The following is a 72089-nucleotide window of genomic DNA, read 5'->3' on the forward strand; positions in this document are numbered from 1 at the left end:
TACTGTATAATGGCCACACATGATGCTCCATACTGTATAATGGCCCCACATGATGCTCCACACTGTATAATGGCCACACAGTGCACCATACTGTATAATGACCACACAGTGCTCCATACTGTATAATGACCACACAGTGCTCCATACTGTATAATGACCACACATGATGCTCAATAATGTATAATGGCCACACATGATGCTCAATACTGTATAATGGCCACACAGTGCTCTATACTGTATAATGGCCACACATGATGCTCAATACTGTATAATGGCCACACATGATGCTCAATACTGTATGATGACCCCGCATAATGCTCAATACTGTATAATGACCCCACATGATGCTCCATACTATATAATGACCACACATGATGCTCCATACTGTATAATGCCCCCCTCCCATCTTGTATGCATGGCTCATCTCCCCCCCTCCCATCCTGTATGCATGGCTTATCTCACCCCCGCATCCTGTGTGCATGGCTCATCTCAACCCCCCCATCCTGTGTGCATGGCTCATCTCACCCCCCCTCCTCCTATCCTGTATGCATGGCTCATCTCACCCCCCTCCCTTCCTGTGTGCATGGCTCATCTCACCCCCCCTCCTCCCATCCTGTATGCATGGCTCATCTCACTCCGCTTCCCATATGCATGGCTCATCTCCCATCCTATATGCATGGCTCATCTCACCCCCGCATCCTGTATGCATGGCTCATCTCACCCCCCTCCCATATGCATGGCTCATCTCCCCCCTCCCATCCTGTATGCATGGCTCATCTCACCCCCCCATCCTGTATGCATGGCTCATCTCACCCCCCCCCCATATGCATGGTTCATCTCGCCCTCCCATCCTGTACGCATGGCTCATCTCACCCCCCATCCTGTATGCATGGCTCATCTCACCCCCCATCCTGTATGCATGGCTCATCTCCCCTCCCCTCCTGTTTGCATGGCTCGGCTCCCCGCTCCCATCTTGCATGGCTCGGCTCCCCGTCCTCCTTCATCCTCCCCCCCGTCCTCCCTGGCTGTCATACTCACCTTTCCCACACCGTGCCGAACATCCCTCCATCTCTGTCCTGGCGCAGCACCTTCTTCCTGCGTGAGCGGTTGCGTGGTACCACTCATTAAGGTCATGAATATGCGTCCATATTCATCACCTTAATACATAGTAACATAGTTATTAAGGTTGAAGGAAGACTTTAAGTCCATCTAGTTCAACACATAGCCTAACCTAACATGCCCTAAAATGTTGACTGCTCACACAGGACGAGCTGCTGGCACTGAGACCAGGCATCGCTTGAGTAGGGTGAGTATGACGTCTTCAAGGAGGCAGGCAGGTGAGCAGGCAGGCGGCCAGGGGGCGGCGGTCAGGAGGTGACCCCGGACTTTAATTAAAAAAAAAACTGAAAAAAAAACTTGCTCAGGTGCCGCCCCCCCGCTTCGTCCCGCCCTAGGCACGTGCCCTCAAGTGCCTAGTGGCAAACACGGCCCTGAATACACTCCCCATAGTCCTCCATACAGTATAATGCACCCCCATAGTCCTCCATACAGTATAATGCACTACCCATAGTCCTCCTTATAGTATAATACACTCTCCATAGTCCTCCATACAGTATAAGGCACTACCCATAGTTCTCCTTATAGTATAATACACTCTCCATAGTCCTCCATACAGTATAATGCACCCCCATAGTCCTCCATACAGTGTAATGCACTACCCATAGTCATCCTTATAGTATAATACACTCTCCATAGTCCTCCATACAGTATAATGCACCCCCATAGTCCTCCATGCAGTATTATGGTCACCACAATGTACTCACTGATTTAAAAAAATAATACAATACTCACCTCTCCTCCTTGTTTTCCTCAGTGCCATGATCTCTGCTGTGACGCCTACCTCAGCACAGCGGCCGTCATATAGTGGCGTCATCGTGCCCGCTGGGCAGAGACGCTCCTTGCTCCATCATTGCTTTCAACTATATCGGCATCCAGGCTGCTGATACAGTTGAACGTGCGATGATGGGTGGTTGGGGCCCGGCCCTGGCACAGGCGCCCCTGACACACAGACCACATAGTGGAGTCTTAGGTTACTGCAACCACAACAAGAAAATCGCAAAACAAGCACGACTTGTCTGTCGTGGTGTCAGTACACTCAGGGTCATAATACGACACCATTGACTTGTATTGCACTGCGATGTAGCAGCGACACCTAGCAATCTTTGGCCGCGCAGCACGTAGCCCCAGCCTTAAGGACACTCTTTTCATATGTGTTTTCCCAGTAGAATCTCATGGACAATGTACAATGGATGCTTTGATCTTTGATCTTAGATACTTTGGATGAATAGAGACACTAGATACCCCGGCAGTATTTTTCCTTTCTTGGCCTTTTTTCAGAGAATATGAATGATAACACCAAACTTTTTCTCCACTCATGGTTAGTGGTTGGATGAAGCCATTTATTGTCAGACTATTGTGTTTTCTCTTTTTGAATCATAATGACAACCCAAAACATTTGATTGCCTTTACACTTCTCTGTCTCTGCAGTTCATGTGCATGTTTTCTATGTGCTTTATCGAAAACTGGGTCTTCCTTCTTGCATTTAGATTCCATTTACATACAGTTTTTTTTACGCATACCAGTCATTTATGGTGACTTTTTAGATCAAGTTGTCACGTGTATCTCTAATCTGAGGAACATCACTATTTCCAGCCATCACATGACTTGTATTCTTCATTTTTTCACCAAACCTTCTGCAGGATCTTTGTCAACACCTAAATATAGGGCTTTCCTGCTCTCCTGCATCTGTGGGGAGATAAAACACTTACTAGGAAGCAGCATCGTTGGGTATGTTTGTTTTTATCTGTGTAAGACCCCGCCCACATCACTGATTGGCAGCTTGCTGTCTACCCTGTGCATTAACAGCTGCCAATCAGTGGTGGGGGCGGGGTTGGACTAGGATTCACAAGACACCTAGTCCTCTAGGGATGATCTCCTGCTAATAAAATACTGATTTTATAAAAAAAAATGCAACAAGCCAACAGCCTAGTAAGTGACACATCCCTGGAATAGGGTCTCTGCCCCTACATCAGGGTGCTCTCAGATTAGATAGCAAAATCCTGCTGACAGGTTCACTTTAATGGATTAGTAGTTTTGTACAAGATGAGCAACTTGTTCTCTTTAGGTAAATTACATTTTTTACCTGTGACCACGGCTTCTGTTTCAAAAATAGTCCATAGGACATGAAATAAATGTGGTAATTTTTATGAAGAAAATAAAGTTCCTTTTTACATATTTAGGTAAGTTCTAAATTCATCGGTTTTCACATCACCTTTTTTTTTAGTGACCTCTGGCTGCACATGTGGAAATGTACACTTCATCTAATGAGCTTCAGTAGTCGGTAGATATGAGCAAATTCTAAGGGTACGTTCAGACTAGCGTTGTGCTAGTGTGCGTCGGCGCCGCGTCTGGCGACGCAGCGGCGACGCACGCGTCATGCGCCCCTATGTTTAACATGGGGGACGCATGCGTTTTTGCTTGTTGCGTTTTGCGACAAATGCGTCTTTTTTGCCGCAAGCGTCGGACCAAGAAAACGCAACAAGTTGCACTTTTCTTGCGTCCGATTTTCGGCAAAAAACGACGCACGCGTCGCAAAACGCAGCGTTTTTGCGTGCGTTTTGCCGCGTTTTTCGGTGCGTTGAGCGTCGCGTCGCCGACGCAGCGGCGCACAACGCTAGTCTGAACGTTACCTTAAAGTAACCGAATAAAGCCAGACTCGAATTAACCAAGAGAACCAGAATAAACCAAATGCTGAAAAAGCGGGTTCCTATATATAACTAAAATATAACTTTTATTCTTTACCAATTAAAAAAGTGCAGACATATAGTGCTAACAAAAGTGCAGAGTGCATACGAACCACATAAAGACACATATAAAAACGCATAAGCGTGTAACCGCACACCAAGATAGAATCTAGTATAGGGGTAAATCCACTAGTATCTTGAACATAACTCAGTCATAACCTGTGAATCCGTAACCTCTAGATCTCACTGCTCTAGACCAGAGCCATATTAATGTGCCAGGGTATTGTCCCAACAGGCTATGTATCTGCTTCAAGCCTTAAGGTACCTGCTGCTGCAGTGTAAACAAAACCCCTACCAGGCGGTATATTCGAAATTGCTCAAAGCATCCGCAGTGATCCTATAAACATACCAAAGCCCTTAAACTAGAGGCATTACTGGCCAAATATACATAGGGTCACATGCGTAGGTAAACCAGTGATACTCATCTGCCTTCTGCTGGTCACCATCTAGAGACCTGGTGCAGTGCTGAGTTCAAATGGCCCATCACATCGGTTATTCGACTTGTAACCGCATCATTCTTTCTGGGTCCATTATCCTGTGAGGTGCCTCCCAACGCGTTTCATATAAATAATAATCTTCAGGGGATTGTGTCACCTATACATATGAGCATAACGCTGTAGCGGTCTATCTCCCGCCCCTTTTATATGTATCTGCCCGGCGTCTTATCGTCTCCCATTTCCGGATGCCGACAGACTCACTTCCGGTGTAGACAAAAAGTATGCACCCTGGAAACCAGGGGAACGCAAGCTGTGTTCCGGATATCTGGACGTCGGCACACACTGCCGTAACGTCACATCCAGTGGGCGGGCATTACTCACATGCCGCCCACTACTCAGTGCGTCCCAGTGCATTACGCTATCTTTAGTACAGGGAAGAGGAAACACCGATCGTTTAACCTCTCCTGCACTCGTATATCATTAGGAAGGGGTAACTCATACCCCCAGAGTCTTCCAAAAAGGTATATGCAGCCTTTTACTACCACTCAAAAAATATAGCGATACCGCACTGATCTGAGGTCCCGAAGCAGACAAATAGAGGACAGTCTATATCACCCATCAAAAAGTAAATTGCACCTACGTCTAGATGATAATATTGTGGCATAAGCGCACAGAGAACTCCACATAGAAACAGAGATGACAGAAATGCTGCAAGAAAATTTTTAAAAATATAGATCCAAATTTAAAGGTATATGCGGACACAACGGACCTCCAGAGAAAGAAAGAAAAGGGGTGCAGCTATTCGTGTCCCTAAACAAACCCTCTCTGAGTGATGACATAGGTCTTAGGGGCGTGGACGCCTATCGTCATCTTGTCGCTTGTGCGCTGCAGCGATTTGAAATGTGTAACACCAGCTTTTCTGTTCAGGGACGGAGGGGAGAATGAGAGAGAGAAAAAAATCCCATTGACTTTGCATTGGGTTTCGTGTTTCGGTCGATCCCCGACTTTTCGCCATAATCGGCCGATTTCACTCGACTCGACTTTAGAGATAGTCGGGTTTCGCGAAACCTTACTCGACCCTAAAAAAGTAAAAGTCGCTCAACCCTAGTCTTGAATGATAAACCAATAAAAACAAGATAACGCACATATTTTTGCAGACCAATGTGGAATGTGATCCTGGTGCCTCGACGTACGTTTCACCGTTTGCTTCATCAGGGCAAATATATATAACTGTACCCATGCACTATGTAAATATATATAAGATAGTTCATGCGGTTAAGTGTGTATCTATTAAGAAATCTATATTTTCATTATTTACTCTGTATAATACCATATTGATTAGATATAACTATGCAATTGAACACGTGGTCCTGCATTAAATTTCGCGGTTGAACTTTATATGTATTTTAAATTGTTCAATTTTTCAATAAAGTTTAAAGAAATACAGACTGTATGCACCTATTTTTCTTTGGCTGGTAGTCATAATTCAGGCGTGTCTTTAATAACTATTTGCACATACTCTATACGTTGGTAGTCAAGGATTTCGACAATGTCAGAGCCTTTTGTTCCCCAAGACAAGCCCTCATCAGAGGTCTCTGACATTGGCTTATAGCCTGATCCTCACTCAGAACCAACTGGACTTTTTATCTCAGATTCTGTCCACATATATCATTCAGCTCCCAAGGAGAAATCTCAACTCCTGAGTTCCCGTCATTCAACTCAATTTTGACTTTTGCTATAAAAAGAATGGGAAAGGGATAAAAGGGGTATCCAATCATATGAGATGGAATAGGTCATCGATATCGGATCAGTGGGGGTCCGACATCCCTTGGATTCTCACCGATCAGCTGTAGCAGCTCTGATGGAGTCTGGAAGCAATCACTGAATAAAGCTGCACTGCAAACCTCCCTTCGAAGTGTTGCAGCCGCTGCTGAGTACTGCAGATCAGCCCTGTTATAACAGCTAATCGGTGGAGACGCTGGGTGTATAACCTCCACTAATCTGGTATTGATGACCTATTCTAAGAATGAGTTTTCAATATATTTCTGAATACTCCCTTTAGGGTTAAAGTTATATACTACAAGTTAACATGACAACTAATTGAAGGGAATTTGTCATTATGTTTTTGCTATGCAGTCTGAGAGCAGCATGATGTAGGATCAGAGAGACTGATTCCAGTGATGAGTCACTTATTAGGCTACTTGGTGCAGTTTTCATAGAATCCCTGTTTTCTCTTTTGTAGATGTAGCAGTGCTCCGAATGCTGAGCTGTGCATAACCCCGCCTATACCCCTGATTGTCAGTTTCCTGTGTACATTGTCAGCAAGCTACCAATCAGTGGTGGGGGCGGGGTTACACAGATTAGCTGGACTGGCTTGCATGTGACAGCTAGTCCTGTAGTGATAATCTCCTGCTGATAAAACACTGATATCTAAATACAGATGCGCAGATGCGCCTGTGTGAATACAGAACGTAGTGCAGCCTGTGGATCCATGATGGAAGGAGCTGGGCGTCTTTAGATTCGTTTTTAAGTCTTTAAGCCGTCCTGGTGGTAGAGAACGCAGGAATCTCATTATCATGACCCTTGAAACAGGCAGAACTCTGATCCCCTCCAGTGCCCGCAATTAATGATTCTCCAAGCATGGGAGCTTAGAGGATTTATGCTACAAAATGAGCTGTTAGAGGTTGTCACCCCGAGAAGCAGCCAGCTAATCAACCCCTGTCAGCACCGCGCGGCGCACTGTCAACTATGGAGGATCACCCGGAGGCGGGGGGACGGGGAACGTCTCCTGGGACCTCCGCAGATTTTTGTAAATCAGATACTCTTACACGCTCTCAGTCTAAATAGTATTAGCAAATAATAATATTTAATAATTTATTATGTTAAATTTGTTTTGTATTGTTACATAGTACAGTTGAAAAAATACACGTCCATCAAGGTCCGCTAAGTGATGGGACAAGATAAAGGGGTAGGTATAACCAGAATTGATTAACAAGTCTGCTCTTGAGAAACAGATTTTTTATTTTCGTCCTGATCCTAATTGTCGATCAGATGGAACCATTTTCACACCAACCACTAGGGTTCATTTTCAGAGTTTCAGGAAGACTTTTCAGCAGGCTCTTGATCATCAGAGGCAGGATTAAAATAACTGATAACACATAATAATAAATCTTTATTTTTATATAGCGCTAACATATTCCGCAGCGCTTTACAGTTTGCACACATTATTATCATCGCTGTCCCCGATGGGGCTCACAATCTAAATTCCCTAGATTCTTTGGAATGTGGGAGGAAAACCGGAGAACCCGGAGGAACATACAAACTCCTTGCAGGTGTTGTCCTTGGTGGGATTTGAACCCAGAACTCGAGCACTGCAAGGCTGCATTGATAACCACTGAGCCACCGTGCTGCCCACATAATCCACTAATCACAATAGGCAATTTACCAGCTCCCCCTCCCTTCACAATGACCTTTGCACACGCTCATTAAATGCTTCAACACAAAAGATAGTCAGTCTATGAATTGTGGCTAATGTGCATGTAAATTTACTGAAACTGCTGGAAGTTACAGTCTAAAAAAAAGTCTCAGTGCTCAGAGTGAATATTGCAATATTTATACTTTTCATAAAAATTGTGATATGGGGAATAAAGGCCCCCAAAAAATACACTTGATGTAAATAACAGGTCATTTTCTGATTACACAATCCCCTTAAAATTTAGATTTCTGCAACAGTTTTCCAGTCACTTTTTTAAATCAGTTGTATCTACAGGATTCATGAAATGACCAGCAAATCAGACCTGGCTTACAGCTTTTTATGGCGATGGGTACGGCATCCGTGCAGGTTTCACATATGTTTGTATACATCATGTAAATGATATAGTAGCAAAACCATCTATGTGATTATTATTTAGAAACGTGCCCCAGGGAGTATTTACTCGCATTTATTCCTGCTCTCTGTCAGCTATAAAATCTAGTTTTCCTTCTCCTATGCACTTAGACATACACTAGGGACAATATTACAGGATGAGAGCTGCTATCTACAGGCCAGAAATGATCACTGAAGTCTACCGTCTACAGAGGGTGCATAAAATATATGGAGAGATGCAAGTATATACAATATATACAGTGTATATGTATATAATGTATGTGTGCGTGTATATATATATATATATATACACACATACATATATATATATATATATATACATACACTCATACATTATATATACACACATATACATACAATAAGTTATTTGTGTGTGCATGTATAAGTATATAATACGTGTGTACATATACAATGTCTTGAAAACTAGTCATACCCTGTGAAATGTATATGTGACATAATCATGTGCTTGGTGAAAACGCTGTGTGAATTTCTCCTTCACTGTGATATTACTATGTGCATTATTTGTGTGCTTCAAGAGCACCGTGTGCAAGCACCTTCACTACACTCCTAGTGTAAAGGCCCCTTCACACATAACGATATTGTTAACGATATCGTTGCTATTTGTGACGTAGCAACGATATCGTTAATGAAATCGTTATGTGTGACAGCGACCAACGATCAGGCCCCTGCTGGGAGATCGTTGGTCGCTGAATAAAGTCCAGAACTTTATTTCGTCGCTGGATCTCCTGCTGACATCGCTGGATCGGCGTGTGTGACACCGATCCAGCAATGTCTTCACTGGTAACCAGGGTAAACATCGGGTTACTAAGCGCAGGGCCGCGCTTAGTAACCCGATGTTTACCCTGGTTACCATGCTAAAAGTAAAAAAAAACAAACACTAGATACTTACCTACAGCTGTCTGTCCTCCAGCGCTGTGCTCTGCACTCCTCCTGTACTGGCTGTGAGCCGGAAAGCAGAGCGGTGACGTCACCGCTCTGCTTTCCGGCTCACAGACAGTACAGGAGGAGAGCAGAGAAGCAGAGCGCAGCGCTGGAGGACAGACGGCTGTAGGTAAGTATCTAGTGTTTGTTTTTTTTTTACTTTTAGCATGGTAACCAGGGTAAACATCGGGTTACTAAGCGCGGCCCTGCGCTTAGTTACCCGATGTTTACCCTGGTTACCGGCATCGTTGGTCGCTGGAGAGCGGTCTGTGTGACAGCTCTCCAGCGACCAAACAGCGACGCTGCAGCGATCCGGATCGTTGTCGGTATCGCTGCAGCGTCGCTAAGTGTGAAGGGGCCTTTACTTTGCTGTATATAACATCAATGTTTACATTCTACTACTAAAGGCCCCTTCACATTTAGCGACGCTGCAGCGATACCGACAACGATCCGGATCGCTGCAGCGTCGCTGTTTGGTCGCTGGAGAGCTGTCACACAGACCGCTCTCCAGCGACCAACGATGCCGGTAACCAGGGTAAACATCGGGTAACTAAGCGCAGGGCCGCGCTTAGTAACCCGATGTTTACCCTGGTTACCATGCTAAAAGTAAAAAAAAACAAACACTAGATACTTACCTACAGCTGTCTGTCCTCCAGCGCTGTGCTCTGCACTCCTCCTGTACTGGCTGTGAGCCGGAAAGCAGAGCGGTGACGTCACCGCTCTGCTTTCCGGCTCACAGACAGTACAGGAGGAGAGCAGAGAAGCAGAGCGCAGCGCTGGAGGACAGACGGCTGTAGGTAAGTATCTAGTGTTTGTTTGTTTTTTACTTTTAGCATGGTAACCAGGGTAAACATCGGGTTACTAAGCGCGGCCCTGCGCTTAGTTACCCGATGTTTACCCTGGTTACCGGCATCGTTGGTCGCTGGAGAGCGGTCTGTGTGACAGCTCTCCAGCGACCAAACAGCGACGCTGCAGCGATCCGGATCGTTGTCGGTATCGCTGCAGCGTCGCTAAGTGTGAAGGGGCCTTTACTTTGCTGTATATAACATCAATGTTTACATTCTACTACTAAAGGCCCCTTCACATTTAGCGACGCTGCAGCGATACCGACAACGATCCGGATCGCTGCAGCGTCGCTGTTTGGTCGCTGGAGAGCTGTCACACAGACCGCTCTCCAGCGACCAACGATGCCGGTAACCAGGGTAAACATCGGGTAACTAAGCGCAGGGCCGCGCTTAGTAACCCGATGTTTACCCTGGTTACCATGCTAAAAGTAAAAAAAAACAAACAGTACATACTTACCTACAGCCGTCTGTCCTCCAGCGCTGCGCTCTGCTTCTCTGCTCTCCTCCTGTACTGTCTGGGAGCCGGAAAGCAGAGCGGTGACGTCACCACTCTGCTTTCCGGCTCACAGCCAGTACAGGAGGAGTGCAGAGCGCAGCGCTGGAGGACAGACGGCTGTAGGTAAGTATGTACTGTTTGTTTTTTTTTACTTTTAGCATGGCAACCAGGGTAAACATCGGGTTACTAAGCGCGGCCCTGCGCTTAGTTACCCGATGTTTACCCTGGTTACCAGTGAAGACATCGCTGGATCGGTGTCACACACGCCGATCCAGCGATGTCTCCAGGGAGTCCAGCGACGAAATAAAGTTCTGGACTTTATTCAGCGACCAACGATCTCCCAGCAGGGGCCTGATCGTTGGTCGCTGTCACACATAACGATTTCATTAACGATATCGTTGCTACGTCACAAATAGCAACGATATCGTTAACAATATCGTTATGTGTGAAGGTACCTTAAGTGTGTATACTTCGTGTGCTGTTTATTACTGTGCCATTACTATATGCACAGTGTAGGAAAGGCTAAGTGCAACAGAAAGGGATAAGGGAAAGGGAACCAAACACTAGGGAAGGGGGGAATGGAGACCCATAGACAGATCTAATGTCACCGTGTCTGCCCTATTGTCCCTATATTGGTTCCGCACCTATCGCCGAGCAGGATACCTAATCCCTGCCTAACCCTCAAGATAAGCCCTGCACCTGGAGGACAGGATGAGCGCTAGTCAATCCCTACTACCACTAAAGACAGATGGGATACACAAACAAGGGGGAACACTTAGCTTGAGTAGATTTAGAGAGAAACACAGACATCCTCCAGCAACACCAAGGAGGAAGATAGCCCAAGATAGCTCCAAGCCGCAACCGGGAACTGGAAACAGAAATATCAACCATGCCTTCTAGCAGCAAGCTGGGAGTTATATACACCCTGGTCCAGATGTGTCAACTAGAGCCGGATGAGGTTGCCACTGGGTCCTAAAGTCAGAAGGCCCAGGAAGAAGTTTACAGAGCAAACTGCTGAGACCTTCTTCAGTCAGATGGAGAGCGACATTCTGCAGCCTCTGACACACCTATGACAGTGCATTATCCTACTGTGTGCATTATCTTTGTGCACTATAGTTTATTTTTTAATTTTTGAAAATCTACTATAAGGTTGGGAATGGGAAAGAAAAAAGAAAGAGACATTACTTCCCTCTTAAATGGATTTTGTCAGGGAACTCTAAATATAAACTAAAAAAATGGCCTTGTATGGGATATAGAAATGCCATTTATGTTCCAGTCGTTGCGTCCATCTCACTTACTGATGATTGACAGTTCTAGTTTTCCTGTAGCAAATACTGCCTGCAAAGAAAAGTTTAGGCAAGCCAGTGCTGTCAGTCACCAGTAAGGGAGGCAGGACATGCGAAACCAGTGGGCAGCCTCTTGGCCACACCTAGGGTGCACCGAACACAGTGTGATCCGATTCTCTCGGATGAGGAGAAGATAATAAACAAAATTTCTCTATTCTGTCAGTCCACGGAAATCAGACTGCCCTCAGATGTCATCCGAGTGCAGGCCAATGTTTTCCATAAACTCATTGACTCGCATGGCTGATTGCGTTCCGAAAATCGGATCCATCTCAGGAATGTTGTAATTTTTTTCTTTAGAGTGAGTTGAACATGTTGCTCTGCCCCATAGAATTACATTGTTCCGTGTGCAATCCATTATTTTATTGGATCACACTTGGACCGAAAATACGGCCACGTGCACAAGACATTTGACAGATTCTTTTAAATCATGGAGAACTCCTTTAAGGAAGTAAACCTCAAACAGAGCAGAGACCAGATTATTCTTGGTGAAGTGAGATCCCATTCCACATTTTTCTATGGAACATCATGGTTACTTGTTGTGGACCTAAGTATAGTCAGTCCTTTATACTGAGATGAATATCATTATTTAAAGGACTGATGATATTCCGGGCCATAACAAGCACATGGATTCCCAAACCTTGGAATATCCAAGAATCCTGAGGCAGCAGAGGATAATCCTTACAAAAATACAGCTGAGGCTTGAGAAAGGCCAGATATGATCAAAACATTGCCTTTGTGCCTAGTGTGATCTTTTAAAAATTCTGGAATAAAGATCTAACTCTTTAAGTCTGGTGCCTCAGGATTCATGAATATTTTACTATTTTGGGGCCTAGTGGGAGGCCCAGTGGAGAAGGCCCAGAATTTATCAATGGTGCATATGACTTGGACACTGGGTTACCAAACCTTGTCAGATGCACATTGTAAGGAAACAGGAGGTAAAGGCCTGGATGGAGATATGTGTCACCGACGAGTCTGACCTCAGTGATGTAAGTCCCAAAAGAGAATACATCAGAAATGGTAGGTTACTGAGAGGATTTTTATTGGGACCTGATTTTAGGTCTGGGATTTAGGAGCGACCAAAAGAGATTGGGTGGGAAAGGTCGCTCCCATACTTCCAGTTCAGGGCTTGCAGATCCAATAATAGGCAGCTGGGTTGGCTCAGCTGTGTCTGATGTGTTGGAGCTGGAGACTGACCATTAATGGTGATCAGACTGAGCCTCAACAACATGTACACTAATATGTCTAAAGGAAAAACAACCCTCCAAAAGCCAAAGATTGCTGTTCTTCTGCCACTGGCACTCGTCCAGCCCCAGGTCATGATCTCCTGTCCTGTCACTTTTGTTTTTCTGCTCTTTGCCTTGTTTGCCTCATGCAGGACGTGAGTCTTTCCTGACATTGACTGGTCTTTTCTAATAACTCTTCCAAGTGAGGTCTCTATTGTGCTCTTCTCCCATCCTCTCATTTCGTGAGCCCTTCTAAGACTGGCAGACAGTTGTTGCTCTTCAGTATCGCTGTGGGATGCGGGTGTTTTCCATTCTCCTGGAGCGTCAGTTCAGATCTGATCTTAAATGAATTCACTGCTGCAATAAAAAAAAAAAAAAACACAACCAAATTTTAGGCAAATTTTAGCAAGACTTTCATGGTATAAGATCCAGAGGTGGACATATCAGTGGTGCAACCTGTGCGGATGCCTCAAAGATAAGGTGCCCACTATCACCTCCAAAGCAGGAGGAATTGTGCATTATGATGAGCTACTAGACTGAAAAGGGGACCTTCCCCGCTCTTGCCCAGGGACGATGTTCTGGCTGTGTCCTCCTCCTCCTCATATGATAGTACTAAATGGCAGGAAGTGTCAGCCTTGGGTGCTGGGAAGTGAGTGACCTTAGGGTTGTCATGTGAGGTGGTGGGATCAAAGGACCCTCTGTTATTTATGATCCCTGCCTCCATTGCAATTGCACATTCACATCTCTAACTTATTAAAGAATATTTACACCTTCTGTGGAATTTTTTTTTATTAAATGGTAAATACATGTAATTTTGGGCTAAAATTATTTTTGCAAGTGGGTTCCATTAAAAATGTTGCTCCGTTTTCTTTCTATAGCCTGTGTATTGCGCTAATTCTGGCTGCAGAATGAGTAAACTAAGAACCCATCAGTGACATCATTCTGATGGGGAGTTTTTAGCTGTTATCTGCCTTGTGTCACCGTCTTCATCACCAGCTCTCCTTTGTAGTCTGAGGTTGTAAATTAGCTGAGTAAAATACAGAGTTAGGGCCCTTTCAGACATCTGCGATCATCAGTCTGATCTCTGATCACAAGACACAGACTGGCCGCGCGTCTCCAGATCCGAGCATGAAAAAGCTGTCGCACAAGGATCGGGAGATACGTGAACAGTCCGTGCGTTGTGATCCGAGATCGGACCGATGATCACATATGGTGTCCATATCCTTTTAATGTTTATTTGTGCACCGTAAACATATTCTGCAGAACTTTACAATAGGGTCAAGAAGTAAAGAAACAAAATATCAAAGAACGAATACAAATGTACATCTACAATGAAAGAGACGGGATTAGAAAAAAAAACCTGCATCTAGGTAGACATGGTGCCAAAGTAACGACTCCAGATTACATCATGCCAAAATCTCCAGAAGAATGAAAACTTCACAAACATTTCCTCTTACAAACTTCTCTCACTTACTCCTAGGAGATCCCCCAACTATGAGCCGGAGAGGAAAGCAGCCAAATAATCATTTCTAATAGCTGCTGCTTCATAACCGGTCACTTCTCCCAAAGATTACAGTCCATCAGTGGGGTCTCAGAATCTCAGATTCGTGGAGATTATTTAAAGTGGTTGACCAGGATTATCTTTCTTTTATAAGGACTAACAAGCAGCTAGTTGATAACTATTTACCTGCTCTGTCTGGTTCCAATCTCTGCCGGCACAGAACGGTCACGACCACTCTTGCCGTTGATTCAGCTGCTTCACGTCAACAGAGCAGCTCTTCCTCTGCCATTCCGCTCTGTTGATGGGGTGTGATTGCCAGCGTCATGCTGATTGACAGCCAGCTCCCCGCTGCCCAACTGCGGAGAGCCACCTCTCAATTAGTAGGACATTATCAGTCATGTCCCATCAACAGAAAAGAGAAGAAGAGCTGCTCTGTTTGATGTGGAGCAGCTGAATCGCCAGCAGGAGCGGTCAGTGACTGATCTGACACAGCGCCGAGTAGAACAGGCAGGTACTTACCTCTGTTAGTTTTTAGTCCCATAGTAAAAATATAATATAATCCTGGAAAACCCCTTTAATTTCTAGCAATACTTAACATTAAGAAAGTGCTTGACAACCTCTACAATTCCTGTAAACTATTTGAACTATTTATTTAAAATCCGTCTCTTATTTGGAAACATTTTGTCTAAAATACTAGAAAATGTATCGAAAAAGTCATGCATTGTAATTAAGATTTTGGTTGTAGGCAGATGAACTGTGAAGGGAGAAATAGTCGGAAATCAAATAGCGATGGAAATGATTAATAAAAAGAAAAATAGTTTTTATACAATATTTTAGTCTTAATCTAATCATATACATGACATAACAGTAGATTTCTACTTCTCTTGTAAAGGAACAGTTAATTGACACAAATATGTATTTTTTTTTACATGGACTAAATGCTGCTGTTCTTCAGAATCTGGAGTAGTTGGTTTGGGGTTTTTCGTTCTTCATTCCATTACATCTTCCCGGTACGTAAATCTAGTCTTGTTGTCCAAGTGAGCATGGTCCTCAACCCTAGGCATGTGTACAGAGTGCTGGATCGCCCCCACGTGACGGCAATGGGGTACTCGGTACCGGGTCCTTCAGTTCCCTCAGCTGGGATGTCACGGTGGCCCGACCCGGACCGTGGCCCTATGAGGGGCGCCCAATAAAAGGCAGTGTTCGTAGATAACGGTAGTGTTCGTGACGCCACCTGTGGTATTCGGTCAGGATGACCGACGCTGCTTAGGGGTCCGCTGGGGTGATGGAATGGCACCTAGATGGTATACCTTCCCACAGGTGAAGTATATCCCCAGGGCTTCCCAGAAGTGTAGATGGTGATGGTGGATGGTGCAAGGCGCGGCAAATAACGAGGACACAATGGGTGCCGTCTCTTTACCTTTACTGAAGGCTTCAGCATCCACAGTCCAGAGTCCCAGATGACAGGGTAGGCAGGGTCCGGCCGGTCTGATGGCAATTCCAGAGTCCCCTTATCCAGGTGGAAATCAGTAGCCTTCCCCTTGCGCACGGTAACGTGGTAGGTCCCTGCTTGCATTAGCTACCATAAGGTCTTCACTCTTGTTACTTCTCTCTCTCTGTCCCCCAGATGGATAGGACAAACCCGTATGACGGTGGTGGCCTGAGGCTATTTTATAGGGACTCTAGTGTCGCCCCTCCTCCACGTTGCCACCTTGTCTTAGGTTCTTAGGTCGGGCAGCCAACTTGGAATCGACTGTCCTGCCGGTCTCTGAAGTAAAGCGTAGAGTCTATTACTCCCTCGGTGTTCCGGCCACCAGATCTGCGCTCAGTGGGAGGCAGCCTGCTTCTAGCTGGTCTCCCACTGATGTTTTACTCCTGTTGCTTCGACTTCGGTGCTCACTCACTACGGCACACTTCCTTTCTTGTCTGTTCTTAGGAGGCTGCCGCTTGGGTTGCAGGCGCAGCTCCGTGTCCTTCTTTCCCTTTCCTGGGCCGAGCCCAGTCTGCTCCTCTCCTCCTCCTGGCTCCTTCTCACTTCCTAACCAACCCCCAGTTTTACCCAAGTGTGAGGAGTGGCCTTTTAGATAGAACCTTTTGCTCCCCCTGGTGGCCGGCGTGTGAAGTGTGTGTGTGGCTGTGATACCTGGCAGGGTGAACTCCTTTGGTGCCATCAGACGTAACATCGTTCCCCCTGGTGGAAGAACGACATTACTGCAACGACCAGGACTCTGGGGTGCTGCAGTGCGAAAAGGGAAAAGGGGGTCATATCTCAGGAACAGAGCAGCAAAGGAGCAAAAAAAAAAAAACTGTGCAAAATTCAGTAGAACTGAAGAAAAATATTATGGTACTTAGTTTTTTGCAAGTGTAATCTTTAAATATAAGGAAAGAGAATGTCCAAATGTTATACAATATTAACTCTCCATATATTAAATACTTTTCCTTGCAAAAAGAAAAAAAAGATCTCTCAAAATTGAGGCTGCAGCAAATAGTTCTACTACCAGTATAACTGGGTACAAATATATAGAAAAAGTGAGCAAATACCGTAACATAGAATTGTTGTATATCTTTATATAAGAGGAGAGGTAATAATCAAAGTGTATATAGTCATCATACATTGTTTTATCATGACCTCAACCCCAAAAGACCCAGAAATGTCATCACAAAGGATAAACAAAGGATTTAGTCTTCATCATAGACGGTATCCAGAAAATCATTTCTTTTCGCCCTTGAGGCAAACTGCATCCAGACAGCTGGCGTACAGCACAGATACAGCCCAGCATTATAGTCATTTGTTCCAATTTTATGACGTCCTGTCAACAAAGTATCACATGTCATTGTAATCTGGACTCGCCTAATAGCCCAAAATCTGTAGTGCAAGCGATGGCCGCAGGGAGCAACAAACGCATGGAATAAAGGAGCTGTGTTCTTAGGAAGCAAAATCCCAGAACTGTGACCCACGTGATGTTGTGAAGAACGACAATCACCGGACAAAACGTATCACCGGCTCCCGTCTTCCTGCAGCATATTCACTGCTCCGTTTTATACTTACATTTTTGGGCATTCTGATTTTAACATTCCCAATAATCTGGAAGTAAAATGGAAAACCATTAAAAAAAAACTAAAAAAACTCTTTCCATGAGCAGAGGACATTGTGCAGGGAGGGAGGAGTAGGTGAGCTGTGACCACTTTCTATTATCAGTTATGGATCTTAATAGTAGACCTTACCTCTGTCTGGGAAGATTATGACATGACTGCTATAAGATTATATCTGCAGGAAAGGAAGTGTAAGCCCACTATCAAGCTCATTAGTCACAGAGAAACCTGCAAGATTTTAGGATTTTTTATTTAAATCTAGAAAGAGTAAAAAAAATGTAAAATATAGTCCTAAAAATTCATAAATATCATTATTATAAAAAAAGTCATATTCTGATGATATTCCCTTTAACATGTTATAGTTCTAGGAATTACTAGCACTTCAGATATGGTTCTTGTATTTAGAAGGTTTTGTTTTGTTTCATAGTATTTCTGTATATTTTCATTTATAGCTATAATAGATGATGAAATAGGGAGAATTGAACCAATATTCGTATGTCATAAAAGGCGGCCATTAAAGTGGTTGTCATCTTTGGACAATGCTTACTTTTGGTTATAAAAAGGAAAGGTCCATTTTAACAATAAGCTGATCAGAAAGTGTCCCCTGTCAGGAGCCACAAAGATCAGAAAAGGTGCCCTGCCATGAGCCCCAATGATCAGAAAATGTCCCCTGCTGGGAGCCCCAATGATCAGAAAGTGTCCCCTGTCAGGAGCCACAAAGATCAGAAAATGTCCCCTGCTGGGACCCCCAACGATCAGAAAGTGTCCCCTGTCAGGAGCCACAAAGATCAGAAAGTGTCCCCTGCCAGGAGCTCCAACGATTCCAGGAGCCCCAATGATCAGAAAATGTCCCCTGCCAGGAGCCCCAACGATCAGAAAATGTCCCCTGCCAGGAGCTCCAACGATCAGAAAGTGTCCAATACCATGGAGTCCCAACGAGCAGAAAGTGTCGCCTGCTGGGACCCCCAACGATCAGAAAGTGTCCCCTGCTGGAACCCCGAACGATCAGAAAGTGTCCCCTGCTGGGACCCCCAACGATCAGAAAGTGTCCCCTGCTGGGACCCCCAACGATCAGAAAGTGTCCCCCGCTGTGACCCCCAACGATCAGAAAGTGTCCCCCGCTGTGACCCCCAACGATCAGAAAGTGTCCCCTACTGTGACCCCCAACGATCAGAAAGTGTCCCCTGCCAGGAGTCCCAATGAGCAGAAAGTGTTCCTTGCTGGAACCCCCAATGATCAGAAAGTGTCCCCTGCTGGGACCACCAACGATCAGAAAGTGTCCCCTGCTGGGACCCCGAACGATCAGAAAATGTCCCCTGCCAGGAGTCCCAATGAGCAGAAAGTGTTCCTTGCTGGAACCCCCAATGATCAGAAAGTGTCCCCTGCTGGGACCCCCAACGATCAGAAAGTGTCCCCTGCTGGGACCCCCAACGATCAGAAAGTGTCCCCCGCTGTGACCCCCAACGATCAGAAAGTGTCCCCCGCTGTGACCCCCAACAATCAGAAAGTGTCCCCTACTGTGACCCCCAACGATCAGAAAGTGTCCCCTGCTGGGACCCCCAATGATCTCCTGTAACCTGATGAGTAAACCAGCCAAAAAATGTACATTTCCCCTGCAGTGCGGCTACAGGAGACATGCCAGGGCACTTTGTTAAATGTTCTGACTTGTGAGGAAAGTCTTGTGGTTTTCGTCCAGCTTTGCATCAGTTAGCCACTTGTCATCGACTATTTTTTATGCCCATATACAATAGTAAAAACTGGACTCTAAAGCTTTTATAGTTCTGCCAAGTGCTCACATCTTGTCCAGAGGATTATTTAGTTTACTCTTCATTCTGCTCAGTGCAAACCGGAATCACGTTATTAGAATTTTCAAAAAAAAAAAAAAGGACCACACACGATCGCTTTTGTCCTCCTATAATTAGGACTTACGGAATGAGACTATTTTTTGTATTTTACTAGAGAGCTATAATCACTGATTTACAAATGTATGCCAAGACATAAGACTGAGACGTAAGTGGTAATTTGCGGAAACCAACAAATTAATCATGGTCGACCTTGGTATTATAATGGTCATTGTAGATATCCTTTTTTCCCCTGTTTTTTATCCACCATACAGTTCCAAAGATCCAGGCCTTTATATTTAGTGCTGATTTTTATAGTCTTTAGTAAAGGGGCGTGGCTCAATGCGTAATTATGCAGAGAAACTTAGGGTCACGCCCCTGAGGATCCCGTGAGCCATGCCTCTTGTAAAGACCATATTAATTAGTATATTGGGCACACTACATAAAAAGGCTCATATTCCTGTGTAAATTGTACGTCCATCAGGGCAGGGTCCTCTCCCATCCTTTGTACCAGTCTGTCACTTAATTTATTCACTGTAATTTATATATGTATTTTGTATGTTAAACCCCTTGTCACATGTGCAGCCACATGGAAACAATGCTGATTTAAAAATAAATAAAGAATTAATAATCTCTGGAACCATATGGCGGATTTAAAAACAAACAAACAAAAAAAAAATGGGACACTTAGGGGAGTGGCTGTAATAAAAAAAGCAAATAAATTGGCCACTTTTACTTGAGTGACAGGTCTTCTTTAATCCTAGAAGGACCCTTTTTTAACCTTTAAAGGGAACCTGTCACCCCCAAAATCGAAGATGAGCTAAACCCACTGGCATCAGGGGCTTATCTACAGTATTCTGTAATGCTGTAGATAAGCCCCCGATGTATCCTGAAAGATGACCCAAGGGCGGTCTGGTCCGATGGGCGTCGCGGTCTGATGGGCATCGCGGTCTGGGGCCTCCCATCTTCATAGGATGACGTCCTCTTCTTGTCTTCACACTGAGGCTCCGGCGCAGGCGTACTTTGTCTTCACACTGCGCAGGCGCACTTCGTCTACCCTGTTGAGGGCAGAGCAAAATACTGCAGTGCGCAGGCGACGGAAAAGGTCAGAAAGGCCTTAACAGGGCAGACAAAGTACGCCGGAGCCACAGCAGGAAGGCAAGAAGAGGACGTAATCGTATGAATATAGGAGGCCCCGGACCGCAGCGGAACCGCCCCTGGGTGAGTATAATCTATCTTGGTTTTCTTACCTTTCAGGATACATCGGGGGCTTATCTACAGCATTATAGAATGCTGCAGATAAGCCCCTGATGCCGGTGGCCGCAGCTCATATACGATTTTTGGGGTGACAGATTCCCTTTAAATTTTCACATAAGTCCTAAAAATTTGCATGCTTCTGGACGCATTCCTACTAGACGTGCCTGGCTTCTCTCAATTCACTTGTACTGAGTGAGGACATGCATGTCTAGTCGGTATGTGACTGCATGTATGCAAGGTCGGTATGTGACTGCACGCTGTGAGGATTCACAAGCCTGCAGCCACACAGAGTGACTGCAGACTTGAACCCCAAGCCTGGACAACCAGTTCTGCACCCAATTCTGAAGCGTTCTGCACCCATAGTAGCAGTTGGTGACAGTAAGGGGACAGACCACCCCCTGGTAAATCTATACGGAATTCACTAAACGTTGTAGTCAATTCTCATACCTACCAATGAAATACAGTGGGAGACGACACGATTCATACTCGGTAATGTCGTCCTCTACACACTATTGACAATGTTCTGCTGGGTGAGACGACCAGAGTCCGCAGGATCTATTACTGGTAGTAATTATTATAGTGGTTTCCCACATATCATTGTATAACCAGTTGAGAATATTAATTGCTTTATTGTAGATAATATTTTATTTTATTTTTCTTGCATCATGTACAACCTAAACTATGTGCGCTGCATAACCGGTAATCGGAAAGTTCATGTTAGATGACATTTCTCTGATGTATCTAACTCTGAAAACAAAAATATACTCATGGTGTCAGCGCATTGTTTGAACGTTGATGATTTTGACACTTCTTTTCTTTCAATCCAAGGTGTGTAATGTGCTTGTTCTCCTCGAGGAGGTAGACGTAGGCGCAAACTCCCTAAAGGGAACGTGCCAACAGAAAATGACCTGTTGTGTAAATCAAGTTTTAGTGTTACATGTATTTTATAAAATGGTAAGTATATATATATATTATATACAGTATACAGGTCCTTCTCAAAAAATTAGCATATAGTGTTAAATTTCATTATTTACCATAATGTAATGATTACAATTAAACTTTCATATATTATAGATTCATTATCCACCAACTGAAATTTGTCAGGTCTTTTATTGTTTTAATACTGATGATTTTGGCATACAACTCCTGATAACCCAAAAAACCTGTCTCAATAAATTAGCATATTTCACCCATCCAATCAAATAAAAGTGTTTTTTAATAACAAACAAAAAAACCATCAAATAATAATGTTCAGTTATGCACTCAATACTTGGTCGGGAATCCTTTGGCAGAAATGACTGCTTCAATGCGGCGTGGCATGGAGGCAATCAGCCTGTGACACTGCTGAGATGTTATGGAGGCCCAGGATGCTTCAATAGCGGCCTTAAGCTCATCCAGAGTGTTGGGTCTTGCGTCTCTCAACTTTCTCTTCACAATATCCCACAGATTCTCTATGGGGTTCAGGTCAGGAGAGTTGGCAGGCCAATTGAGCACAGTAATACCATGGTCAGTAAACCATTTACCAGTGGTTTTGGCACTGTGAGCAGGTGCCAGGTCGTGCTGAAAAATGAAATCTTCATCTCCATAAAGCATTTCAGCCGATGGAAGCATGAAGTGCTCCAAAATCTCCTGATAGCTAGCTGCATTGACCCTGCCCTTGATGAAACACAGTGGACCAACACCAGCAGCTGACATGGCACCCCACACCATCACTGACTGTGGGTACTTGACACTGGACTTCAGGCATTTTGGCATTTCCTTCTCCCCAGTCTTCCTCCAGACTCTGGCACCTTGATTTCCGAATGACATGCAAAATTTGCTTTCATCAGAAAAAAGTACTTGGGACCACTTAGCAACAGTCCAGTGCTGCTTCTCTGTAGCCCAGGTCAGGCGCCTCTGCCGCTGTTTATGGTTCAAAAGTGGCTTTACCTGGGGAATGCGGCACCTGTAGCCCATTTCCTGCACACGCCTGTGCACGGTGGCTCTGGATGTTTCCACACCAGACTCAGTCCACTGCTTCCTCAGGTTCCCCAAGGTCTGGAATCGGTCCTTCTCCACAATCTTCCTCAGGGTCCGGTCTCCTCTTCTCGTTGTACAGCGTTTTCTGCCACATTGTTTCCTTCCAACAGACTTACCATTGAGGTGCCTTGATACAGCACTCTGGGAACAGCCTATTTGTTGAGAAATTTCTTTCTGGGTCTTACCCTCTTGCTTGAGGGTGTCAATGATGGCATTCTTGACATCTGTCAGGTCGTTAGTCTTACCCATGATGGGGGTTTTGAGTAATGAACCAGGCAGGGAGTTTATAAAAGCCTCAGGTATCTTTTGCATGTGTTTAGAGTTAATTAGTTGATTCAGAAGATTAGGGTAATAGGTCGTTTAGAGAACCTTTTCTTGATATGCTAATTTATTGAGACAGGTTTTTTGGGTTATCAAGAGTTGTATGCCAAAATCATCAGTATTAAAACAATAAAAGACCTGACAAATTTCAGTTGGTGGATAATGAATCTATAATATATGAAAGTTTAATTGTAATCATTACATTATGGTAAATAATGAAATTTAACACTATATGCTAATTTTTTGAGAAGGACCTGTATATACGCTACCGTTCAAAAGTTTAGGGTCACCCAGACAATTTTGTGTTTTCCATGAAAACTCATACTTTTATTAATCAAATGAGTTGCCAAATGAATTGAAAATCTAGTCCAGACATTGACAAGGTTCGAAAAAAAAGATTTTATTTGAAATAATAATTTTCTCCTTCAAACTTTGCTTTCGTCACAGAATGCTCCCTTTGCAGCAATTCCAGCATTGCAGACCTTTGGCATTCTAGCAGTTACTTTGCTGAGGTAATCTGGAGAAATTTCCCCCCATGCTTCCAGAAGCCCCCCCACAAGTTGGTTTGTCTTGATGGCGTTTTTTGCACCATACGGTCAAGCTGCTCCCACAACAGCTCAATTGGGTTGAGATCTGGTGACGGCGCCTCCATTACAGATAGAATACCAGCTGCTGCTTCTTCCCTAAATATTTCTGGCATAATTTGGAGGTGTGCTTTGGGTCATTGTCCTGTAGGATGAAATTGGCTCCAATCAAGCGCTGTCCACAGGGTATGGCATGGGGTTGCAAAATGGAGTAATAGCCTTCCTTATTCAAAATCCCACTTCTCTTTCTACTCTGGTTAGAGCCTGGGTGTGCTCTCCTCTGAAGGGAAATCTTTGTAGGAAATCTTCAGTTTCTTGGCAATTTCTCACATGGAATAACCTTCATTTCTAAGAACAAGAATAGAGTGTCGAGTTTCACATGAAAGTTCTTTTTTTTCTGGCCATTTTGAGAGTTTAATGGAACCAACAAATGTAATGCTCCAGATTCTCAACTAGCTCAAAGGAAGGTCAGGTTTATAGGTTCTCTAATCAGCCAAACTGTTTTCAACTGTGCTAACATACTTGCACAAGGGTTTTCAGGGGTATTCTAACCATCCATTAGCCTTCTTACACAGTTAGCAAACACAAAGTACCACAAGAACACTGGAGTGATGGTTGTTGGAAATGGGCCTCTATACACCTATGAACATATTGCATTACAAACCAGACGTTTGCAGCTAAGATAGTCATTTACCACATTAACAGTGTATAGTGTATTTCTGAATCATTTAATGTTAGCTTCATTGGAAAAAACTGTGCTTTTCTTTAAAAAATAAGGACATTTCTAAATGACCCTAAACTTTTGAATGGTAGTATATATATATATATATATACAGTGGGGCAAAAAAGTATTTAGTCAGTCAGCAATAGTGCAAGTTCCACCACTTAAAAAGATGAGAGGCGTCTGTAATTTACATCATAGGTAGACCTCAACTATGGGAGACAAACTGAGAGAAAAAAAATCCAGAAAATCACATTGTCTGTTTTTTTAACAATTTATTTGCATATTATGGTGGAAAATAAGTATTTGGTCAGAAACAAACAATCAAGATTTCTGGCTCTCACAGACCTGTAACTTCTTCTTTAAGAGTCTCCTCTTTCCTCCACTCATTACCTGTAGTAATGGCACCTGTTTAAACTTGTTATCAGTATAAAAAGACACCTGTGCACACCCTCAAACAGTCTGACTCCAAACTCCACTAAGGTGAAGACCAAAGAGCTGTCAAAGGACACCAGAAACAAAATTGTAGCCCTGCACCAGGCTGGGAAGACTGAATCTGCAATAGCCAACCAGCTTGGAGTGAAGAAATCAACAGTGGGAGCAATAATTAGAAAATGGAAGACATACAAGACCACTGATAATCTCCCTCGATCTGGGGCTCCACGCAAAATCCCACCCCGTGGGGTCAGAATGATCACAAGAACGGTGAGCAAAAATCCCAGAACCACGCGGGGGGACCTAGTGAATGAACTGCAGAGAGCTGGGACCAATGTAACAAGGCCTACCATAAGTAACACACTACGCCACCATGGACTCAGATCCTGCAGTGCCAGACGTGTCCCACTGCTTAAGCCAGTACATGTCCGGGTCCGTCTGAAGTTTGCTAGAGAGCATTTGGATGATCCAGAGGAGTTTTGGGAGAATGTCCTATGGTCTGATGAAACCAAACTGGAACTGTTTGGTAGAAACACAACTTGTCGTGTTTGGAGGAAAAAGAATACTGAGTTGCATCCATCAAACACCATACCTACTGTAAAGCATGGTGGTGGAAACATCATGCTTTGGGACTGTTTCTCTGCAAAGGGGCCAGGACGACTGATCCGGGTACATGAAAGAATGAATGGGGCCATGTATCGTGAGATTTTGAGTGCAAACCTCCTTCCATCAGCAAGGGCATTGAAGATGAAACGTGGCTGGGTCTTTCAACATGACAATGATCCAAAGCACACCGCCAGGGCAACGAAGGAGTGGCTTCGTAAGAAGCATTTCAAGGTCCTGGAGTGGCCTAGCCAGTCTCCAGATCTCAACCCTATAGAAAACCTTTGGAGGGAGTTGAAAGTCCGTGTTGCCAAGCGAAAAGCCAAAAACATCACTGCTCTAGAGGAGATCTGCATGGAGGAATGGGCCAACATACCAATAACAGTGTGTGGCAACCTTGTGAAGACTTACAGAAAACGTTTGACCTCTGTCATTGCCAACAAAGGATATATTACAAAGTATTGAGATGAAATTTTGTTTCTGACCAAATACTTATTTTCCACCATAATATGCAAATAAAATGTTAAAAAAACAGACAATGTGATTTTCTGGATTTTTTTTTCTCAGTTTGTCTCCCATAGTTGAGGTCTACCTATGATGTAAATTACAGACGCCTCTCATCTTTTTAAGTGGTGGAACTTGCACTATTGCTGACTGACTAAATACTTTTTTGCCCCACTGTATATATATATATATATATATATATATATATATATACACACTCAATAAAGGAGTGGTTCTGCAGGTGAGGACCACAGACCACATCTTAGTACCAATGCTTTCTGGCTGATGTTTTGGTCACTTTTGAATGTTGGTTGTGCTTTCACACTCGTGGTAGCATGAGACGGACTCTACAACCCACACAAGTGGCTCAGGTAGTGTAGCTCATCCAGGATGGCACATCAATGCAATATATGGCAAGAAGGTTTGCTATGTCTGTGAGCGTAGTGTCCAGAGGCTGGAGGCGCTACCAGGAGACAGGCCGGTACACCAGGAGACGTGGAGGGGGACGTAGGAGGGCAACAACCCAGCAGCAGGACTGCTACCCCAGCCTTTGTGCAAGGAGGAACACGAGGAGCACTGCCAGAGCCCTGTAAAATTACCTCCAGCAGGCCACAAATCTGCATGTGTCTGCACAGTTAGAAACCGACTCCATGAGGATGGTCTGAGTGCCCAACGTCCACAGCCCAACACTATGCAGGATGCTTGGCATTTGCCACAGAACACCAGGATTGGCAAATTCGCCACTGGCGCCCTGTGCTCTTCACAGATGAAAGCAGGTTCACACTGAGCACATGTGACAGAGTCTGGAGACTCCATGGAGAGCGATCTGCTGCCTGCAACATCCTTCAGCATGACCTGTTTGGCAGTGGGTCAGTAATGTTGTGGGGTGGCATTTCTTTGGAGGGCCGCACAGCCCTCCATGTGCTCGCCAGAGATAGCCTGACTGCCATTAGGTACAGAGATGAGATCCTCAGACCCCTTGTGAGACCATATGCTGGTGCGGTTGGCCCTGGGTTCCTCCTATTGCAGGAAAATGCCAGACCTCATGTGGCTGGAGTGTGTCAGCAGTTCCTGCAAGATGAAGGCATTGAAGCTATGGACTGGCCTGCAGGTCCCCCAGACCTGAATCCGATTGAACACATCGGGGACATCATGTCTCGCTCCATCCACCAACGTCACGTTGCACCACAGACTGTCCAGGAATTGGCAGATGCTTTAGTCCAGGCCTGGAAGGAGATCCCTCAGGAGACCATCCGCCTCCTCATCAGGAGCATGCCCAGGCATTGTAGGGAGATCATACAGGCACGTGGAGGGCACGCACACTACTGAGCATCATTTCCTTGTCCACTGAAGTTGGATGAGCCTGTAATTTGATTTTCCACTTTGAATTTGAGTATCATTCCAAATCCAAACCTCCATTGGTTAATGAATTTTATTTCCATTGATGATTTTTGTGTGATTTTTTTTTGTCAGCACAATCAACTTTGTACAGAACAAAGTATTCAATGAGAATATTTAATTCATTCAGATCTAGGATGTGGTATTTTAGTGTTCCCTTTATTTTTTTGAGCAGTGTATATATATATATTTAAAAAAAAAAGGTTGAAAACTTGCAAATTTAAAAGTTGCAATTGGGGCTATTTAATTCCCTCTTTTGTGCAGAAAACTTTTCAGAAGTCTCATTATCATCAGATGAAGGATTATAATGAAGGCAAACATCTCTATACACTGACTAAAGAAAAAATGAAAAAAAAAAAGCATGCGGAGTCAATTCTGTTAGCATGCATCCACCTCGCTGGTACCGTAAAATTATTCATATTTTAAGCATGAAAAATGTGATTATAAAATCTGCATCAAATTCTCACCATGTGAACCTGGCCTAATAAAAGAGGAAGTTTTACTGAATAATACTTCTTACAACACTTTTGCAAATAGCTCTGTACCTATACTGGAGAGTACACAGTATTTTAGGAGCATCAGGTAAATTTCAGAAGCCCCCCCCCCGTCTCAAACTTCCCCCTCTCTTCCTGGATTTCATTCCCCCGGAAATTAGGCATTTATTGGTCTACTCTTTATCCCTTGGAATGAGAACCATTCTGAAGTAAATAATGGAGTATATATTGGGAATGCTGAATAGCTATATATTCTAAAAATTCTATATATTCACCAGTTCATATGTTAAAAGATACTTTGTTGCTATATTTTATTATATATAGAGTTCTTAAGAGATTTCCATGGTGAGAAGTGAGTTGGGATGTACAGGAGGATGGTTTGTAAGACTGACTGATACGTGGAGTTTATGTGATATTTTGTATCTGTCCTGTTATTGTGTTATTACGTGACTCATGATGTTACACGTTTCTTTATATGTTGCGGATGATTTATTGTTTTTGAGTAAAGGTGTTATTATGTACACATGGACTGCAGAGGTGTAAAATTAGCAATTTATGGGTAATCTAGGCTGATTTTTAGTAGAGCAATATTTTTTTAGATTGTTACTAGAGTCTAGGGTAGTGTTTTCACTTTATGGGAATAAAGATAACGCAATGTTAGTTTTGTGATTGAGCAGTTAATTAATTAAAACTTCATGAATACATTTCTTACATGTGATATGTGTAATAGGCCCCAGGCAGCTGAGATGTAGCTAACTACACTTTATATGTCACTTGTCTTACATGTCATGTTTTCTTTTAAGAATGAAGGTATAAATGTATTTATAGGAAAATGATCGGGTTGTTGCGTCCAAATTTTTTTTTTCCTTTTTATGCGAGGAACACGAGGCTAACATGGCAATGCCAAAAGCTATGATTTGTGGCTTGTACCGCAACAAGCAGGAAAAAAATGACCGCACTACAACTACAATCTTCACTTGGGGAAATGAACGCATTAGTTTCGGTGCGTGCTGAAATGTTCATCCAGTAAAATACAAAATCACGTTTTTCATTTGCTTGTGTTTTCGTTTTTCCAAACATTTGTCATTTAAGAAACACAATGATAATAGACTTTATATTAGATTCTGTGTTACACTAAGGTCATACGACAGTATAAAACATCGGTCACAGTGGCATCCAAAAAAAAGAGGATGCAGCACTAAATTCCCTATCGGTATGTCTTTGGAATATGGGAGGAAACCGGAGAACCCGGAGGAAACCCACGCAAACACGGGGAGAACATACAAACTCCTTGCAGATGTTGTCCTTGGTGGGATTTGAACCCAGGACCAAAGCAGCAGTGCTAACCACTGAGCCACCATATAGTGCTAACCACTGAGCCACCATGCTGCCCATAAATGAGTGTGTCTCATCCAATTTTCACAGAAAAATTGTGTATTGTGCAATTTTTTCAGATCCAATCGGCTCAGTCAGTGAAGAATATCGTTCATCTGCATTGTCCCCTTAAATAACTTTGGTCCTTGTGTGATCATTTTTTTATTAACAGATAGCACTCAGACTGGATATACGGTGGTGTGAACGAGCCCTTACACACATAAGAGAAAAATGTAAAATGTAAATGTTTTCAGTTATAGATGGCCACATTTTTCAACCCAAGAACATTATCCGTGCTGGTGGCTTTAGGATATGAGGCCAGAATTCCTGCTGGTCTGGGAGAACGACTGACATGAAGACATCTCTCCAGGAATCCTAGTACATGACAAGATCCATAGTAGTCCCTTATAATGGCGTTTCATCCTGAGTCAGTCCCAGCATCTTGCTTGAAAAACAAACCTCAATATGCCGGAATTGATTAATAAAAAAAAAACATTAGAAAACTCGTCACTAGAGATATAAGGTCTACAGGTCATAGTTACATACTGGGAGTTACATAGGGTGAAAAAAGACCTCGGTGACGGTCCATCAAGTTCAACCTTCTTAGCCCTGACGCTAGTATCACATGAACTATACTAGTTCATGGCCTAGGACAACTCATAAAGTCCCACGGCTTCCAGTACCACCTGTATGCGGATGACACTCAGATCTACCTCTCTGGCCCAGACGTCACCTCTCTGCTGTCCAGAATCCCGAAGTGTCTGTCAACCATATCCTCCTTCTTCACCTCTCGCTTCCTAAAACTCAATGTAGACAAAACCGAACTCATCATCTTTCTCCCATCTCACGTATCCCCTCTACCTGATCTATTATGTTAAACAGCATTGAGCTCTCTCCCGCACCTGAAGTCTGCTGCCTCGGGGTAACTCTCGACTCTGCCCTGTCCTTCAAACCGCACGTCCAAACTCTTGCCACCTCCTGTTGCCTCCAACTCAAAAATATTGCCAGAATCCGTTCCTTCATCAGCCCACAATCTACCAAAACTCTTGTGCATGCCCTCATCATCTCCCGCCTCGACTACTGCAACACCCTCATCTGTGGCCTCTCCGCTAACTCTCTTGCACCACTCCAGTCTGTCCTCAACTCTGCTGCCCGACTAATCCACCTCCTCACTACACTCCTGCTTCTCCCTTCTGCAAATCCCTCCACTGGCTCCCAATTCCCCAACAAATCCAGTTCAAACTACTAACACTGATCTACAAAGCCATCCACAACCTGTCCCCTCCCTATATCTCTGAACTAATCTCCCAATATCTTCCCTCACGTAATCTCCGATCCTCCCAAGACTTCCTACTCTCCTCCACACTTATTCGTTCCTCACACAACCGCCTCCAAGACTTCTCCCGAATATCCCCCATCCTCTGGAATTCCATGCCTCAACACGTCCGTCTATCAACCACCCTCGGCTCCTTCAGACGGAACCTGAAAACTCATCTCTTCAAGAAAGCCTACAGCCTGCAATAACCATTCTGCCGCCTCACCATCGCCAGAGCCTTGCCCCGACCTTCTGCCTCTTCCCCATTATCCCATAGAATGTAAGTCCGCAAGGACAGGGTCCTCTCCCCTCTGTACCAGTCTGTCACTGTAAATTTGTTTACTGTAAACGATATCTATACTCTATATGTAACCCTTTTCTCATGTACAGCACCATGGAATTAATGGTGCTATATAAATAAATAATAATAATTAATAATAACTAAAACTTCCATGATGATAATGGAAGAGAACGTAGGGACCTATGTGCATCCCAGGGTCACACGACCGATTTCTCCACAATCAGATTATTTTGATCATTGTTATCATTTTTTCTTGTACGTGGAAAGAAAAAAAGAAAAGTTTCTCCATTCCGTTAGCCCATGAAAATTAGACCGCACTTGGACGTCATCCGTGTGCAGTCTGATTTTTTTTCACGCACCCATAGTCTTTCATTGCCCAATGGATCAACACTGGACATGTCTCCAATTTTCCCACGGACCACTCGATCCGAGGAAAAAAGATCAGACCCGTGCACAGCCCCATCGCATATCATAGGTACGAGTGCTATCCATGAAAACCACAGATTACACTCGCCCAAGAAAACTGGTTGTGTGCACAAGGACTTAAAGTGCGGAACAAAGCTGAGAATTAAATGTTGTCCACTACTTTCACATTGATGACCCATCCCTAGGAAAGGTTATGAAAATCAGACCGGTGGTGGTGGACCGGCACTGAGTGCCCCCACTTATTAGCTGTGACAATTTAGGATTCTTGGAAGAACTGCAGGTAAAAATGAAAGTGCAAACATAAAAATTGCAAAAGAGTTACTGAAACTTGGTGAATTTTTATCTTTTAGGTGCCAGCATTAGTAATAGGCCAGGATCACACATTGGTGGAAATTGAGTGATTCAGCCCATGGTTTCTTTGGTTCTTTGAAGTTTTCCTTACATCTGAGTAAAGACTTCCATTGCAATAAAGTGGTTTACCAGATTCCAATTCATACGTGGTTCCTATATTTTGCATATAAATGTGCATTGTATGACACCATTAGGGTATGTGTCCACGTGCAGGAAACGCTGCGTGTCTGACGCTGCATAGAGCCGCAGCGTCAGACACGCAGCGTCCAGATGTTACAGCATAGTGGAGGGGATTGAATGAAATCCCGTCTCCACTATGCGTGGTAACACGCACGCGGCGGCCCTGCGACTCCGGACATGCTGCGCGTCTTTTCAGATCGCAGCATGTCCGTATATCTTGCGGCGACGCTGCGTCGCCGCAAGATATAGCACAGGGCCCTATGGTGGGGAGCGATGATCCCGGATGTGTGCTGTGAACACATCCGGCATCATCGCGTCCCAGAAAGGGGGCGGGGCTTAGCACAGAGCGGCTAAGCCGCTCCGACGAAACCGCCGGCCATCCTGAAAGTGGACACATACCCTAATTCTACAGCTACCAAAAATAAAACACTCCGACAGCTGTTCATCGATGGGGGTCCTGGGTGTTGGAGACCCACCAATCTGAGATTGATGACCTATTCGTATTAAGAGGTCATCAACATCTAAACCAAACTTATTACATCATAGATCACTTGAGATAGTTGATAATTAGGAATGAGAGAACGTGCTGGGATAAGTTGGATGTCGAACAGCCATGAGACATGCATCCAAGGAGACTCTAACATATTTTTCGAGCACCCTGAAGACACTCGGTTAGCACCCGATCATGCTCAGATAACACCTTATCCCAGCACGTTCGCTCATCACTATTGATAATGTTAAAAAACAAAGTTTACTATTCCTGTGTGGTATATATACATTGTCTATTATGCTTTGATGTGTAACATTACGATAACTAGCTGTTCTCTGTTGTACCCTCTTATCTGGGATTAGGGACAATACAATCCACCCGTCCGGTAAATATTCATGAGTAATGAGACCCGGAAGGTAATCGTCAGATCTTAGTCATGTCTATATTACTCAACTCTGCTAAATCATAGAAAATATTCAAGAGGCAAAAACGTGTAACTCTTCCCGTGCCAATGTACAGCTGAAAGTTGGGAGAAAGGCCCATTTCACTTGGTAGAGGTGAGTGTATCTGAACTTTTAAATTCTGGGTTCTTGCCAGATAGTCAGTGTCTAATGCTAAACGCCGAACACTGACTTCTCCAGGAATTCCGTTGCAATGTACAAAGTTCCGGGGGAGAGAGAGATAGAATTTTCCTAGCTGAAAGTTTGTTTTGCCATTGTTTTTGATGGGGTTCAGGATGTTATTCAAGTATAGTTCCGATACCAGAACCGAACGTTGAAATAAAGTTTGGGTCGGGCACCAGAACCAGAACTTCCACGTGTCCGCTCATCCCTACCCATTGGGCCTCATTCTTCAGAATGCAGGAAAGATAATGAAGGGTGTACCATAGGATGGCATATTAGCAGTGCTCACCTGCTTTCTTCGAGTCTTCACTTGTTGTACACAAAATGCTTTAGAATAGTAATAATAAAAAGATATTTGGAGAAGAGAACTTGAATGGGGTAGTAAAATATCCAATAAAGGGAATAACTCATCCAATATATGAGTGAATTTTATATATACCTTCTTTTTCTGATCCTTCTGCAATTTGGAGTGAGGCATGATTCATTGTCTTATTTTCCTAAATTTGCACTGGAGAGAAAATGAAAGGAACAAGGGCATTCTCCTGGGTAGTATTCCTATTATATGGTGGTATGAGGGTTCGTTCACAAGTTCGATGTTTTCGGACGAGTGCTATCCGTGCTTTTCTTGGAGAGCATTTGTACATTTGATAGTCCATGGGGCTGTGCCAATATCCGATTTTTGTCATCTGACGGAAAATATCATAAACATGTCCAATTTTGATCCAAGAGTCGGATGAAAATTAACAATTCGAGTCTATTTGTTTGTGAGGATATTGGACCGCACTTAGGGTGACATCCAACTGCGGTCTGATTTTCACCGCAAGGTGCAGAAACTTTCTGTTTTCTCTCCACTTACGAGAAAAACTTATAACACTCTGATCAATGTCTGGTTAGAATAATGGCTCCATTTGTCTTGTACATGGAACATGTTGAAATCTGAATGAGCCCTGGCAAGATGAGTAAATCTACTATATAATTGTCTAAGGGTCACTTCCGTCTTTCTGTCTGTCCTTCTGTCTTTCTGTCACGGATATTCATTGGTCGCGGCGTCTGTCTGTCATGGCAAAATGCCCACGACCATTACCACGACCAATCAGCGACAGGCGCAGTCCGGCGGCAACATGGCCGCTCCTTCCTCCCCGCAGTCAGTGCCCGCTCTGTACTCCCCTCCAGTCACCACACCCCCAGCTCACACAGGGTTAATGCCAGCATTAATGGACCGCGGTGTAACGCACTCCGGTTACGCAGCTATTAGCCCTGTGTGACCAACTTTTTACTATTGATGATGCGTATGCAGCATCAATAGTAAAAAGATCTACTGTTACAAATAATAATAATTTAAAAAAAACGTTATTCTCACCCTCCGGCATGTCATCCTGTCCTCGGCAGTGCAAGCGGCAGGTTCCGGTGCTAAGGATGTTATGCGAGAAGGACCTTCCATGACGTCACGGTCATGTGACCGCGACGTCATCACAGGCCCTGCGCTCATACCGGAAGTTGCTGCGTGCACCACACACAGGCGACAGGACTACAAGGGGCCCTTCAGAAGGTGAGTATGTTTATTTTTTATTTTTTAACCTGTTACATACGTGGCTGGGCAATATACTACGTGACTGGCCAATATACTATGTGTCTGTGCTGTATACTACGTGGCTCTGTGTTGTATACTACATGACTGGGTAATATACTACGTCGCTGAGCAATATACTACGTCGCTGAACAATATACTACGTGACTGGGCAATATACTACGTGGCTGGGCAATATACTATGTGACCGGGCAATATACTACGTCAGGGGTGTCAAACTGCATTCCTCGAGGGCCTCAAACCATGCGTGTTTTCAAGATTTCCTTAGCATTGCACAAGGTGCTGGAATCATTCTGTGCAGGTGATTAAATTATCACCTGTGCAACACAAGGAAATCCAGAAAACATGACCTGTTTGCAGCCCTCGAGGAATGCAGTTTGACACCTCTGTACTACGTGACTGGGCAATATACTACGTGACTGGGCAATATACTTCGTGACTGGGCAATATACTACGTGGCTGGGCAATATACTATGTCAGTAGTCCCCAACTCCAGGCCTCGAGGGCCGCCAACAGTGCAGGTTTTCAGGATTTCCTTAGTATTGCACAGGGGTTGGAATCATCACCTGTGCAGATGATCACATTACCACCGATGCAATACTAAAGAAATCCTGAAAACCTGCACTGTTGCCGGCCCTCGAGGCCTGGAGTTGGGGACCCCTGTACTACGTGACTGTGCAATATACTACGTGGCTGGGCAATATACTACGTGTCTGGGCAATATACTACGTGGCTGGGCAATATACTACGTGGCTGGGCAATATACTACGTGGCTGGGCAATATACTACGTGACTGGGCAATATACTACGTGGCTGTGCAATATACTACGTGACTGGGCAATATACTACGTGACTGTGCAATATACTACGTGGCTGGGTAATATACTACGTGACTGGGCAATATACTACGTGGCTGGGCAATATACTACGTGGCTGGGCAATATACTACGTGACTGGGCAATATACTACGTGGCTGGACAATATACTACGTGGCTGGGCAATATACTACGTGACTGCAATATACTACGTGACTGGGCAATATACTACGTGACTGTGCAATATACTACGTGGCTGGGCAATATACTACGTGGCTGGACAATATACTACGTGGCTGGGCAATATACTACGTGGCTGGACAATATACTACGTGGCTGGGCAATATACTACGTGGCTGGGCAATATACTACGTGGCTGGGCAATATACTACGTCACTGGGCAATATAGTACGTAGCTGGGCAATATACTACGTGGCTGGGCAATATACTACGTCACTGGGCAATATAGTACGTAGCTGGGCAATATACTACGTGGCTGGGCAATATACCACGTAGCTGGGCAATATACTACACGGACATGCATATTCTAGAATACCCAATGCGTTAGAATCGGGCCACCATCTAGTGTCTATATACTCACCTTGTGAGCTGCGCCATAGAGCAATAATATAAATCCAACGGAGGAAGGTAGCAGTCCGCTGCCGAAACGCGTAGTGGTTTAATAAAAGGTTTGTTTACCACTAATCTATTGCAGTGTGCTCTATAGCCATAGCGCTCCTTAAATTGACCACATACATATTTTTTCCAAAAAAACATAGAGCAATAATGGGACTCTTAGCCGGATCAGTATTGGAATCCGTCGTGCATATAGGATTCGGTTAAAAAAAAATTGAGTATTTTTCGGTGCTGTCTCATAAAACAAGATCTTTCTCTGTTTGGCTGGAACATAAGTAAGTACGAACCACACAAGGGAAACAGGATTATGTTTTTTTTATGGGTCGCCCTATAGAAGTGGGAGTTGTAGAGGAAAAATGTATATCTGGCCTCCCCACCGGTCCTCATTTTCTCTGTACTCTTTGCTCCTGAAATGTCTTACTTTGGAGGTAGTTAATGGATTGCTGATCATCGGGTTTGGAATTCCACCAGATAAGCAAAAATGTTAAAAACTGTCAGACGTGTCCATGTTTCAGAGCAGGCTGCGGGATTAAAAGCCAATTTTGGGTCCAAGAAATTCTCGGACTTGTTTCTGTGATTAACAACCACATTTTGACAATAATGGTTTTGCAATCTGTCGCCACCTATATATTGCCTTGTCTGAGAGCAGCAATGGGTAGTGTCAGAGGCGCTGATATCAGCATTCTATCTTTTGTGTGACTGTGTCCCGTAGTTTTAGTGAAATGTAACTTTATCCAATGCGGAGTCCTTTCTATAATGTGTCGTCCTGTGTATTAATGACTGTGGGCTACCCCGTCGCACCACCAAGGGAAGGTCCAAAATTGTACATGCCGAATCCTTCTCTCCTCAACAATATCTGTCAATGAAGGGTAGGGAGGCTCTCATGCACATTAGACTGTCAAATTATAACATTTCCAACTACAATTTAACAAAAATGCTGTATGAAAGCGGAGGTGGGAACTGAATCTATTGTTTTGAATGGCATCATTCCCAACTTTCCAGGGCATCAGTTGTAGCACCGGACAGGTGCAGGTGCTGGTTTGGAGATCTGATGATAATGCTCCATGTAATGTGATTGGACCCCGGATCAGAAACTGGGAATAAGGGTGCATGCAGAGATCTGTGCAAATCGGTCCTACAAAGGAAAAGGAGGGCATGCAGGGAGACCCGAGAACACAGGGTAAGAAACTAAAGACGTTAACACAGGACAGGCATGGAAAGATACAGTAAACCAAAAAAATAAACAGTTTAAGTGAAAAACCTCCCAGACCCAAAGCGTAAAAGAAAGGGTGTTGAGAAGAGGACTCTGTTGTGAATTCCGCTCTTGGGCTCCCTCCGGTGGTTGTAAGTGGCACTTTTGTGAGTTCTGCTCTTGGGCTCCCTTTTGTGGTTTCAAGTGGTATGGCTGCTCCTTGGAGTTAGCTGTCATCAGCTGCCTCCACTTATCGTCTCTTCTGATCGGTTATTGAAGCCTGGCTCTTTCTTCAGCCAGTGCCACTTGTAAATGGTTCCTGGTTGGATTCCCATCTCTTTGGATTTCCCTGTTATCCTGACCAGTTCTGCAAAGCTAAGTTTTTGCTTGCGCTTTTTTTGTTCACAGATTGTGGACTTATCCGTTCAGTGCTTTCTATGTTTGTCCAGCGTTGTCAGTATGAATTAATTCTGTCTTGCTGCAAGCTCTGGGAAGCAGATTTACCCTCCACACCTTTAGTCAGGTGTGGAGATTTTTTTTGTAAACTCTGCGTGGATTTTTGTAGTGTTTTATACTGACCGCACAGTATTCCATCCTGTCCTATCTATCAAGCTAGACTGGCCTCCTGTGCTCATCCTGGTTTCATTCTGTGTATGTCTTTTCCCTCTCCACTCACAGTCATTATTTGTGGGGGGCTAATCTATCCTTTGGGGATTTTCTCTGAGGCAAGATAGTTTTCCTGCTTCTGTCTTTAGGGGTAGTTAGCTCTTAGGCTGTGACGAGATGCCTAGGGAGAGTTAGGAGCATTCCACGGCTACTTCTAGTGTTGTGTTGAGCTTAGGGACTGCGGTCAGTACAGTTACCACTTCCTTCAGAGCTCGTTCCATGTTGCTCCTAGACCACCGCATCATAACAGCACAAGTGGCCGAAAATGAATTAAATGCATCTCAAAAGAAGGAAAAGAAAGTTCTGAACCATTTTTTTTTTCTGTGCTTTGGTTTGTTTTTTTTTTTTCCTCTTGATATCTGGGTGGTTCAGGATATATGCTTTGGCATGGATGTTCAGGGTTTGTTTTCTCGTGTGGATCAACTTGCTGCAAGAGTACAGAGTATCCAGGACTATGTTGTCCAGACTCTGGCTTTAGAGCCTAGAATTCCTACTCCTGATTTGTTTTTTGGAGACAGATCCAAGTTTTTGAACTTTAAAAATAACTGCAGATTGTTTTTTGCTTTGAAACCCCGTTCTTCTGGTGATCCCATTCAGCAAGTAAAAATCATCATATCCTTGCTGCGTTGTGACCCTCAAGACTGGGCTTTTTCTCTTGAAACAGGGGATCCGGCATTATTGAATGTTGATGCATTTTTTCAAGCGCTCGGATTATTGTATGACGAACCTAATTCTGTGGATCATGCAGAAAAAACCCTGTTGGCCTTGTGTCAAGGTCAGGAAGCGGCAGAGTTATACTGCCAGAAATTTAGAAAATGGTCTGTGCTCACTAAATGGAATGAAGAGGCTCTGGCTGCTATTTTCAGAAAAGGTCTTTCTGAAGCCCTTAAAGATGTTATGGTGGGCTTTCCTACGCCTGCCGGTTTGAGCGAATCTATGTCTCTAGCCATTCAGATTGATCGGCATCTGCGCGAGCGCAAAGCTGTGCACCATATGGCAGTATCCTCTGAGCAGAGTCCAGAACCTATGCAATGTGATAGGATTTTGACTAGAACAGAACGGCAGGAATTCAGATGTCAGAATAGGCTGTGTTTTTACTGTGGTGATTCTGCTCATGTATGCCTTAAGCGTACTAAGAGAGTCGCTAGGTCTGTTACCATTAGTACTGTACAGCCTAAATTTCTCTTATCTGTGACCCTGATTTGCTCATTGTCGTCCTTTTCTGTGGATTCAGGCGCTGCCCTGAACTTAATGGACTTAGAATTTGCCAGGTGCTGTGGTTTTTCCTTGCAGCCTTTGCAGAGCCCTATTCCTTTGAGGGGTATTGATGCTACACCCTTGGCCAAGGATAAACCTCAGTACTGGACACAGATGACTATGTACATGGCTCCAGCACATCAGGAAGATTGCCGTTTTCTGGTGTTGCATAACCTGCATGATGTTGTTGTACTGGGTTTTCCATGGTTACAGGAACATAATCCGGTGCTGGATTGGAAAACTATCTCGGTGACTAGTTGGGGTTGTCAAGGGGTACATAGTGACATTCCTGTGATGTCAATTACCTCTTCCCCCTCTTCTGAGGTCCCTGAGTTTTTGTCGGATTTCCAGGATGTATTTGATGAGCCCAAGTCCAGTTCCCTTCCTCCGCACAGGGACTGTGATTGTGCTATTAACTTGATTCCTGGTTGCAAGTTCCCTAAGGGACGACTTTTCAATCTGTCTGTGCCAGAGCATGCCACCATGCGGAGTTATGTCAAGGAGTCTTTGGAGAAGGGGCATATTCGGCCCTCTTCGTCACCATTGGGAGCGGGTTTCTTTTTTGTTGCTAAGAAGGATGGCTCCTTGAGACCCTGTATTGATTATCGTCTTCTTAATAAGATCACGGTCAAATTCCAATACCCCTTGCCTTTGCTTACTGATTTGTTTGCTCAGATTAAGGGGGCTAGTTGGTTTACTAAGATTGACCTCCGAGGGGCATATAATCTTGTTCGTATTAAACAGGGTGACGAATGGAAAACTGCATTTAATACGCCCGAAGGCCATTTTGAATACCTTGTGATGCCATTTGGGCTCTCTAATGCTCCATCTGTGTTCCAGTCTTTCATGCATGATATTTTCCGCAATTATCTTGATAAATTCATGGTCGTATATTTGGATGATATTTTGATTTTTTCTGATGATTGGGAGTCTCATGTGAAGCAGGTCAGGATGGTGTTCCAGATCCTTCGTGATAATGCTTTGTTTGTGAAGGGGTCTAAGTGCCTATTTGGATTTCAGAAGGTCTCTTTTTTGGGTTTTATTTTTTCTCCCTCGTCTATAGAAATGGATCCTGTTAAGGTCCAAGCTATTCATGACTGGATCCAACCCACATCTGTGAAGGGCCTTCAAAAATTTTTGGGCTTTGCTAATTTCTATCGCCGTTTCATTGCCAACTTTTCCAGTGTGGTTAAGCCCCTTACTGATTTGACGAAGAAAGGCGCTGATGTGACGAATTGGTCCTCTGAGGCTGTTGAGGCCTTTCAGGAGCTTAAACGCCGATTTACTTCTGCCACTGTGTTGCGTCAGCCGGATGTTTCTCTTCCTTTTCAGGTTGAGGTCGATGCTTTTGAGATTGGGGCAGGGGCCGTTTTGTCTCAGAGGGAGTCTGATGGTTCTTTGATGAAACCGTGTGCTTTTTTTTCCAGAAAGTTTTCGCCTGCGGAACGCAATTATGATGTCGGCAATCGGGAGTTGTTGGCTATGAAGTGGGCGTTTGAGGAGTGGCGACATTGGCTTGAGGGAGCTAAACACCGTGTTGTGGTCCTGACCGATCATAAGAATCTGATTTACCTCGAGTCCGCCAAGCGGCTGAATCCTAGACAGGCTCGATGGTCCCTGTTTTTCTCCCGTCTTGATTTTGTGGTCTCGTATCTTCCGGGATCTAAGAATGTTAAGGCTGATGCCCTCTCTAGGAGTTTTTCGCCTGATTCTCCTGGAGTCCTTGAGCCGGTTGGCATTCTTAAGGAGGGGGTGATTCTTTCTGCTATCTCCCCTGATTTGCGGCGGGTGCTTCAGGAATTTCAGGCTGATAGGCCTGACCGCTGTCCAGTGGGGAATCTGTTTGTTCCTGATGGATGGACAAGTAAGGTGATTTCTGAGGTTCATTGTTCAGTGTTGGCTGGTCATCCTGGGATTTTTGGTACCAGAGACTTGGTTGCCAGGTCCTTTTGGTGGCCTTCCTTGTCGCGCGATGTGCGTGCTTTTGTGCAGTCCTGTGGGACTTGCGCCCGGGCCAAGCCTTGCTGTTCCCGCGCTAGTGGGTTGCTTTTGCCTTTGCCGGTCCCTGAGAGGCCCTGGACGCATATTTCCATGGATTTTATTTCGGATCTTCCTGTTTCCCAGAAGATGTCTGTTATCTGGGTTGTTTGTGACCGGTTCTCTAAAATGGTCCATCTGGTACCTTTGCCTAAGTTGCCTTCCTTCTCAGATCTGGTTCCATTATTTTTTCAGCATGTGGTTCGTTTGCATGGCATTCCGGAGAATATTGTGTCTGACAGAGGTTCTCAGTTTGTCTCTAGATTTTGGCGGGCCTTTTGTGCTAGGATGGGCATTGATTTGTCTTTTTCTTCGGCGTTTCATCCTCAGACTAATGGCCAAACTGAGCGAACTAATCAGACCTTGGAGACCTATTTGAGATGCTTTGTGTCTGCGGATCAGGATGATTGGGTGTCTTTCTTGCCGTTGGCCGAGTTTGCCCTTAATAATCGGGCTAGTTCGGCTACTTTGGTTTCACCTTTCTTTTGTAATTTTGGTTTTCATCCTCGTTTTTCTTCTGGGCAGGTTGAGCCTTCTGATTGTCCTGGTGTTGATTCTGTGGTGGACAGGCTGCAGCAGATTTGGACTCATGTGGTGGACAATTTGACGTTGTCTCAGGAAAGGGCTCAACGTTTTGCTAACCGCCGTAGGTGTGTTGGTCCCCGGCTTCGTGTGAGGGATTTGGTTTGGTTGTCTTCTCGTCATGTTCCTATGAAGGTTTCTTCCCCTAAGTTTAAGCCTCGGTTTATTGGTCCTTCTGAAATTATTAATCTGGTGTCTTTTCGGTTGGCTCTTCCAGCCTCTTTTGCCATTCATAATGTTTTCCATAGATCTTTGTTGCGGAGATATGTAGTGCCCGTTGTTCCCTCGATTGACCCTCCTGCCCCGGTGTTGGTTGAGGGAGAGTTGGAATATGAGGTTGAGAAGATTTTGGATTCTCGTTTTTCGAGGCGGAGGCTTCAGTATCTTGTCAAGTGGAAGGCTTATGGCCAGGAGGATAATTCTTGGGTTGTTGCCTCCGATGTCCATGCCACGGATTTGGTTCATGCTTTTCATTTGGCTCGTCCTGATCGGCCTGGGGGCTCTGGTGAGGGTTCGGTGACCCCTCCTCAAGGAGGGGGTACTGTTGTGAATTCCGCTCTTGGGCTCCCTCCGGTGGTTGTAAGTGGCACTTTTGTGAGTTCTGCTCTTGGGCTCCCTCTTGTGGTTTCAAGTGGTATGGCTGCTCCTTGGAGTTAGCTGTCATCAGCTGCCTCCACTTATCGTCTCTTCTGATCGGCTATTGAAGCCTGGCTCTTTCTTCAGCCAGTGCCACTTGTAAATGGTTCCTGGTTGGATTCCCATCTCTTTGGATTTCCCTGTTATCCTGACCAGTTCTGCAAAGCTAAGTTTTTGCTTGCGCTTTTTTTGTTCACAGATTGTGGACTTATCCGTTCAGTGCTTTCTATGTTTGTCCAGCGTTATCAGTATGAATTAATTCTGTCTTGCTGGAAGCTCTGGGAAGCAGATTTACCCTCCACACCTTTAGTCAGGTGTGGAGATTTTTTTTGTAAACTCTGCGTGGATTTTTGTAGTGTTTTATACTGACCGCACAGTATTCCATCCTGTCCTATCTATCAAGCTAGACTGGCCTCCTGTGCTCATTCTGGTTTCATTCTGTGTATGTCTTTTCCATCTCCACTCACAGTCATTATTTGTGGGGGGCTAATCTATCCTTTGGGGATTTTCTCTGAGGCAAGATAGTTTTCCTGCTGCTGTCTTTAGGGGTAGTTAGCTCTTAGACTGTGACGAGATGCCTAGGGAGAGTTAGGAGCATTCCACGGCTACTTCTAGTGTTGTGTTGAGCTTAGGGACTGCGGTCAGTACAGTTACCACTTCCTTCAGAGCTCGTTCCATGTTGCTCCTAGACCACCGCATCATAACAGGACTCGCAGTCAGACTGCAGGAAAAGCAACTGGAGTTAAGATAATCCCTAATTGAACAGCTAGAGCTCCTAACTCCATCTACATAGAAGTATAGCCAGCAAAGTAAGTCAGTGAGTGATTATATAAAGCCCATCCCAAAATGTCATAGGACAGAATCAAAAGAAAAATGAAAAACACTTGAAGTGAAGCAAACCGAGAAAAGGAAAGGGCAACAGAATCATCAGCATTTAGACAGAAATGACATGGGCTGTGGCTAAACAGAGAGGGAAACAGATCACACAGCAAAAGGTCACCGGATCAAGTCCTGAAACTGAGCCATGAAAAGTACATTCCTGGGATTTCCAATGACAAATGGAGCAAATGTTGAGCTTGTGCACTTCTGTAGATCTTGGAAACCAGACCTCATTTTCGGGATTCCTGAGCGTCCTGGTGTTTGAACCCCTGGCGAGATCAGTAAGTTATCTTCTATCCTATAGATGGGAGAGAAAGCTTGATTTGGGGAATAATCCTATAGAGCCATAATTGATTACGTCCTGATGGTTTTACAAAATAAAAGCATTCCAGATTGTTCTGTTGCATTTGTGAGAGTTTTTTATTTATTTTTATTTTTTTAATAGTTGTAGCCACTGTGCCCAATTTTTATAATTTAAGTGTGTGTGTGTGATCAACCCAGAACTGGAAAATCCAAAATACACTCTAATGTCGGCATGTGGGAGAAGAGACCGCAGAGGACGATAAATGCACAGAGCGTGAGAACAAGAATGTGAACAGGACTGATGCAGAGGTAGTAATGGTAGGGAAATACGGAGAAATAGGAAAGGCAGTAGTTGTGAAATACAAGAGAAGACTGACAAATAAAATATACAACAGATAAGGGACTGAAGCTTTGACAGCGAAATTGTAAAATTTTAACGGCTGGTAACCAATTACAACCACCGTGAGGGGAGGCGGATACACAGAGCAATTTTGCAAAACAATAAAAAGCATAAAAAGTTATAAGAATGACTCTTCTGATTTCCTATAGAAAAAAAAAATGAATCATGGGCTTCACCATTAATGTTTCTGCTGTAAAGATCTATCAAGCATAAATGGCAGCACAAAAGGTGATTAAAATGGGAGCAAACAACTGAATATTTCTACAAATTGAAAAACCTAAGGGCGAACATATCATTATTGCAACCTGTGCAGCCGCCCAGGGGCCCGAGAGGTAAGGGGGCCACTACCACCTCCAAAACAAGTGCAGGTTAAACCCATATCTACAGGTTAGTACAAAATGTTTACATCATAGGGTTCCTTTAAAGGCTTAAAAAAAAGGTTTTCGTCTTCACTATTTTTTGTAGCTTTTTTTTAAGTGCTTGCAAAAATCTTCAGACTATGAAATATTTTTTTTTTCATTCAGTTTTTAACAGTAGCTTTTGGTGATGTTTTATTTTGAGTTCTATAGAAAAGCCTATAGATGAAAAAATGAAAAAAAAAAAAACAATGTTGCATCTGGAAACACTTTGCTCCCTATTTATCAAAGCAATTATGCCAGAAATATGGCATAAATCACAACTTTTGGCTTTAGATTTGCCTAGGTCTGCCAATATAGGCGGAACTGGGTCATTATGATGGGGGCATCATGGAGGATTGTTTAATTCCTAACAAGTTGTGGCATACCATGCGCCAGAAATCTTACTCCAGTCCCTGGAGCATTTTTAGAATATTTGGAAAATATGGCACAAGAGAAACAGCAAAACGTTGAGGATGATTCATTAACCCCATTCACGATCTTGGGATTTTCCATTTTTTGTGTTTTGTTTTTTGCTCCCCTTTTTCACAGAACCATAACGTTTTTATTTTTCCTTCATTATGGCCATGTGAGGGCTTGTTTTTTTTGCAAGATGAGTTGTACTTTTGAATGAGTGAAGTGAAATTGCAAAAAGTGCAATTCCACAGTTGTTTTTTTTATTTTTTTTTACCATGCTTACTAAATGCTAAACCTGTCCTGTTATTATGATTCTGCGGTTCATTACGAGTTCACAGACACCAAACATGCCTAGGTTCTTTTTTTATTTAAGTCGTGAAAAAAAAATCCAAAGTTCGTAAAAAAAAAAAAGATGGCGCCATTTTCCAAGACCAGTTGCGTCTCCATTTTTTGTGATTTGGGGCTGGGTGAGGGCTTACTTTTTTGCATGCCGAGCTGAGGTTTTATTTATACCTTTTTGGGGTAAATACAATGTTTCGATCACTTGTTGTTGCATTTTATTGCACTGTTGCGGAGACCAAAAATATAGTGTTTTGATTTTTTTCTGGATACGCCGTTTACCGATTGGATTAATTATTTTAATATTTTGATAGATCAGGCATTTCTTAACGCGGCAATAGCAAATATGTGTATTTTTTTATTGTTTTATTTTGAATGGGGCAAAACGGGGGTGATTTGAACTTTTATATTTATTTTTTTTTAAATATTTTTTTTTTAAGTTTTTTTTTAACCTGTTTAAATAGTCTCCATTGGAGATAGGTAGCTGCGATCTTCTGTGAGCTACAGCCTTGCTATGTACAGAAGAAATGCTCATCTGCTATAAACACCAGCAATGACAACCACAGGGGTCTCCTGCAGACCCCGGGTTGTCATGCCAACCCATCGGCGCCCCGTTATCATGTGACAGGGGCGCTGATGGGAGGAGCTAATGACATGCTTCCAGCGCAATCATGGTAAATGCCGCTGTCAGATTGACAGCAACATATAACATGATAACAGCCACGGGTGGATCGCGATTGATGCCTATGCAGCATCAATAGTAAAAATATGTCATGTTAAAAATAATAATAATAAAAAAAACCTGCTATACTCACCCTCCGCCGCCTTTCCCGCTGCTCGCCACGCTCCCGGGACCGCTCCATTGCAAGCAGCAGCTTCCGGTCCCAGGACTGGTGTGCGACAAGGACCTGCCGTGACGTCATGGTCATGTGACCGTGACGTCATCATAGGTCCTACTCACACCAGCCCTGGGACCGGAAGCTGCCGCTTGCAATGGAGCGGTCCCGGGAGCGTGGCGAGCAGCGGGAAAGGCGGCGGATGGTGAGTATAGCAGGACTTCCAACGGGCCTTCGGAAGGTGAATATATGTTTATTTTTTTTTAAGTCTCTATACTACGTGGCTCTGTGCTGGGCAATATACTATGTGGCTCTGCTATATACTATGTGGCTGGGCAATATACTACGTGACTGGGCAATATACCGTACTATGTGGCTCTGCTATATACTACGTGGCTGGGCAATATACTATGTGACTGGGCAATATACTATGTGACTGGGCAATATACTACGTGACTGGGCAATATACTACGTGGCTGGGCAATATACTATGTGACTGGGCAATATACTACGTGACTGGGCAATATACTACGTCACTGGGCAATATACTACGTCACTGGGCAATATACTACGTGACTGGGCAATATACTACGGGGACATGCATATTCTAGAATACCCGATGCGTTAGAATCGGGCCACCATCTAGTACATAATAAAAGAGGAAACTATGTAACTATGCATAGGACAGCACTATCCATAATAATATAGTACACTATATACTAAGGGAGTGTGCTATACATAATAAGTGACTACACTATATACTAAGGGACTGTGCTAAACATAATAAGTGAGTACACTATGTACTAAGGGACTGCGCTATAATAAAGCTACATTCCTGTATCCGTGTGCAGTGTCAGTGTGCTGTGCGCTTTTCAGATGCATTAAGCATGTCCTAGTCTGATCCTCAAAATTGGATCAGAACAGAACATTCTCTGACCCTCACGGTTCTCATTCTTAGAGCCGTGATTTTCATGGATGTGAATGGATCTATAAAACTTTACGAGTTTGTGTGTCCGATAAAAAATATCTGGCATCATACGAACATATCAAATGAATGTGAGAATGTGTCCTGAGCGATTTTATAGATATAACATTATCACTCCACGTCACACAGTGCAGATAGAGAATAATATTTACATTCAGTAACTGCTGACGTCTCGTCTGATTAGAGTCGTTTTCTGCTGATTCTTCTCCATCTGGTCAGACCTTCATGTCGACATCTCCCAGTCACGATGATCATTGCAGCCCTGAAAATAACAAGGTCACATACATTGTAAACATACATGTGTCTCCATGCACGGCGCCCCTGAATACAGATATATATGCCACCATTAATATGCTATTAGTCACACATCAGTCAATATAAAGTGATGAGCAGCACTGTGCCCCCCATTAAAAAATAAATAAATATACAGCTTTTTCCTGCCAACACATTAGGATATACAGCAGCATTTTCTCCTGCAAATCCTGAACCTGTGCACATAGCCTTAGGCCCTGCCCTGTGTTCCCCCCATTCAAAATAAGTCCTTGATAGCATCATAATGAATTTGTCTGCTCCCACACATGCCATCATTGTCCGCTCCCACACATGCCATCATTGTCCTCTCCCACACATACCATCATTGTCCTCTCCCACACATGCCATCATTGTCCTCTCCCACACATGCCATCGTTGTCCTCTCCCACACCCCCGATCCCCTCATTGTCCTCTCCCACACATGCCATCATTGTCCTCTCCCACACATGCCATCATTGTCCTCTCCCACCCATGCCATCATTGTCCTCTCCCACCCATGCCATCATTGTCCTCTCCCACCCATGCCATCATTGTCCTCTCCCACACATGCCATCATTGTCCTCTCCCACACATGCCATCATTGTCCTCTCCCATACATGCCATCGTTGTCCTCTCCCACACCCCCAATCCCCTCATTGTCCTCTCCCACACATGCCATCATTGTCCTCTCCCACACATGCCATCATTGTCCTCCCACCCATGCCATCATTGTCCTCTCCCACACATGCCATCGTTGTCCTCTCCCACACATGCCATCATTGTCCTCTCCCACACATGCCATCATTGTCCTCTCCCACACATGCCATCATTGTCCTCTCCCACACATGCCATCGTTGTCCTCTCCCACACCCCCAATCCTCTCATTGTCCTCTCCCACACCCCCAATCCTCTCATTGTCCTCTCCCACACCCAATGCCCTCGGTTTCCCCAGTGCATTAAAAAAACACACACACACTCACCTCTCCGTACATTCCCCCGAGGCATCGCTGCTTCTTTCTTCATCGCCGGCAACTTTCTCTCTGACACAGGCGCGTGCTGCATGCTGATGTCATCAAGCCACACGCCTGTGTCTGAGGGAAAGGGGCGGGCAGGAAGCAGAGGATGGATACCTGCAGCTCCACTACCTTTTTCTCCTGTACGCAGCAGAGCTGCAAGGATCGCTCCCTGCCCACCACATATGATGAGGGCAATCTGGCAATGGGCCCCCCAGAGATTTGGGCTGCGAGCAACAGGCCAGATTGCCCTCCTTATTAGCGCCCTGCAAGGGCCCCCCTCCACCTCTGGGCCCTGATGCCTCTGCACCGGCTGCACCAGCTATATGTCCGCCCCTGGTCCCTATTGCCAACTATTTAAAGTAGAAATTCTATAAGTCAATTTTTGACCTTTTAAAGAGCCTTTTCACATGACAATCTGTAAATCCAAACCTTCTCTTAAACGCAACAAAACATCAATTTGCAGAAAGCTGTTTCAGGATTCTTGCCCTTCATTGGCGAAAAGTAGGAGACTGGTTGGCTGGGTGAGAAGTCTGTGACAGATGTCTCTGGAGCACCAAATTGGTGTAGGGAGGGGGAATAGAGAGGAAGCAAATTTTGTTTTTATTTTATCGCTCACTGCACAATTTCCTAAAAAATATTTTAACATCCTGTAAGTTAGTTTCAGTTGACATAAATCATGTGTCAGTTTTTATTAGATCGAAGAACGTTCATAAGCAGCATTGTAAGTAGTGGAGCATTTTATAGGGTAATTATTAGTTAAAGGTCAAAGTCCATCAAGAAGGCGGCCAAACACTTTCCTGCCTGTACAACAAGTTTCTCGGTTCATGACATCACATACAGTGGTGTGAAAAAGTGTTTGCCCCTTCCTGATTTCCTATTCTTTTGCATGTTTGTCACACTTAAGTGTTTTAGATCACAAGACAAATTTAAATATTAGACAAAGATAGCACAAGTAATCACAAAATGCAGTTTTTAAATTAAGGTCTTTATTATTAAGGAGAAAGAAATCCAAACCTACAGGGCCCCGTGTGAAAAAGTGATTGCCCCTCCCTTTAAAAATAAATTAACTGTGATTTATCACATCTTTGGGAAGCTGAGTTCAAATTCCCTAGCCACATGTAGGCCTGATTACTGCCACACCTGTTCTCAATTAAAACATCACTTAAATAGGACCTGCCTGACAAAGTGGAGTAGACCAAAATATCCTCAAAAGCTAGACATCATGCCGCAATCCAAATGAATTTGGAAACAAATGAGAAACAAAGTCATTGAGATCTATCAGTCTGGAAATGGTTATAAAGCCATTTCTAATGCTTTGGGACTTCAGAAAACCACCGTAAGAGCCAATGTCGGAAATGGCGAAAACATGGAACAGTAGTGAACCTTCCCGGGAGTGGCCAGCCGACCAAAATTACCCCAAGAACGCAGCGATGACTCATCCAAGAGATCACAAAAAGACCCCGCAACAACATCCAAAGAACTGCAGGCCATACTTGCCTCAGTTAAGGTCAGTGTTCATCTTCATGACTCCATCATAAGAAAAATACTGGGCAAAAATGGCCTGCATGGCAGAGTTCCAAGACGAAAACCACTGCTGAGCAAAAAGAACATAATGGCTCATTTTAGTTTTGCCAGAAAACATCTTGATGATCGCCAAGACTTTTGGGTGAATACACTGTGAACTGATAAGACAAAAGTTTAACTTTTTGGAAGGTGTATGTCCCATTACATCTGGCGTAAATGTAACACAGCATTTCAGAAAAGGAACATCATACCAACAGTAAAATATGGTGGTGGTAGTGTGATGGTCTAAGGCTGTGTTGCTGCTTCAGGACCTGAAAGACTTGCTGTGGTAAATGGAACCATGAATTCTGCTGTCTACCAAAAAATCCAGAAGTAAAATGTCCGGCCATCTGTTTGTGTAATTAATAGTGATGAGCGAGTGTGCTCGTTATTCGAGTTTTCTGAGCATACTTGGGTGGTCTATGAGTATTTTGGGCACGCTCATAGATTATGTTTGTGTCCCCGCAGTTTGTGTCCCCGCAGCTGCATGATTTGCACATGTATTCAGGATGTCTAGCAGCTGCAAATCATGCAGCTGCGGGGACTTAAACATAATCTATGAGCACTCCCAAAATACTCGGAGACCACCCAAGCATGCTCGGAAAACTTGAGTAACGAACACCCTCGCTCATCACTAGAAATTAATAAACTTGGCACTCAGCTTGATGACATGAAGAAATTTTTTAATGAAGTTGAAAATGTAGTATACTTGGGTTAAGCAGCAGGACAATGATTCAAACCACAAATTAAGACTTTGGAGTGGCCTAGTCAAAGTCCTGACCTTAATCCAAGATGAGATGAGATGCTGTGGCATGACCTTAAAAAGGTGGTTCATGCTCAGAAACCCTCCAATGTGGCTGAATTACAACAATTCTGTACAGATAAGTGGCCAAAATTCCTCCAGAGCGTTGTAAAAGACTAATTGCCAATTATCACAAACGCTTGTTGCTAAGGGTGGCCCAACCAGTTATTAGGTTTACGAGGAAATTACTTTTTTCACACATTGCCCTGTAGGTTTGGATTTCTTTTTCCCTTAATAATATAGACCTTCATTTAAAAACTGTCTTTTGTCATTACTTGTGTTATCTTTGTCTAATATTTAAATTTATTTGTTGATTGGAAACATTTAAGTGTGAAAAACATGCAAAAGAATAGGAAATCGGGAAGGGGGCAAGTACCTTCACACCACTGCATAGTCACAAGCAGGAAGTGGGAACATACAACTAAACAAGTCAAGATGTAAAAACACAAAGTCGACCATCACTTCCTCGAAACATAAATTACATAGAAGATGACTAAGCGGGTCAGGAGGGCGAACAAGAAGCTAAAACAACCAAACATCCCAGCAACTGAAAAGTTTGCCATCAACTCTCCGCTGTGAACTTCTCTCGGTCTCATGTCAGTTGTTATATTCTAAGAAAACTGATTATATATTTTTGCTACTTAGAACAATTAAACTATTAGATGAGCGTGTGATCAGCATGAGTCATCATAATGCAGCAATATCCCACATCACATCAGCTTCTAACCTAATTTTCACTTTCCGACACTCCCACCACCTGTATTGAGGAACCTGAAGCTCGCGAGTCTTTGTGCCGCAGGGCAAGCTCCAGATTCCTCGTCATTGCCCAATGTACTCGAAATAAAAATATAAATGATAAGAGCTGAGTTCTAATCTTTTCCCTAGCAAACCTGCCTTGTTCTGTAAGGATGAGCGTGAGCGATCGCTGTGACCTGGGAGAAAAATAAAATGTGGTTCTACCCCATGTTGGAGACATCATATTGGTTTTCGCCCAGATTTCCCAGCGTTACCATAGGCTACAAAAATGCGAATTTAGGTGGAAGTGAACGTTCCACATTGTTTTTTGAGTGTTCCAGGACTTTCTGGTCTATAGTGTTTGGGGAATAGGGATACAAATGTTGGGAGGTATGAGTTTATTCATGTAGGGGCAGACACAACCTTTGTACAATCACCATATGTGCACAGCATCCACTACATCCTTCTACATGGTGCACCTGGATAAGGTTGAAGTGAAGACGCAACAGCATGATGCCTCCCTTTCCAATCCAGTTTCTTGTGCAGCTGCAGGTTCAGTGTTCAGTGGGTGTTACCTGTGAACTATGTTCTCCCTCTCTCTCTCTGCTCTCTTCTCCCTCTCTAACATTAAGTGTTCAAACAGAGATTTAGGTGGTAAAATGCTCCTCAGAAATTTCCTCTAGTACCTATTTTTCCTATCCAGTTTCTTGTGCAGCTGCAGGTTCAGTGTTCAGTGGGTGTTACCTGTGAATTATGCTCTCCCTCTCTCTGCTCTCTTCTCCCTCTCTAACATTAACTATTCAAACAGATTTAGGTGTTAAAATGCTCCTCAGAAATGTCCTCTAGCACCTCTCTCTCTTTGTAATCCAGTTTCTTGTGCAGCTGCAGGTTCAGTGTTCAGTGGGTGTTACCTGTGAATTATGCTCTCCCTCTCTCTGCTCTCTTCTCCCTCTCTAACATTAACTATTCAAACAGGTTTAGGTGGTAAAATGCTCCTCAGAAATGCCCTCTAGCACCTCTCTCTCTTTGTAATCCAGTTTCTTGTGCAGCTGCAGGTTCAGTGTTCAGTGGGTGTTACCTATGAATTATGTTATCCCTCTCTCTCTGCTCTCTTCTCCCTCTCTAACATTAACTATTCAAACAGAGGTTTAGGTGGTAAAATGCTTCTCAGAAATTTCCTCTAGCTCCTCTCTTTCCTATCCAGTTTCTTGTGCAGCTGCAGGTGCAGTGTTCAGTGGGTGTTACCTGTGAATTTTGTTATCCCTCTCTCTTTCTCTACTCTCTTCTCCCTCTCTAACATTAACTATTCAAACAGAGGTTTAGGTGGTAAAATGCTCCTCAGAAATGTCCTTAGGGATATACAGTATAACATACCGTGTGGATATTATTCATCAGTAAATCGTGCGTCGTTTAATGCCGCCGGTCGGTCCATATACCGACCCTTAGGTTTCTTTGCTTTTTTTTGCAGAGCTTTCGGAGCAGAAACTCTCCAACTCTACACTCAAAATTTGTGGGATTTTTTAAATATTTTTTTTCTCCAAAAACTCAGAAAAAATAAATAAAAATTCACACTCTAAGAATGGCGCAGCATTAGCCTGGTTCATACTGCATATGAGCTGTATATATAGAACTGTGGGAAGCTTTTAATAAAAAAAAAAAACTATTTGCGCTTTTAAATGCTATAGGACAATTAAGAAAAGTTACAAAGGTGCAGTTTTTAAAAGGATCAAGTCAGGGAAATATTAAGATGAAGAATTGGATGGATGGATCATTTAACATTTGATTTGGCTTTTATCAACTATGCATGATACAGAAATGGGGCTTGGCAGAGAGACACATTGAGATCAAGAAAGGAACAGAACGTCGTAATGAAACAAAAAAAATGTTCTGTTTTTCCTCTTTTATTTTTACAATGAACTGTCTCCAAATAAAAAGAAAGATTAACCAAAGCCTTACCGAAAAATGTGGTAGGAATCCAATATAATCAGTCCCCTGTAATGGGGGGGACACTGGGGTGCCAAATTCTATTGGGACATAAAATTGTACACCCTCCGCCACCACTGGACCTGAAACAGGAGCCAACACTGAGCCGCTTGTTCTGGGAGCGGCGGTGGAGCAAAGTGTGTGCCGCTTTCTTCATCGCTGGAGAGATGACAAAGCTCTCAGTATCATGTCATGAGCTGTGTGGTCTCGGTCACTGACTATACAGATCGCAGCAGCTGGTGACAAACTCCTCTCGCCTGCTGCGCCCCAAACACATGGAGGGTCAAAGAGCAAACTATAACATGGCATCCCTGTGTGCTCTGTGGAGGAGGGATCAGCAGGGGACTGGTGGAAGGGACTCGGGGAGCGCTAACCGCCAACGGTGAGGGGTGCAGCATACTGGGGACCCTCTCCATGCCACTGTCAGGACACAGCGCTGTCCCCAAACGGGAGCGCAGATCCATCCAGCTGATCACAGGTTCCAGGTACGCGGAGGCTGCAGCGCAGACAATGAGGAGACAATAACTGTCTATTCTATTAACACAATTACAGGGGGCTTCAGCACAATATCAGGGGACATCGCAAACAGTGAGTTATGTTACATGCAGAATACAGCCATTCCCATGAGCCGGATATGGACACATTCATATTTACACAATATAGTTCTATTATCACCAATAAGTGACTTCTATCATCAGTGATGTGTTAGTTCTACTCCCCAAACCTAAAGGCGTCACTGTCACTGCTGGGCCGTCACCAGCGTCACCCTCCAGGGAACACCAAACGTCACACAGGCCCTGAGGGGGTGGACGATACTGCCCACCGGGGCGCAGCTCCGAGATTGGTGCATCACTGTGCAGCATAGTCAGCCCTGCCCGGGTTCTACCCGCTTGGCCCAGATTCCCGGCTCTGATCCCTCTCAGGCCTTTACCGGGATCTGGTCTGTGGTAATGGCGGCTATAAGCGGCTCACTACTACCACGCATCCGTCCTGCTACAGGTTCATACATCACACATCATACACTGTCATCATACATTACACATCACACATTACACATCACACACTGACATCATACATCACACACTGGCATCATACATCCCACATCACACTACACTGACATCAATGTCACACATCATTTATCACACACTGACATCATACTTCACACATCATACACTGTCATCATATATCATTCATCACACATTATACACTGTCATCATACATTACACATCACACATTATACATCACACACTGACATCATACATCACACACTGGCATCATACATCCCACATCACACTACACTGACATCATACAATGTCACACATCATTTATCACACACTGACATCATACTTCACACATCATACACTGTCATCATATATCATTCATCACACATTATACACTGACATCATACATTACACATCACACATTATACTGTACATCACACACTGACATCATACATCACACACTGGCATCATACATCACACTACACTGACATCAATGTCACACATCATTTATCACACACTGACATCATACTTCACACATCATACACTGTCATCATATATCATTCATCACACATTATACATCACACACTGACATCATACATCATACATTACACATCATACATTGACATTAACGTCGTATATCATTCACTGGCATCATACATCTCACATCATACACTGGCATCATATATCATACACTATACACTGACATCACACATCATACACTGACATCACACATCATACAGTGACATCATACACTGACATCACACACTGACATCACACATCATACAGTGACATCATACACTGACATCACACATCATGCACTGACATCACACATCATACACTGACATCATACCCTGACATCACACACTGACATCACACATCATACAGTGACATCATACACTGACATCACACATCATGCAGTGACATCATACACTGACATCACACATCATGCACTGACATCACACGCTGACTGACACATCACACATCATACACTGACATCACACATCATACAGTGATATACACTGACATCACACATCATGCACTGACATTACACATCACACACTGACATCACACATCATACAGTGACATCATACACTGACATCACACATCATGCACTGACAGCACACACTGACATCACACATCATGCACTGACATCACACATCATGCACTGACATCACACACTGACATCACACACTGACATCACACGCTGACTGACACATCACACATTTTACACTGACATCATACATTACACATCATACACTGACATCACACATCATACAGTGACATCATACACTGACATCACACAGCATGCACTGACATCACACACTGACATCACACATCATGCACTGACATCACACACTGACATCACACATCATGCACTGACATCACACATCATACACTGACATCATACACTGACATCACACACTGACATCACACGCTGACTGACACATCACACATTATACACTGACATCATACATTACACATCACCCACTGACATTACACATCATACACTGACATCACACATCATACACTATACACTGACACATCACAGATCACACATCACACATTATATACTGACATCACACATCACCCACTGACATTACACATCATACACTGACATCACACATTATACACTGACATCACACATCACACATTATACACTGACACATCACAGATCACACATCATACACTGACATCATACACTGACCCATCACACACTGACATTACACATCATACACTGACATCACACATTATACACTGACATCACACATCACACACTATACACTGACACATCACAGATCACACATCATACACTGACATCATACACTGACCCATCACACACTATACACTGACCCATCACACACTGACTGACCCATCACACATGAGCCCTCTCACTGTCCTCCTCCCCCCATGTGAGCTGGTCGCAGCCATGTGAGAGGACACAGGAAACTCTCCCAGAAGGGACAGCTGCAGTGAGGAGCGCCCGGGACAGCTGCGACTGCCGAGACAGCCCAGGAGGAGGGGACGGCGCTGTACGAGGCGGGAGAGGGAGGAACTGGGAGAGACGGGCAGAAACAAAGGAGAGAAAGAGACGGACAGGAAGAGACTGCAGCGGCCGGAGGACTCCACGTGGGCAGAGACGGGCCCGGCATGGAGGAGAGCGCCTCAGTGTGACAGAGAGTGTTCATTGTCTGCTGGCTGCCCGCGGTATGGGCCGGTGTCGGGGGTCTCAGTGAGCGCCCTGCTGTCAGCAGTCTCTTCTCCCGGTGACTGTCACTTTTTGCCTGTCTTTGTCTGTCCGGCTGTCACTTGCCCCCTCCTGTCCCCCTGAGCTGTCCCTTCTCCCATGGCCGCGCTCAGCAGCCCCGGCTCCGGGCCCCATCCCACCTCGCCCCGGGTGTACTTCCAGTCCCCGGGAGAGACGGCGGAGGAGCCGGAGAGACGACACCCGGGGAAAGTGACAGTCAAGTACGACCGCAAGGAGCTGAGGAAGAGGCTGCGGCTGGAGGAGTGGATCCTGGAGCAGCTGGTGGGGCTGTACGACTGCCAGGTGAGGGCACATGTCACCCACAGGGGGCACTGCCAGGTGAGGGCACAGATGTCACCCACCGGGGGCACAGCCAGGTGAGGGCACATGTCACCCACAGGGGGCACAGCCAGGTGAGGGCACACATGTCACCCACAGGGGGCACAGCCAGGTGAGGGCACATGTCACCCACAGGGGGCACTGCCAGGTGAGGGCACATGTCACCTACAGGGGGCACAGCCAGGTGAGGGCACATGTCACCCACAGGGGGCACAGCCAGGTGAGAGCACACACGTCACCCACAGGGGGCACTGTCAGGTGAGGGCACACATGTCACCCACAGGGGGCACTGCCAAGTGAGGGCACACATGTCACCCACAGGGGGCACAGCTAGGTGAGGGCACAGATGTTACCCACCGGGGGCACAGCCAGGTGAGGGCACACGTCACCCACAGGGGGCACAGCCAGGTGAGGGCACACGTGTCACCTACAGGGGGCACTTCCAGGTGAGGGCACATACATCACCCACAGGGGGCACTGTCAGGTGAGGGCACACATGTCACCCACAGGGGGCACTGCCAAGTGAGGGCACACATGTCACCCACAGGGGGCACTGCCAAGTAAGGGCACACATGTCACCCACATGGGGCACTGTCAGGTGAGGGCACACATGAGGCTGCGGCTGGAGGAGTGGATCCTGGAGCAGCTGGTGGGGCTGTACGACTGCCAGGTGAGGTCACATGTCACCCACAGGGGGCATTGTCAGGTGAGGGCACACACGTCACCCACAGGGGGCACTGCCAAGTGAGGGCACACATGTCACCCACAGGGGGCACTGCCAAGTAAGGGCACACATGTCACCCACATGGGGCACTGTCAGGTGAGGGCACACATGAGGCTGCGGCTGGAGGAGTGGATCCAGGAGCAGCTGGTGGGGCTGTACGACTGCCAGGTGAGGTCACATGTCACCCACAGGGGGCATTGTCAGGTGAGGGCACACACGTCACCCACAGGGGGCACTGCCAAGTGAGGGCACACATGTCACCCACAGGGGGCACTGTCAGGTGAGGGCACACATGTCACCTACAGGGGGCACAGCCAGGTGAGGGCACACATGTCACCTACAGGGGGCACAGCCAGGTGAGGGCACACATGTCACCCACAGGGGGCACTGTCAGGTGAGGGCACACACATCACCCACAGGGGGCACTGTCAAGTGAGGGCACACATGTCACCCACAGGGGGCACTGCCAAGTGAGGGCACACATGTCACCCACATGGGGCACTGTCAGGTGAGGGCACACATGTCACGTACAGGGGGCACAGCCAGGTGAGGGCACACATGTCACCCACAGGGGGCACAGCCAGGTGAGAGCACACATGTCACCTACAGGGGGCACAGCCAGGTGAGAGCACACATGTCACCCACAGGGGGCACTGCCAGGTGAGGGCACACACGTCACCCACAGGGGGCACTGTCAGGTGAGGGCACACGTCACCCACAGGGGGCACTGCCAAGTGAGGGCACATGTCACCCACCTGGGGCACTGTCAGGTGAGGGCACACATGTCACCTACAGGGGGCACAGCCAGGTGAGGGCACACATGTCACCTACAGGGGGCACAGCCAGGTGAGGGCACACATGTCACCCACAGGGGGCACTGTCAGGTGAGGGCACACACGTCACCCACAGGGGGCACTGTAATGTAAAAGCACATACATCCATAGGGGCACATGTACCACCCACAGGCTACACTGCCAAGTGAGGGTACAGACTACCACACGGGTATTGCCAGGTTAGGGCAACACCCACAGAGGGCACTGCCAGCAAGCAGACAAATCCCAGTAATGAGATTGCTAATCCTGTGCTGCACAGACAATGAGATTATCACTGCCAACACCTAGGACAGTAGAAGCGCTGAGCTGGCAGCCTGGGTGGGCATCAGTGTCTAATGAATATGCCCTCTGGACTGGTATGAGCTGGCTGCGCCCCCTGATGCTGCCCTGAGTCCTAGGAACAGCTGGTGACACCTGTTATCCGCATGTGACTGCCATAAATCGGGAGACATTGAGGAGGGCTGGCATCATGTGGGCATGAAACGAGCTCAGAATAATTAGGGGAATAATCCGCTCTACATTATAACATTATTAGGAAATCATAAAACCTTTCAGCGATTTTATAACGACGTCTCGGCTCCGCTCACATGGCAGTTCCCTAATATAATGCTCTCCTTGGAATCGTCACCACGAGCTGTGGAAGTGACCTCATCCTTCCCGGGATGGGAATCCTCCCTGAATCCATCAGTGGGTAGGTTGTGGGCGGATGTGCCATAGATCAGGGTGTGCATTCCCCCCACCAGGAGAACAGCTCCAAGGTTTATTCAAGGCGATTGTCATATTAGTTTACAATATTAAAAAGTAATTTATTTTCCCATTATACATTGCCTGGCAGGGGGGATGTAGATGGCAGCCGAGCCTTGCTGTAGAGGGTGAATTTTTTTTTTCCCACTACACGGTGACACGTGCATTATATTTCTTGAGAGAATTGTTTGTATAGCCTTTCCTAAATTGATTTTTTTTAATTAAATTATCCCTTTAATTCTTAATTGTTAACAGATCCAGTAGGGGAAAAAAAAAACAGATGTAAAAAAAAAAAAAAGGATACAATCCGATACTAAACTGAGAACAACGTGTAAATGTATCCATGGAACAGAAACTTGAGTATTTGTTTTGTAAACATTTGTAACTGTTTATCCTGGAGGTTCTCTGCCACCTTTGCTGAAAAAAAACCTCTGATTTGTTAAATGAATGATAAAACCAACGTCTGGTCCGTTTCAAATAGGTGTTAATGTAAAAAAAAAAAAAAAGATCTACTCACTTCCCATTGTGAAATCAAGAAACCACGAACGGAACTGATGTCTTTTTTTTTCAGGAAACCTAAAAGCCCATTCAAAGGAAAGCGTCCTGTAACTGAACGATTTGTTTCGGGTTTAATGCTCCCCAAACGGACATAGAACACGGCCTAAGATAAAGGGATAGTCCAATCCTACATATGGCAGCAATAAAGCCGGCTATTTGTGGCAGCCTGTGGTATATACAGAACCGACAGGCGATTGTAGACGCTCCTCACAGAGGTGCCATTATATCCAGTACAGTATCACTGTGTGGGAGGGTCTCCGTTCATCCCATGTCAGATCCGTGCCCGTTCGCTACGTGTCCCACCCATCTCAGGAGTGTGGAGTAGTGGAAATTACAGTGATTTCTTCATACTGTGGTGTGGGGCACAGCATGGATCACTCTAAGCTGCCTGATTTAACTCTAACATTAGCCCCAGTCTACGCTAGAAAGCGGTGCCCAATGGGGGAAGCAACAATGACTGTACAACTGATGAAGGGACCTGAGAAGTCTGGAAAGCTTGCAATTTGTTACCATCTTTTCAGTTAGCCATTAAAAGGTATCAACCACTGAGGACTCTCAATTCTAAATATTTTTTGTACAACTGCGGTCATTGTGTCCTCCAGAGCCTAGAAGACTTGGTAACTCACACGTCCGAGTGCAGACCATAATATCCGGTAGGTCACCTGACCGGAACGTCACCACTTCATAGGCATATATGAGACTTGAGTTCATGTCAGGAGATCAGTGACTGCTCCCTATGAAGAATAAAACAACCACAGCCAATATATGGACACACCCAGAGAAAGTGACCACGACAAGGATATAAAAAAATGCCTTTATTGTATCTGATTGGCAAAAATAGTACAACAATTGTGCGCATAAAAACGAGAATATAGTTACATAATTAGTTATAATTAAAAAAATATAAAAGCTGACCCAATTATATATATACAAAATCTAGGTTAGTGGAGCCCCTGAGAAAATATATGACGATTATATAGTTGTAAAAATTCAAAAAGGCTCGGCAATATTCATCAGTAAGATTGAAAAAAATGTGCAATTTGCGATATATGAAGTGCAGGATCTCAGATACTTAAAGTGCACTTTATATTGGTCATTATTAATTGAAGCATTTATTGTTGCACATTAATTAGGCTTGTATACAATAGTATATATATATATATATATATATATATATTTATTATTATTATTTATTATTTATTTATTTTTTTCCTCCTTTTGCACCTTAGTTTTTAATTTTATATCACGGATTAAGGCAGATGAGAGGAATCACATTATCTATATTATATGAGGCTAATATATATACCTTTAAGTATCTGAGATCCTATTGTATCTATTTTTGCCAATCAGATACAATAAAGGCATTTTTTTATATCCTTGTCGTGGTCACTTTCTCTGGGTGTGTCCATATATTGGCTGTGGTTGTTTTATCCTATATAGTGGTTTCTCCACAACCTTTCTCCACAGAGTACTAAATCACTGGGATATGGTATATACTATTTCTACATTACTGATTTTGTGATTATTGATTTATAGTGATTTATACCTCTGTGGTTGTGTCTAATCCCTATGAAGAATGTAGATCTTAAATGTGTGAAGCCGGCCTCGCTCCACAATGCTTCATGACCTATTAGGCTATGTGCACACGTATTCTTGTCCACTGCGGATTTTTCCGCAGCAGATTTGGTAAATCCGCAGGGCAAAAACGCTGCGTTTTTGCTGCAGATTTATCTCGGATTTACCGCGGTTTTACAACTGCGGTTTTCCATAGGAGCAGCTGTAAAACCGCTGCGGAATCCGCACAAAGAATTGACATGCTGCGGAATGTAAACCGCTGCGCTTCTGCGCCTTTTTTTCCACAGCATGTGCACAGCGTTTTTTGTTTCCCATAGGCTTACATTGTAATGTAAACTCACGGGAAACTGCTGCGGACCTGCAGCTGCGGAAACGCTGCGGATCCGCAGCATTTTCCGCATCGTGTGCACATACCCTAATTGTATCTTTGACTGGCAGGTAGCGTAAAAGCAATTAGTCTCATTAAGCCCCCCGTACATATTAGACCCACCGCCCGACCATTGGGTGCGTGTGGGGTCCTCCTTCCTCTCTCCCCAATGAGAACTCATGACCATTCAGCCGAGCTAAGGGTTTATGTTTGCGATATTACGACCGTCCATAAGACCCCGCATCACTGATTTAACCCTTTGCTATGCAGAGTGAAATGTGCAGCTCCTCTGCTCCTTCTTCACAATGGTGATGTAAATGTCGGTGCAACATCCCTGCTGCACGGTGCAGATGCACGTGGGAACATGGCCTCGGAGTCATGCATGGCGGTAGGATCAGGCCACACAGGTTTTTGTTTGTATGTCGGTCTGCATAGGAGCTGTACACGGCAGGATGTGTGACGTGACATCATTGCTGCGGCCGCCGAGTACATTAGTGGTAATGTCTCCAGAGTGTGTCATTCTGTATTACGTAGGTGTGCTCCGCGCTCCTATGTACATGGTGACATTCCCTCCTGTGGGGATCCATACAGTATACACACATACCTCATATACTCCAGTGGCAGCAGAGAGGAAGCCGTTAACCCTTACATTCATTTCCTACATCCATGAGAAGTATGACACTCATGTAATAAAAGCTCTCAGCATATTGCAGTACTCACGCTGCATTAATAGGGGGTCTTCCATTTTGGATATCCCCACTTTTGTGTCCTTTTAAGACTTTTTTTTTTTCTCCTTTGTGTGCAGTATACAGACCACTGTAAATGGAAATTGAAAATTGCATGAGCGTGGAAGATAATTAATTGTTCCATAGACCGGACAGATCTCCCGCACGTGACATGTCTGGTTGCAGGAATGATCTCCAACATCGGAAGATTGGTCGGTCGTACACTTAGTGCAGCCCTGACTATGACTACTAGCGGCATATACGCTATATGTGCCGGTCTGTGTGGCCAGGATGTCTCGGGGAGCCTTAGGAGTGTAACCCAAGTCATCCATGGTGTTTGTAGTGCTGGTGTATGACTGTAACGCTGCGTGTCACCGGGTATGAGTCTCATCAGGACACATTTTCTGGCTGTGAATGTGTTTAGCTGAGCATTTTGGAGCTGTAAATGTTTTAACAAGCGTAGAGCCTTTCTCTCACCGGCATCACGTTCACATCCCCACTTCACACCGTGGAACAGGCTACAATGAATAATCCATCTCTTCTGCGCAAACAAGTTGGACGTAGGTGCGCTATGAGACCGGCATGGCGTGAGCGATACAGTAAGGGATACAATCGGATGCTATAGGGACGCCTTAAGGTTACCTGTTATATCGAGCCTTGGTCTCTGCAGAGGGACCAGTGACTCGGTGCAATGTGGCTAAATTCCCACAATGCAAAAGTGCATTTTCTGCAGCACATTCACTCATGGAAAATCTGCTGCGTTTCACTGTTTTAAGAAATCTCATGTGCATGCTGAGAAAAATATCCAAAATATAAATTGACAGGAGATGCCGATTTAAAGGGACTTCATCAGCACAGGATTACTGTTCAAACTAAGCTCTGCTGCTCGGTGCATCATGGCGGGGACAGTCATTTCACGTGCCTGTTTCCCTCAATCTCAACCCCTGTTCTTTTTTCTCTACCGCCCCAGGGATAACTGTGACCACCACAACTTGTGCACCTATTGATGGTAACCATAGTCCTGTGCAGATTGTAGGACAGGGGTGTCAAACTGCATTCCTCCAGGGCCGCAAATTATGTGCGTTTTCAAGATTTCCTTAGCATTGCACAAGGTGCTGTAATCATTCTCTGTGTAGGTGATTAAATTATCACCTGTGCAATACAAGGAAATCCTGAAAACATGACCTGTTTGCGGCCCATGAGGAATGCTGTTGTGCAGCGCTTCCTAAGAAGGAATGAACGGTCAAACATGTGCACTGCCGCTCCATTATAATGCTGATCGTTGCGGGTCCCAGCGATAAACTTGCTTCCACTGGACAAACCCTTTAACTGTATGTAATAGTATGCAGGTGCTGAGTGTGTCACCACGGAACAGACAGACCAACAGATGAGGGGTTTATTAACAGGAATCAGGTTCTCCTCGCAGAGAGGAAGCAGTGGAATATAACTAACAATATAACAGTGCAAAAATATGGGAGTCAAACAGTATAACAGTAGAAAAAGGAATTTCTTGGGAAAAACACTTATCAGTCTGATGAGGACTTGCTTGAAGGGTCGTCTTCTCCAACGTAGGCGCCGAGATACAGCTGCACTTGTCGTTCCTCTGTTCTCCGTGGGCTGAGTAGTCTCTAGGAGCCCCCTGCCTGGGGTTTCGGGAGTTAATGTGATATACACCGGCTCTGAGGCTTTAACTTTTACAGCACAGCCTATCCCAGAAAAGCGATGGTCAGCCTATTATTAAGTCTTTGAAAAGGAATCAAGGGTTCTGCACTAATACCGTGGGTACCAGGGGTCACAGTCTCTGCACGAGCCACAGTCTCTGCACGGGTGTCAAGGCGCCCCTCTCCAGTCACAGCAGAGTCTGCTTTCATGTACTCACAAGATGCAGTCTTTTTGGGCGATCTCCCTGTATTTGTCCTGCTCTGACCGCTGCTCACGCTCCTTTCCCGCTCCCTGCCCGGCTTCCTTCCTGTCCCGGTCTCTAAGTCTGCCCCCTGGGGAACCTGTGGCACAGTTCAATGGTTCCAGGCACGGAGCCGAGAAGGTAACCGCCCCCGAACTCTTCTTGTGCTTCACCTCCTTTCATGTATGTTTAGTTTGCCTACTTCTGTATAAGCACATATATTCATAGCAATTATATGGCGCCAACATTTTTTGTAGAGATTGTCATACACATCAGTCCTCGGCCTGACAATTCATTTCCTTATCTCGTACATATATGCTAGAGAAATGTTAGAGGAAGGTTATTATAATGAGAAAACTGATTATAATGTTGGGTTTGAATGAATGCGGAATTTGCCAGGAACTGCCATCGGTGCCAATCAGAGAGATGCCATCATGCACTATATCATTTTTCTGACCCTAACATTTACAAAACTTATTTGGGATGATTAAAAGGACTTTATAGCTGCTTTTTAGGTTTGTGTGAACCAGGCTGAGCATGAATTGAGTGACATTAATTGATTTGTAAGTTAATACTTTTCCATATGCACTTACTTTCCATTATGCATGTACGATTTTTCCACACTGTGGTTCATTATGACGTTCCGTTATTGAGTTCAGCCTCAGTGATATTTTTCCCGTACTGGTGCTGTATATTATACAATCCTGCATCCCTGCAGCTAATTCATCAAAATGGAATTACAAAATTATATTGCGATTAACAGATACCCAACTAACCCTGGTGGGAGACTTTGGCCTTTCCCCGGTGCCCCTGCCGCGATAGCAGTACACAAGGTGTCAGTTACCCTGATGAGCGGGCAGGGCTGTAGTATCGGGCCATGTGTGCCCAGCTGTGGTCATATCAGCATTTCACGCTGGCAATGAGCGGCTTATATCTTCTCTGTGGAATTTTGCAGCCCCCCTCCCCTCCCTTTGTTCTGAATTTCTTTACATTTGACCTCCGGAACATGCGACAGTCGCTCTGATATGCCTCAAAGACCATTGCTTCCTAGTTGTTGTGGGTTTTATATATGAAATGTCTTGTTTTCACAGGAAGAAGAAATCCCAGAACTGGAAATTGATGTGGATGAATTATTAGATATGGAAACTGATGAACAGAGGGGTGAGAGGGTGAAGGTAAGTGTCCGTTCTGTAGAGATGGCTGCAGCGTGTCCTGGAACATCTCCGATGTCTGACCTCGGTCTTCATTCTTTGCAGGAACTTCTTAATGACTGTTATAAACCAACCGAGGTGAGTGGACGTCTCTCCGCTTCATGTTTGGGTGATACATTTATAACTGGTATTTACAGCCATATTGTATCTGTTTACCCTCTAAAGCCTACCGACAACTTTTGTTTGTTACATTTTTTTCTTCGTCTTCCAAGTCATAACTTTTTTACACTTTTCCATCCACATAGCCATAGGACGGCTAATATATATATATATATTTTTTTTTTATACACGTTCTTGTAGGGAGCATGCTGGTCCCCCCTGAAGCTCAGCCTGTGCCTGGGCTTCACAGCGGCACCAAGATGGCAAGGCAACACGGGGGGAAGGGGAGATGAATAGGTGCACAAATGTCCGAACGTGGCTGTGCCACTTTACTGCTGCTGTCAGTCAATGGCCACAGCAGGGATAGCGTTTGTCAACTGGTAGTGTATTTTGGATATCTGTCCTGTGTGGAGCGGGTGCAGCTCCTGAGCCTGCTCCATGCATCAACACTATAGCTGATGTATACGCCACAGAGCAGGAAGGGTTTAAAGCAACATCAGAGGATAAGAGTGGATGCTTTCCACTTTGCTTTATCTTTCTCTGTTTTCTGTCTGGGGTTCTGATACTTTTGGCTTCAAATATATTACAAATATTAATCGATCACAGCATTAATAGACTCCATTCTAAGTCGGGGATCCTCCATGATTTCTTGGGATCTTTTTAAAACCAGATTTCTCATAGGTCGACTATAAATATGATCCATGAGACCATCTTACCTCCACCTAACCTGCTTTGTCTCTGCAAGGTAGTCTCTTCCCAGTGCATCTTGTATAATGCAGAAGTATACCACTTCATTTAGTCACATACCAGCTGTGGAATGGGCCGATACTGACTTTTAGGATCCCTACTTCCACTAGGTGGCACTAGACTTCCAGTCCTCTTCCTCTGAAGAGGCAATTTGCATATTTAATTTCCCAGAAGAGCATGCATGGCTTATAAGTCTCCTCACTCTCCATAAGAAGAAATGTTACCTTTAGATCCCAGTCTTAAGCCTCTCACCTAGCAGAATCAGAGCCCATGCTTTTCACTGACGAGGGGCAATACCCCCGAAACATTGTTTCTGCAAATTGAAATCCTGGTTTGGCTTTGATCCCAAGTCATGTGGCATGGCTCGTTAAAGGGTCAATATTAACTTTTAGGATTGCTGCTTCTAAGGGTATGTGTCAACGTTCAGGATTGCATCAGGATTTGGTCAGGATTATATGCAGGTAAAATACTGACCAAATCTGCACCTGAGGTCACTGGCAGGTCACCTGCGTTGTCCTTGCATTGTTTCTGCAATGCAAGGACATGCTGCGTTCTTAAAAGACGCGCCGCATGTGCGTTTTCGCGTGTCTGCCGCATGCGTCTTTTAAGGCTTAGTGGAGACGGGATTTCATGAAATCCCCTCCACTATGCTGTAACATCTGGACGCTGCGGCGTCAAAAACGCAGCGTTTCCTGATTGTGGAAACATACCCTAAGGCTGCCATCACACTAGCAGTATTTGGTCAGTATTTTACATCAGTATTTGTAGCCATAACCAGGAGTGGAACAATTAGAGGAAAAGTATAATAGAAACATATGCACCACTTCTGTATTTATCACCCACTCCTGGTTTTGGCTTACAAATACTTCTCTCCTCCACACTTATTCGCTCCTCATCCAATCGCCTCCAAGACTTCTCCCGAATATCCGAATATCCCCCATCCTCTGGAACTCTGTGCCCCAACACGTCCGACTATCAACCACAGTCGGATCCTTCAGACGGAACCTGAAAACTCATCTCTTCAGGAAAACCTACAGCCTGCACTGACCCCGCTGCCGCCTCATCACTATCGAAGCTACCGCCTCACCAACACCGGAGCTACCGCCTCACCAACACCGGAGCTCCTGCAACCCTCAACCTACTGTCTCCTTCCCCATAATCCTGTAGAATGTAAGCCCGCAAGGGCAGGGTCCTCGCCCCTCCGTATCAGTCCGTCATTTTTAGTTTGTTTACTGTATGTGATATTTGTAACTTGTATGTAACCCCTTCTCATGTACAGCACCATGGAATCAATGGTGCTATATAAATAAATAATAATAATAATGTAAAATACTGACCAAATACTGCTAGTGTGATGGCAGCCTAAGGGTATGTGTCCACGTTCAGGATTGCATCAGGATTTGGTCAAGATTTTTCATCAGTATTTGTAGCCAAAACCAGGAGTGGGTGATAAATGCAGAAGTGGTGCATATGTTTCTATTATACTTTTCCTCTGATTGTTCCACTCCTGGTTTTGGCTTACACATACTGATGAAAAATCCTGACCAAATCCTGATGCAATCCTGAACGTGGACACATACCCTTATAGGTGGAACTAGAGATCTAGTCCTCTTCCTCTGTGAAGAGACAACTTGCATATTTTAATTTTCCAGAGGCGCAGGCATGGCTGATAAGTCTCCTCACTCTGACAGGCCAGGCTTGGCTTGTCACTCTCCCCAAGGAGAAACATTGCTCCTTAAATCACATACCAGCTGAAATTTTGATAAAGGGTAAAGGCCTCCAGCCAATGGGAATGGTAAAGCCAATGATTTTTGTCTGCCAGATTTCAGCATTATTTTGATGGAGCCCTGTAGGCACCAAGAGCACATTTGAATATATGGATATCCCACAGAGGTGCTTTTCACACCCCATTTTTTTTCTCTAGGCATGTCTGATATATACTCTTATGTGTGCCCCAGTAAATGTGTATATATATATTTTTTATTTCACTGTATGGGAAGGTGCAGTCTACTACAGTTTCTGACTCAGAGAGGCAGAATAAACAATTACCATGCAATATCTGCTACTTACAGTGGGAGTCAATGACTGTAGGGTGGCACATGTCAGAAGCTAATGTTGGGCAATACTCTATAGCGCCAATAGATCTCCCCCCCGTCCCCCCCCCCCCAAAAAAAAAAAAAAAAAGTCTACAGACCCTAAGCAGCGTGTCATTGGTTTTGGAGAAAAAAAAAAAACAATCGGTGATTTGCATGTAATGAAAGATCATACTAATTCCGGTGTGTCACCATACAGGCCTTTATTTCTGGATTACTGGAGAAGATACAGGGAATGCAGAAGCTGAGTACTCCCCAGAAGAAGTGATGGACGCACTGATGGAACATGGCACCTCCCTATCGTCCTGGTAGAAGTGCAGAATCGCAGGGTCACAGGCTGCCCCTGCACTCAGGGTGTGGGTAGGGGGATGGGGTGCAGGGGAGCCGTTTTTTTTTTATATGACTATTTTGTAGAAATCTTTTTTTAACTAAATAAAACTGTAATTAAGTGTTCTAAGACTGTGTCCGATCTGCCTGCTCCGTATTTATTATGACCGGTCTCCCTCTCACTAGTAATTCATCTTCACAACAAACCTGATCTTTTCTGCCTAGTCTCTCTCTCTCGAGAGAGACTGATTGCCTGGTGACGGTACCCAGGAGACGTGCCGAAAATGATGCATTGCAACCATAAAGGGTGAGACGGTTACTCAAGCGTTGACTAGACGGGCGCATTATTAGTGCTCTTTGGAGCATAAAAGTGAAGAAAAGTTCACTAAAAAGTGCATCAAACAGGCATGTCTGTACAACTCTGTGTATATTGTTTTTACACTAGTGTAATTTTAGAACTAGTGTTCAATTTGTAAAGCGTAAAATGATCTGGAAAGCCCTGGAAAGACAGGATTCGAGCATATCTGCCGACATCACCATTGACTTTAGTGAAGCAGATGGACTCACTCTTGTGTTCTGTCTGATCTCATTTTCGGCAGTGTTCGCTTTTATCAAGGTCACGGTCGACCACGTTAAAAAGAATAAATGCGATGCACTGGCCTTAGTAAGTCAGCCTCATTAGGTTAGTGATTTTTTTTTTTTTGTTTGTTTCTTTGCAAAAATTGAGCTGATATGTTGTCTTATTAAACCTGCCCCTGGGAAATGAGGGTCCGAACAGCTATCCGATGCCCTGTAAATTGAGACATCTTCGAACTAGTTGCACCACATTCAAGGTCTGTGATACATTTGCTGGGACTAACTTTTCATATCACTTCTTGGTTTGCTTACTTTAGACAAATTTTGATGTCTAAGCCATGACCCTCATCTTACCAAGCACGACGAAAAAAATAATGATATTGTAAAACACATGAATCCGGTGAACGTACTCATCTGTAGGAGAGGCTTTATAAGGACTGTTACAGAACCCCCAGCACCAAGAATATGTTGTGTTATATATATATAAATTATGTATAATAGGTTCCATGTGAAATGCATGAGTCCACAGGCTGCATCCCTGGGCAAAGGGGACAAGATATTCTCCTTCTGACCTTCCCCACCTTTGTAATTCCCACAGTAAATACCAGCAGGCTCTGGCCCCCTGCTACACGGACTGCCACTGTCCGGTCCGTCTTCTCTTGGTCCCGGACGAGATGAGGCTTCACAAGGGTCAAAGTTGCTCCGGAATCTCTTAGTCCCTGCATGCGTTTCCCATTAACCCACACGACCTGTCAATGCTGTTGTCGATTATCTGCCCGGGCTGCCTGCACGGGGTCTACTTCATGCAGCACTTCCTCCATGTCTTCCACCCCTTGGTTAGTTGTAGCCCCCAATGCCGGGTCAGCTTTGCCTTGGTAGCAGTGTACAGCGGCCCGGCGGAAGGTAGCTGTTCCCGCCTTTGGCCACTGGGTATGCTGAGTCCGGTTTGGACATTGTCTTTGCAGGTGACCCAGCTGACGGCAGGTGTGGCATCGCGCCCCAGGGGAACTGGGGTAGGCCGGGTTTCTAGCTGGTCCCCCTACAATCTTCGGTGGTTTGGGGCCCTCCAGGTCCATGGGCGGACCCCTAGTGACCATCTTTAATCCGGACAACTGAGGCCTCCTGGCGTCATGATGTTCATCGGCCAGACGAGCGGCTTCCTCAAGAGTCATTGGCTGCCTGTCCCCAAGCCATTCCTGTGTCTCGGGGTTTAGTCCATTAAAGAATCGTTCTAACAAGAAGATCTGGAGGACGTCCTCCTTAGTGGTTGCTTGGCTCCCTTGTACCCTCTGTAGCAGTGACCGCCGTAATTTACAGGCTCATTCAGCGTGGGTATCGGTTACTCGTTTTATAAGTCCGCGGAACTTTTGGCGGTATGCCTCTGGTGTCAGCACATACCGGGCCAAGATCACTTCTTTGATCCGCTCATAGTCCGTACAGTCCTCATCAGGTACCGTGCGATAGGCGTCCGCTGCCCGGCCTGTCAGCTTGCTGGCCAGAATCTGAACCCGTTCCTCTGGCTTCACTTGATGAAGGGCACACTGCCGCTCAAAGTCCTGCAGAAAGCCATCAATGTCTTCCTCTGCCTCCCCCAACTGTCGGAAGGCATTATACTGCATCTTTTTGTGGCTTACTGTTGAAGGTACCTGGGCGGAGGCCAGAGCTCCCCTTGCTCGCTGACTCTCCTCTCTGCCATCTCCATCTTGGCCAGCTCCACTTTGGTCTGCTCTGCCATCTCCATCTTGGTTAGCTCTATCCTGGTCCGCTCGGCCATCTCTTCCTTCAGATCAGTACGCACATCAGCCATCACCTCTCGTATGATCTCTACTGCAGGGTTTGGGCCATAGAACGCCAGTCTGTTCTTTACCTCCCTCTGGAATTCAGTCTCCTCCACGTTCACCTTGGGGGGCGCTGCACAGTCGTGTTCCATGATGGCTGCTATCAAATCCGCTTTTGTTTTGTTGCTGGCGATTAACCCTCGGGCTTCCACCAGATCTTTTAGTGTAGTCCTCTTTAACTTCTGGTAGTTGTCTTCCATTCATCCCTTTCCTCCTGTAGAAGGGGTATCACATCCCGCTGTCTGCCACCAGTGTAACGGGGTCTACTGTGCTGTAGTACCTCTTTCAGCACCCCCCGTGTTTCAGGAGGTCCACTCTGCTTTTGCTGGATTCTGAATGAGGGACGCTGGCTAGAATTTCTTGATTACATGGGAGCATATAAAAGCTGACTGCTACTCCAGGTATTTCCAGTCTAAAAGAACACACTTTATTCACAGCACACAGAATATATAACACAGATACACAGGGCAGACCAATAGAAAAAACAGGCCAGACATACATTACAATAGCCGCGGGGGGCCGGAGCCTGCTGGTATTTACTGTGGGAATTACAAAGATGGGGGAGGTCAGAAGGAGAATATCTTGTCCCCTCTGCCCAGGGATGCAGCCTGTGGACTGATGCATTTCACATGGAACCTATTATACATAATATATATATATATATATATATATATATATATATATATATATATATAGCATAACATATTCTTGGTGCTGGGGGTTCTGTAACAAGGACTCTATCCATAAAATCAACCCCTCCTAGTTTCCACACCTCCTATATTATCATGCAGGTCTTTAAAAGCTAAATCCATTGACACTTTATACTTTTAATCTGTTGCTGCATTACAGAGAAATTAGTATTTGAATTGATATGCAAATTAGACAGGTAGATCTTACTGACAGATTCACTTTAAAGAGGCTGTCCACTACTTTATCATTGACGTATCCTTAGGTCATCAATG

General features: G+C 44.7%; 1 protein-coding gene and 1 long non-coding RNA gene across 2 annotated transcripts; one reads left to right on the forward strand and one right to left on the reverse strand.

Moving 5' to 3' along the window:
• Positions 1 to 12676: 12676 nt before the first annotated feature.
• Positions 12677 to 48141, reverse strand: LOC138649142 (uncharacterized). The gene is made up of 3 exons (XR_011315246.1): positions 48104 to 48141; positions 46985 to 47094; positions 12677 to 13395 (listed from the first exon to the last, which is right to left on the reverse strand). It is a non-coding gene; the product is annotated as an uncharacterized lncRNA (long non-coding RNA).
• An 8014-nt stretch (positions 48142 to 56155) lies between these two features.
• PPP1R14B (protein phosphatase 1 regulatory inhibitor subunit 14B) lies at positions 56156 to 68843 on the forward strand. Its single transcript, XM_069740135.1, has 4 exons — positions 56156 to 56771; positions 65328 to 65411; positions 65493 to 65525; positions 68586 to 68843. The coding sequence occupies exons 1-4, from the start codon at positions 56568 to 56570 to the stop codon at positions 68652 to 68654; spliced, it is 390 nt and encodes a 129-aa protein (XP_069596236.1). The 5' UTR covers positions 56156 to 56567; the 3' UTR covers positions 68655 to 68843.
• The last annotated feature ends 3246 nt before the right edge of the window (positions 68844 to 72089 follow it).

The sequence above is a fragment of the Ranitomeya imitator genome, chromosome 9, assembly GCF_032444005.1.
Source record: "Ranitomeya imitator isolate aRanImi1 chromosome 9, aRanImi1.pri, whole genome shotgun sequence".
NCBI lineage: Eukaryota > Metazoa > Chordata > Amphibia > Anura > Dendrobatidae > Ranitomeya > Ranitomeya imitator.

What these genes read in the sequence shown, in the direction of transcription:
- PPP1R14B (XM_069740135.1), top strand. Translation starts at nt 56,568, where the DNA reads ATGGCCGCGCTCAGCAGCCCCGGCTCCGGGCCCCATCCCACCTCGCCC. An exon ending in TGGGGCTGTACGACTGCCAG is followed by an intron (nt 56,772 to 65,327) that starts GTGAGGGCACAT and finishes TTGTTTTCACAG; the next exon opens with GAAGAAGAAATCCCAGAACT. An exon ending in AGAGGGGTGAGAGGGTGAAG is followed by an intron (nt 65,412 to 65,492) that starts GTAAGTGTCCGT and finishes CATTCTTTGCAG; the next exon opens with GAACTTCTTAATGACTGTTA.